Source organism: Mastigoproctus giganteus, chromosome 2, assembly GCF_048544385.1.
Source record: "Mastigoproctus giganteus isolate SK-2022 chromosome 2, ASM4854438v1, whole genome shotgun sequence".
Lineage (NCBI taxonomy): Eukaryota > Metazoa > Arthropoda > Arachnida > Uropygi > Thelyphonidae > Mastigoproctus > Mastigoproctus giganteus.
The window spans coordinates 242,174,845-242,246,933 of NC_143576.1; the positions used below are offsets into that span (position 1 = coordinate 242,174,845).

Here is a 72,089-nt window from a genome sequence, read left to right on the forward strand (position 1 = left end):
GGAAGGATTGGGGTTTTCTTTTCAGTTAGTCCCGGTTTTTCAGCCCGTACAATATGCAAATCGCCACGAACGCACACTTGTACAGATACGTGTATAATACACAGCACAAGCACAGCACGCTTTAGATGCTAATGCGCTATGTAAATAATAATAATAACAATAACATCAACACCGCTCAAAGTAACTGTAGAAAATGCACCAATACAAGGAAAACGTAATGCAGTAAATATTTTGTGTCAGAGAAACAGTCAAAGCATTTTTCAACTCAGTACAGGGTCTGACTGATGCAAGGTAAAATGTAGATAACACATATGTCAGCCAATGAAGATAAACAAAATATTAGTTTTTTTTTTCTCCTAAATTTGGTGATTACACAAATGGTGGATTAGCGATTATCTAGTTTAGCAAATTAACTATAATAGTCAGTAACTGTATTTACAAAAAAGTGTGTTATCATACATTTGTTTTCAATTTTTTTTCTTGAAGTTGCTATCCTGGTGATAGAACGAGGATAGAACTGGGCAGCTTATAAAACTGTTTTTTTACGTAACGTTCCCCATCTTCTATAGCAGAACTGAAAATTGCAGAGGACACAAATTCCTGCTGCCTTCTATAAGGAATCTAAAAAAAAAAAGCATGCACAGCATTCCATAGATTCACTGGGACAAAAGGTGGAACTAAAACCTTATTCATTTTGTTTTTTTGACTAAAACCGATGGCATTCCCATACTCCCATACTTTTGTTAGGATAGTATATATTTCTAAAAAGTTTGAGAAAATTTTATCCCATGAGAGCTTCTTTGACCATTAAAAAGGAGACCCCTAATCAGTGGGCTAATGAAAAATATACTTTATTGGAATACTAAACAGTTACATTACAACCTCGCTATCTAGTACATTCCTTATTTCTGTGATTTATTTCAAAAATGTCACAGAATTGACAATTATTCATTTTATGGAATTACGCAATTTAATTATGAAATATTGCTACTCATACAATTGAGCATTGGAATGTACTACAATTACAAATTGCACTGTCTCCTTATAATATTAAAATATATTTTAATTACTATAAGCATAAATTTATTTACATTTGTATATTTATAGTTTTATATTTATGAGCTAATCTTATGTATGTAATAAATTTTTTGACTTCGTACTTGATTATGAAGAATACATTTTTTTTTCATATAGAAACTTACTTTATGTTTTTAGTACTCATCATCGAAGAACACATCATGATTGGTAATGCAATTAGAATTCAAACACAGAGCTCAAAAGAAGAAATCGTACTTAGGAAGAGCCATTCCTATTTTTCTTCAATTTTAGTTAAAATAGAACTACGCGTTAAGGGTACTGCATGTTTACGCGCGTGTATACAACAGATTTATCACGTATAAATAATGCGAAAACTGCTCTTTATTTGTTCCCATTTCTGTTTGTTCCCATGGCAACCATTATCTACATCTTTGCACAGGCTAATCCAGATAGGTATCACCATTTTTATTCAGGAAGTTTAAAATAATAAATTTAGTCTTTCTCGTTAATACGCGAAATTATGGAGGTTTCAGTTTACTGCAGAAAGATTGAATTCGTTCGAAGACCATTTTAAAAATTTGGCTGCAGTAGGGAGACTTATTGTTAGAGATCCATTATACTTGTGGTATAAAAAACAAACATACAAACAAACAAACAAGCAGCCTTGTAAACGAATTATGTGTTTCTCTATTTCCCTCTATTCCTCTAGTCTTTCTTGACAATTAGAATAATAGTTTTACTGTATTATTTTGTAATTGTTATAAATTCGAAATACAAGTATAGAAATTTCCAGTGAACTGTTTTATGCGGGTTATTTCTGAAACACTTATTTCTGTTTCGAGCAAAGTAACTATTTTTATTCTCTTAGAAAAGAATCATATTGTTGATCTGTATTTATTTTCACTAAAAACTCTTTTATGAAAATGTAACAGGAAGAATCAGTTAGGATGTTTATCAATATAGACAGATTGATACACATCCTGAGTTTTATCTTCTATAGCTAATGTTTACCACCTAATAAGATTTACTAAAAATATGGATTAAGATGCCTGGCAAACAGAGTGAGACGAGAGTTGTCAGAAAACTGAATAGCTGTAACAAGTCCAGCAGTCTTGACTTCTCAACCGCTTATTGTATCTTGCTATATTAAAATGCTAATTAAGGCACCTTTCTTCGCAATGATTGCAGCAACCAAAATTAGGTGTAGGTTTAAAGTAATTACGTTTTTTTCTTTTACTTGGATGAGAAAGGTCCATGGAGAATCTGTAACAAATTTACTAACTACTACTCCATAGATTTATCTAGGTATGGCTATCATGGCTATTAGGCTCCGCTATTCTTTACTAATGCCGATGAATTTACTTTCACATAGTGTACTATATATTAATCGTAACTTAATCTCTCAACTTCCAGGTTGAGAAGGCAGTTTTGCTGACTGAAAAATACGAGCATAGCTTTATTCTCTATCTGGTGAGATTATCAAAAATCAAAAATTGCTGTTTTCCTTTTTTTTTTTTTTTTATTCATGTACGCAGGAGTTTTTCAAAAAATGGCAGACATTTGCCTTAGCGCACCCAGTTGATAGTGTATATCACTAATTGCATTTTCTAGTAACGAAAGAAATTTCTGTGGTGATATTATTATTAAATTATCATTAAACAGTATAAACATTTCGTATATTAAAATGTCTTTTAATCTATTAAAATAGTCTGATTGGTGATAGACAGAAGTAACTTCTGCTCTCCCCGATATAAAAGGGCTTTTCAACAATTTCAACTTCATTTGTGAGTAACCGGTGTGGCGGAGTACATATAGAATCAAAGTGTCTGTTACTTGAATTTCAGGTTCCATGACGATGGCCTCGTTGTTTACAATATGAAATTTGTTAAACTGATATTACTGGAGATATTGCAAATCTCTTTACTTCTGCTGAGTAAATTGATATGATTTTAATTTATGGCAAGATTCATAAAAATTCAGTAACTGCTTTTCTCAGATGCATTGAAAAATTTCGGCGACGAATACCAAATCGTAAAACATTGTTCCTCGGGAGATCGATTTAAATAAGTAGGTACGCTGAAACCATTACTGGTGAACGCTGGTAGAGGAATATTTCGACGAGATGCAAGTTTGGAAAGTCAAATATACTATGAAGCACTATGAAAACACCCTATGAAGCACTATGGAGGTGATGAGATTGTCGAAGGACAGTCCGTGTCCATAGCTTGTAGCAAAGCGTGGAGACTAATTTCACCCGAAGAGATATTTTGAAACTTGCATCTCTGGCAGCGTTGTGTAGATCGTTCTTGTGCTTTTGTGGAAAAATAATATACGACTATGTGTGAATCGCCATTTCTTTTCTGTTTCACGTAACATATTTTAAAATAAATTTAAATTTAAAAATAATATTATTATGGAAGCTTAAGAATTTAATTAGTGTTTTTTTTTCCCCTGAACGGATTCCAAATAGACCATCCGAGTTGTCTGGCAGGGACTCTATATAAAATCTACTTAAACATTATTTGCTTAAAATATAATTAGAAAAAAAATTGGCACTTCGTTTATCAGATCGTATATCATCAGGATAATTTCAATGTGTGGTTTAGGAAATTGATTAATATTGATTTGTGCAATTAAATTATTTATTTATCAGTTTTTGAAATTTCATTGAAACGTACTCTGGAAAAACCAAGTAATAGAAACCTATATTTTTTATTTAATTTGACCATTCGCTATCATATTCGCATCTCTTTCCTTATGCCGTTGTTATATGTGCATCTTGTTCATAATTCATGCAGGTATCATATGCGTATTCCTTTCCTTGAATTCAGATGTGTAATTATTACAGAACAGATTAAAATTACCTTTTTAATGTTTCATTTATTGTTGCCACATGTTCAGATTGATTTCAGGAATGTCGGTGCAGTTGTAAGATGGATTGCTGTTGATAAAAATAAAAATATGGTTAGAGAAATTTCTTTCACAGATTATCATGATTTGTCTTACTATCACTATTGAATACCCCGAGATGGAACAGTTAGAAAAAAAAATCTGTGTTAATGCAAAACTTCGATTTTCCTATACAATTAAAGCCTGTATAATTTTGGATAACCTTGGATACATTTCTGGATACATTATTGTTATGTGGGAAATCCATAGCTTAACTAAAAACGGACAACGTCTTGAAAACGAGCCTTTTGCTATGCTAAAATAAATTATTTGAAACAATAATTACACTTAGACAAAATGATTTGTTCACCTGATGCTGATTGCTATGATGAATAACGATGCGCTGAAACTTAATTTATTTTAATTTAACACTTACACGCGCAGAACCTGTATAATATTTACATATATAGATGTTTTTCAAACGAAATATGAAAAATGTATATTTATATTGAGTGACTGTATAAAATTATTGTAACTGTTTCGATACTTGCTCTTGTTGGTAACACAGTTGGTAGGATTGCTGTTCTCCCCACACCGGGTGGAAAAGACCTAAGTTATAATTCTGTCGATGACGTGAGGAATTTTTAATGGCCCTTTTCGCAACGTGGCAAAGTTAGTCGGTCTCAGGCGAGGGTAGCATGGATTTTTCGCCCGGAAACTCGGGTTTTTCGTCCAGCAAAACAGAAAATCGACCCCAGAACACACACACAATTTACAGACAGTATACACGGAGCAATATGACCTTAGTCTCTGATGTTCCTAAGACCCTATTACAACAACAATATTACAACAGTTTCGATACTTACTCCAATGGTGTATAAGAAATTCTAAGCATCTAACGTAGGATGCACTTGAAAGCCTAAGATACCAAAATATTTGAAAAGGGATTTTACGAGTTTAATTGGACAAAAAAAAAGAAAACAAGCATGAGACAGTTAGACTATCGCATAATTCGTTTTTTTAACGTTATAAGAGAATATGTAACCAAGGCACTGATGGGATAAGACGGGCGAAGCCAGTTTATGAAAACGGTATAGAAAATACAGCTAAGAAAGGGGATACGAAGTTCTCGTACGTGCGCCAAAAAGAGAAGAGGATAAATCATATAGGTCCCTTAGTGGCAGTAGAAAGTCCGTATGAAACCCAGTAGAAAAAATAACAAATGAGTTGAAGAGTATTTCTCAACAACATTTATAGTCGAAAGCAAGCTGGAATCTCTGGGGCATGGGCATGCCAAGGAGGAAAATTTCCACAAAAGCGATGATCTTAGAGAGGTCTTAGTGGGAAAGCTACTGAGGTTAAAGGAGGGGAAATCTCCGCTGGAGGAGCTTTGTCCTTTAACTTCAGCAGCTTTTTGGTATATATTCAGTTATAATTAAAAGGACTGCTGGTAAGTGTATCAAACCGTTGGAAAAGTCAATATGAGCATTATTAGACTCCAGGAAGATCCCTTGGTAACTATAGGCTAATGACTTCTGTGGAAAGGCAGATCATGACGTCTGTAGTTAAGCATGCGATTCAAGACCATCTCGACAAGAATGATGTCTTAAGCAGATCCCAGCATGGGTTCATTGGGGGGGGGGGGGGAGGTTTGCCCGACTAGTCTGGTATTTTACTATGGTTTAGTCATTAAAGAAATGTATACAAATAGCAATTTTGACTTTACATACCTATTCTGGAACATTTCTGGAGTCATAATGCTTTTTTTCTTTTCTTTTTTTTTGTGTGTTTATTATGTTGTATAATTTCATTTATGTAAACCCCTGGCTTGTAGCCGTGAAGGGAGTTGTATATAACAATATGCCTTCTGTATATAATAAAGAGTTCTTCTATTCTTCAGTAAAGCTTTAGATGCCGTCCCTCATGGAAGGCCGCTAAACTATAAAAACAAATTGCTTATATGATGCTACTCCAGATAGAAACAAAAATAAAAAAAGTCTCAGAAATATTAGGACAACAGAAATCCACTGAAATGATTGGGACATGCATGTGTTCCTCGAGTATGAACGCCAGGGTTATCTCTTTCCCCTCCGATCATGTTCCTGTAAACCCACTCACCTATGCGCACATCGCTAAGCTACCTAAAAAGCATAACACTTTTTATGGTAGAAAAACCCGCCCATCCCAAAATTTCATTTCTGCTCTCGCCGAGGATGGCCGAGGATATAATCCAGTTCATAGGGAATGTATTAACATGTCTTCCTGTAACACACCCGAAACAAACAAACGATTTTCTGAAATATACAACATTACTTCTGTTGCGACCAGAGAGCAAATTTTTGTATCAAGGCTGGAGCCCACAACACAGCCCAGAAACATTAAAGCCATGTGTGAGGGCGAACATGGGATAACTGTGGAAGTAAAGCAAGTGAAAACACGACACCCAGCTTACTCTTCCTTTATAATCTCTTGTCTGCCAGATAAAGTAACTCGCGTACAAGACGTAAGCGCCTGGCCAGTAGGTACCTTAGTCAAGCCCTACAGAGACAGATTGGCCAGATCACTGGTTAAAAATGATGCAAGGAATCGGGCTCAATAGCAATAAAAAAACTAACCCCAGCTAGGGATGCAGAACATCACATCCACTTGTTTGCACAAAACAGGAGGAACATCTCAAACAAGCCCCACACCTTACAAACGATGATGATGCACGAGGACCTGGATTTCATTTGCTTAATCGAAACCTGGTTGGGAAATGGAAAACGATTAGATCGGATAACTGCGGCAGCAAACTACAAATGCGTGGAAACCGGAAGAACAGATAGACGAGGAGGGGGAAGTATAATTTTCTGTCAAAATAAATACCAGCCTATAAGGGAACGAACAAATTCAAATAATTTTGAAGGGATTTGCGTTACCTTTTTAAAAGAGTACGTGAAAATACAGTTATGCATCATATACCTCCCACTTGAGCACACAAAGGAGACAAGAAATGAACTTTATGCGTGGCTTGCTGCAAATCTAAATCCATCAGTGGATACAACAATAGCGGGGGATTTTAATATGCCTTTTCCAAAACACAGGGAGGCCAAGAAAGAGCTGGATGCTGGATTAGGCGCATTGCACTTAACGCAGCTTCCGACACCAAGGGGAATGCAGCAACTTTACCTGTTTTACCATAGTTCCTTAGACATAAGGCTAACGCAAAACTTCATAAAATTTAAGTCGGACCACAATCCCATTGTAGTAGAAGTAGCATTGAAGATACATAAATACATGCAGGGTAAGCACACGAACTGGCCAAAGCAAAGTATCTTTTCTCCGTGAAGTATATTAATGCAAAAGTAATCTTCAATCATCTAACTAATTACAACTGGAATGACCTGCAAGAAAATCCAGTAGACGAAGCTTTAGAAATGATCACTAAAAAGCTATACCAAACACCATAGGAAGGAGCAGCAAAAGAAAAAATATCTGAGAGAACAAAAGAATGGTTCAACTCACAACTGAAAGCAAGTTTCTTCAGGAAGCAAAAACTGTATAGAAAATGGCAAAGAACGGGTCATCCCACCGATCACATTCGTTATAAGAAGGAGAGAGCCCATTTCATCAAATCAAAAAGACAGGCACACTGCAATGTTGTTCATAACAAATTAAAACAAGCAAAAAGAATTACTAACAATAGAAATAGCACAGATAATATGACCGAATGCATTTTCAAGGAATGGGCTAATAACACTTTTGCTAACCTTCCTGGACTGAATAAAATTGACACTACTGATAATAGGAACAAAATTTTGGACCTCCTGAAAGATTTAAACAAGCGAAACTATTCGACACGAGAGGAACCAACAAGACTTCCCTTGAGTGAAATACAAATCACGAAAGAGAGCGTAATGAAAGCAATCAACGATCTGCCAAGGCCACAGTTGGACCAGATAAATTTCCAATGTCCATCCAAAATTCGACCAGATAAATTTCCAAATAAATAGCCCATTTATAATAGATCTATTATTACACGTCTATCAGGAAATCATCAAATCAGGAGCGTTCCCGCAACCTTGGAAAATTACATTGTAACTCCAATACCACAGATTAAACACCCAAAATTGGCTAAGGATTACAGACCAATTTCTATTAGTTCCACCATACAGAAGGTATTTGAAAAAGCACTACCTCCTACCATCAACCAATACTACTTCAGACATAGACCACCACATTTGCACTCAGTCATTTCAGGGAGATCGACAATAACAAACTTACTGGAAACCCTTTTTCGCGTGCAGAAAGCAATAAATGAGAAAAAACAAATTGATATTATTTTTTGGATATCTCTGCAGCCTACAACAACATCTGAATTCCAGCCCTCATTTGGGATTTTAAGGAATTATTTTAATATAAGAGGAAATCTGTTAACTATAATAAGCAGCCTGCTAGAACAAAAGGCGCCTCCGTAGCCAAGTGGGCAGGAGCAGCAGTGCGTAGCACACGCTTCTTGATTAGACCGGAGTTCGAGCCAGTGACCACCAAATACGGAGGATGCGGAAAAGTCAGGGAATGACCACCGCATATCCTCGGAGCAATATGGCCTTAGTTGCTAATGCTCCTAAAAACCAAATAGCAACAACAACTAGAACAAAGAAAACTTACTGTTAAGCACCAAAAGCTACAATCTTGCTTTACCCTCTCGCGAGGAGTGCCACAGCGGGGAATTCTTTCGGCTAGGGGGGGAGTTCTTTGCGGCCGCCTTGAAGCCGTTTCTTGCACGGGTACTGCAATTCTATAACATATGGTGACGATGTAAAATTCTTCATCACTTCCAAAGACCACGAATCAGCAGAAGGTATTTGCCAGATTGCGAATAGCACAATCCGAGAATTTGAGAGCTATCTGGATTGCATCTGGCTCGGTATTAATGCACAGAATAGCCATAACTCATTCTGTGACCGTAACCCAAATGACCATAACTCACAAACAGAATAAAAATGACATCTCGATCTCTGTGAACGGGTCTAGTGTGAAAAACGTGCACGCTCACCTGGACCTGGTGGTTAAGTGGGATGACCGACTCAACTTTGCTGAACACTTCGCCCATATGAAGACAAAAATATTCGCTGCTTTATGGGCTACTAAACAAGAACTGGTAGGAATTAGGGATCCTCAGCTGGCGACCAAGTACATTTTAATGTGTGTCTTGCCAATTGCAATGTACGCCTCTCAAATGTGATCCTTAGCTCCCGACTCACATTATAAGTCCGTCCTTGGGATCGAGTACTGGTTCTTGCGATGGGTTAACAGAGTTGCTGGCCACCCTTCTACTATCTCAAGGGCCATTCTCTACTCAGACCTTAACATCACACCCTGGATGCAGCGGACAATTAACAGGAACATACACACTCTCGCACAAATGGTCACAGGCAGAGTGGATGCTCCAGTCCCGGATAATATTCTAGTCAAACCACGTGCCACTGCTAGATGTTGCGGAGGAGTAAATAATCCACTGCGTCCAGTCCTGAACAATCTTAGTAGCCTGCAAAGATTCTTCCCATCAAATTCAGCAAAAATATTTAACTCTCTGCACATAGATGCTGAAAAACTCTGAGGATGCAACATACCGGAAAGAGATCTTCCAGAATTCTTACAGACTTACCGAAATATGAATCGGCTGCAAAGTGACAACATTCCAAAGAATTGTGAGTAAAAGTGAAACTTTCTACTTTAAGAATAATAATACTTTGTTAAGCTATTGACTGGCAAAACATACCTTCCCTAACAGTTGTGCAAATATATATGAATTACTGAATTGTAAATATATGATGGAAAATACCTGAATTCGAATTCCGTCAATGATGCGACGAATTTTGTGGGCCTTTTTCACAATGTGTCTGAGTTAATTGATCTCAGGCGAGGGTAGCGTAGCATGGTTTTCCTCCCGGAAACTCGGATATTTTTATCCGTTAAACAGCAAATTTATCACAGATCACACGCAATTTACAGACGTTATATAAGGCGCAATATGACCTAAGTTGTTGATGCGCCTAAAAATTCTTCTACAACAAAGTATAGATTGAGATGTATAAAGCGCTGTGTGTGGGGGAATTTCGTAAAGTGAATGAGGACGGTCTCTTCTCACTTGTGGGATGAGACAAGAATAAAGTAGCATAAATATAAAATTTCAGTGTATAATGGATAAAAGATTGGATCTCATGAGTTCACCTATGGGCAGTGGATTGTCCAACGCTGGAATAAGTTTCCTTCCTGCGTGGTAGGGGCAGTGACTCTCACGAAATTCAAAGCAGAATTGCATGGACCTTGTGGAAATTGATGCTATGTTCAACGTCTAGATCTCCATTCATAATCGCCTCGCAGGTTATGTCCCCCCCCCAAAAAAAAAACTTTCTTCAATTCTTCTGTTGAAAATACGTTTGGTGCCACTTCAGTGTTATCCACTTCAGAAACAGTATGAATATTCCGATTTTTTATTATTATTATTCTTTTGGTTGATGCAGAGCACGTTCCCTTCCTTGCATTATTTGTTCCTACTAATGCTAAAACTGCTTCATTATTACTGCATTCATCTTATCGTCTGTGTTAAAACGCTTACTTTTCAGAGTTTTTTTTCCAAAAGACGAAAGATGTGAGAACCATACTGAGAATGATCGCCGATGTACAAAGGATGCTTGAATACATCTACACAAAATCTGTGCAGTGTACTCATCGTAATACTTGCAATGTTCCTTTTTTTAGAAAATGGGAGTAGAATACGATAAAAATATACTCGTCGACATCGAACAAACCGAAAATGTAGCAGAAAAAGTTTTTAAAATATTAAAATAAAGTCCTCCCTTATAGAAAAACAATAAGAAAAACAAAAATATCTTACCTTTCGCCAACTGGCTCTAATGCATATTTTTGCAACTTCTGAACACCAGTTACCTTGCATATTATACTGGACAGAGTGACATTTCTGATTTCTGCTAGCTGAGCTAAAAAGAAAGTTCAATTATATGTTAGTATATCACAATTAGCATCTTGTACGCGGTGTGATAAACTAAAAGAGTGTAAGATTAATAATATATTTAATACCACTCTTATACCACGTGAAATTAATATTATAGTTTATTAAGTTAATTGCCTAACCATTATAAATTAAGGTGACGTTTCAGACATCTTGCCGATATCCATCATCAGACCATGCTGTTGGGGTTGTTGTTGTTGTTGGAGGTTTTACGGTGCAACGGCAGCTAAAGGCCATTATACGCCAATGCTGTTGGTGAACAGAACAATAGAAAGGATTACAGATTTGACAATATTACAATAACAATTACAAAAATTACAAAATTATTAATTAATCGTGGTTAAATTATTAATTAATCGTGGTTAAATTATTAATTAATAGCGATTAAATTATTAATTCATTAATTGTGAACTAATTCACAATTAATTAATACTTTTTGTAATTGATTAATTTTGCAATTGTAATTTTGTAATTGTTATTGTAATATTGTAATATAGTCAAATTTGTAATTCATCCTATTGTTCTGTCCACCAACAGCATGGTCTGATGATGGGAATCGGCAAGATGCCTGAAGCGTCACCTTAATGTATGGTGATTTAGGACCTTTTAGGCGATTAACTCAATAAACTGTATTATTAATTTCACGTGATATAAGAATGGTATTAAATATAGTATGGATCTTAATGGAAAACAACCACGTAACATCCTTCCCTAAATATTTAAAAGAGTAAGGTTTTTTAAAAAAATATTTCTTTAAAAATGTAAAAAGAATCAATTTTAGCAGGTAATCGTGAGTCCCATTATTTCCCTAATATATACAGGGAGCAACTGATTGATATTTCGCGATGAATTATCAATCAATTGCTTCGATTTTTTTGTTCCCAATTTCTTGTTCTCTCCGGTTCTTAGCATTAGGCTAAAATAACGTATTTCCTAAATACCAAATACCAAACAAATTTTACAGCTTTCACACTGGATAACGGTATTTGTAAAGAACATCAGTGCAGGAACTTTCATTCACTTGAACTCAGTTGGGACGATCTGTTTTTTTCTTTTCACGTGTTTTGGCCGCCAGCAGGATTTAAACAGCCTGGCTAGACCAATGATCTTATAATAAACGGCAGAATAAACTTTGCCTTCGCAAAAGAGTTGTTGTCATATTGCACTATTTTAAAACAAAAGATATCGTCAAAGTTCTAATGAAGGACCAAATAATTTTTGGTCCTTCATTAGAATCCGCAATGTCTCGCCTTTTAAAACTTTGGCAGATTATCCTTTTGGCCATGCCTTTTGTTCAAAATTAGTTCGGTGTCAGGGAAACAAGTGAAGGCAAAATTTTGTTTGCTCGGATAACGTCATTAAGTATTACACGAGGGAAAAACAAAACAATAGCTGGTTCAAGGCAATTCACTATGCCTATCCACTCCATACTCATTGTGGAGTAAGTTAAAAGAACTGACCAATCCGACACCACTCTTATTAGCAGCATGAGAATCCTCCGTAAGTTTTTGCCTGGCTGTAAAAGGTAATCATATCCTCTATTAAAATGTAAATTTTCCCCTGTTGGATACTCAGTTAGGTGTGAACTAGTTTGCATTCGGTGGTTATAATCACATCCTTCTCACCATTCTCTAGGTGGTAAAGGCTTGACTTCAAGTCGCATGAGGGACGCTGAGAATTTTTATGAACTTTTCACAGCGTGGCTAAGTTTATCGGTCTTAAGTGAGAGTTGCATGGTTTTATCTCGGAAGCTCGAGTTTTTTTCCCAGTAAACCAACCGATGAAATGCACGCAATTACAGACACACAATATACTGACAACTCATAACCTTAGTTGTTTTTATCACACACACACATACATACACACGATGCAAATTCACAAATGATACTGTTACTTTTTGTTCTCTCTATCCACGCACCTTAATCCTATTGAATACTTCTGGAATGTATAAAAGCGCTGGGCGGGGAATATTAGTCACTTATGCACTCGGTCCTTGAGGTTGTCACAACATTCTCTCAGATATGCTGTACAAGCTGTACTTGCTACCTGGGAGTCTAAAACGCTGATATTCGGGTGACATTCAAGTCAAGTGGACCCAATTTAGGCGAAGTCCGGACGGTCTGTGACAGCAACATCCTCTGCTGGCACCTTCATGATGGTGAGACTGTTGGTAATCCTGGGTATAACCTCCATGCACAAGCACTGTGGGTGACCACACAGGTATAAACCAGCGTAAGCAGGAGTCAAGGTGTGGTGCCCGCACCACATGGAGGAATGCCGCCCCTTTGTGTTACCAGGCAATACTAGGTGGTAGATGACTCTCATCCACTGATGCAATACCACCACTTTGCTTATTGGAGGCTTGAAGTGGTGGAACCCATGTTTAGGCTCCAGAGCTAAGTTCCGGTCAACCCTTCCCCATCTCTTCCATCATGCAGTATGACTGATGATTTTGAGGTTATGATGAACGTCGTGGCAAGATCCAATATTCCTTACATTTTGAGGGTACAGATATAAAACGGTGTTCGTATGCCGGCCGCTAGATAATACACCGGACTGAACCTATTGGTAACTCTTTAGCAGGCTTCCGGATCAGCTAGTGTATAATCTTGCTACCTCTACTCTGCCAGATAGTCACTGGAGGGAGTCCGAGTAGTGTATATGTGAGGGGCATTGTCAAAGCCACGTTATGTCAAGGATCTGGGTATATTCTTACCACGTGTACGCCATATCTAAAAATTTCATTACTTCATACAGCATGTCCCCCCACTTTTTCTTACTATTCAATACACCATGAATTGTCAAACTAATAAAGTAAGCTTATCTGCGAAAAGACCTAAACCTCCCAAACAATTCCTAGTTCATTTCACAAATATACGTGGTCTCAATTCTAATCTCAACGATGTCCATATCCACTTGCAGTCTGCCAAACCCCATGTACTTTTTCTGACAGAATCTCAGTTATCGGTTGATTCAACTACTGCTCATCTCAGATGCCCAAATTATTCGCTGTATGATTCCTTTGTCCTCAAAAGTGGTACTTGTGCATATGTCCGTTCCGATATTCCCTGTCAGAGATTTGGTAATTTGGAATCTCCTCTTTTCGATCTTCTCTGGCTTAAAATCTCTCTACCTCATTGTGTCAAATTCATCTGTTGTCTCTACCGTTCTCCCAACTCTACTAATCATTTGGAGCTTTTTTACTTCCTCTCTTTGCAACTTGACTTTCTCCAGTCCAACTTTCCTAACAATGAGGTAATTTTTCTTGGTGATTTTAATGTTCACAACTCCAGCTGGCTTCCGTTTTCTAGTCACACTGACCCAGCTGGTCAAGATGCTGAGGCTTTTTCAATTAGTAATGACCTTGCACAGATCGTTCATTTACCTACGAGAATACCGGACAATCCTAACCATACAGCCAACACGCTTGATCTTTTTCTCTCAAACAACCCTTCTAAGTAAACGGACGAAGTGAGTGGTCCTTTAGGCACCTCAGAACACAACTTAGTGATTGTCTCTTCTCCAATGGGGCCTTTATCTCATGTTGGTAGTTTATCTAAAACCTCGTGTTGTTTGGCATTACAAAAATGCAAAATGGGATGAACTGAGAGATTTCTTTTCTTCTTTTGCTTGGTCTGATTACTGTTTCGAAATTTCAGATGTTAACGTTTGCTCAGATCGTGTCAGTGAAATTATTTTTGCAGGAATGGAATCCTTTATTCCACACCCCACTTTAAAATCTCGTCGTTTATCTAAACCTTGGTTTTCAAACAAATATGCTAAGGCTGTTCAAGAGAAGAACGTTGCATATCGTAATTGGCTAGTTTCCAATTCTTCAGTTTCTTTTTCTGTCTACACCAAAGTTCGCACAATTGTAAAGCAGTTATTAATCAGTCCAAAATAGATGTTGAACAGGCTAATAGTAGAAAACTTGCTTTTGCCGTAATGGTAGCCGAGCTTTCTGGTCTCTTGCCAAAGCTATTGGCCGCAACTTTTGCCCAACTTTCCTCCCACCTCTGTAAAAACCATATGGTTCTGTTGTCACTTCAGCTAAGTATAAGGTTGACTTGTTAGCATCCCATTTTTATTCCAACTCATGTACTAATGATCTTGGTAAAACAATTCCCACCATTCCCAACTCACTCCATTCAATGCCTCCTGTGGTCTTCCGTCAAAAGGATGTCAGAAAGATTTTGACGAATCTTGACGCTAAGAAAGCTCCAGGTCCTGATGGTATTTCTCCACTTGTTCTCAAAACCTGTGCTCCTGAACTTACTCCTCTTCTTTGCCGCCCTTTTTCACTTTCTTATTCCAAAGGTGTTTTTCCTTCTGCTTGGAAATTTGCTCATATCCAGGCAGTTCCTAAAAAGGGTGACAAATCCCTCCCATCCAATTATCGTCCCAGTTCAATTACTTCTACTCTTTCTAAAGTAATAGAGAAATCAATTAACCACCAACTCTTAAACTACCTAGAAACCTTCTGTCTGATCAACGATCGCCAGTATGGATTCCGTCAGTGTGTCGATCCACTGGTGATATTCTGGCTTATGTTACCCATTTATGGACAAATTCAATGGAAAGGTTCGGTGAAACAGAAGTAGTTGCTCTTGACATGTCAGAGGCTTTCAATCGTGTTTGGCATAAAGGTCTTCTAAACAAGCTTCCATCTTATGGTTTTCCAACTGATTTTTATAATTGGTTATCCAGTTTTCTCTCTGATCGCTCACTGAGGGTAATGGTAGATGGCTCTTTGTCTTCTGACATCTCCACTAATGCTGGTGTCCCCCAAGGTTCAGTCCTGCCCCCACTCTTTTCGTCTTGTATATTAATGACCTTCTTCCATTGACTGTAAATCCTATCCATATGGAAAGTGGAATGGAATGTAGCACATTCCATTCCACTTTCCATTTTGAGAAACCTTGTCCTGCTCCATCAGCTTCAGCTTCTCGAATATCTGCTTCCATTCTTTAAATGCCGATCTCCAGGTAATTCTCCAACGGGGCAAAGATAACTTAGTAAATACTTCTAAAACTCAGTCTTCTCTTATATCTCGCGAAAAGGATTCTTCTGCTCCTTTGTTTACCTTTGATGACACTGCGATTTCTAGGCAAGTTGATATATCTCTTTTGGGGATTACCCTGACTTCTAATCTCTCTTGGCATAAGCACATTACAATTATTGCTTCCTCTGCATCTAAAAAACGTGGTTCTCTCTTTAGCTCTCAGCGTTACTTTTCTTCCAAACAGCTGTCACTCTGTACAAATCGCTAATCCGCCCTACCATGGAATATTGTTCCCACATCTGGGGCTGTGACCCCAAAACCTCTCTCAGGCTTCTAGATTCCATTCAGAAGAGGGCAGTTAGGTTAAATAATGACTCCTCTCTAAGAGTCTCTCCACTCGCTATCTCATAGACGTACTGTTTCTTCTGCATGCCTTTTATACAGATACTTCCATGGGCACTGTTCTTCTGAATTGGCTTGTATTATTCCCGCTCCCCCTTTCAAAACAGTCCGAACACGTGCCACCATCAGCCAACATCCATTTACTGTCCAACTTCAAGCTCACAGAACCAACTTTACATCTTCCTCGTTTATTCATTCAACTGCTGTTTTCTGGAACAACCTTCCTTAGTACGTATTTCCTGAAAATTATAATCTACAGAAGTTCAAGTCCAATGTCAAGAAATATCTTCTTTCGTCTTCTCAACCTCCAACCCAAGCACGGAAGCAAGTACTATAGGTTCTAATATTTCTCGTGTTTGGGGGTTTTCATCAAAAAAAAAAAAAAAAAAAACTTCGAATTGCAACGTTATTGTCTGATGTTTTGTTTTTATATAAAAGCAACCAGGACTGTGAGGCCTTGGTGTGTTGTGTCAGTGTGTATGTAAAATAGAGATTCAAGGGAGGAAACCAGCAATTCTCGGACGCGACCAACTGATTCTGCCAGGGCGTTAAAAAATGACATAACGTCTTCCCATCCTTATGGAATTCGAACTCAATCCTTTTTAGGCGGCGAAGGACAACATTTTAATCGCTGTGAATCGTGAAAGTATTGAAGAATGGAACCCGAGACCTAATGGAAGAATCTTTTAACAACAGCACTCAGAGCTCGAGTTGAGATTCTTTAACTTTTCTTCATTTTCTTACTTTTTTAGGCAATTTGTGGACTATAAGCAGCGGTGATGAGGGCATGGCGAGGACCTGCCTACCACTTATTCTTTTAATTTGTCAAGATAATACAGGAGTAATAACCATACAGCCTAATCCAGTCTTTTCTTATTCAAAATTCGTTGCGATGAAATATGGAATATCATTTATAATGTACTAAAAATGAAATATCAAATTACCATTAGTAAATGATCCTGCTTGACCACCATGCTCAAAGTAGAAACGATCTCCAAATTTTAATTTCTCAAATTGTTGGCCCATGATACACAAGACTGTAGGACCAACCAGCGCTTCTGGCTTAGGCTTTTCGAAAATACATCCGGTGAACAAATCTATGTCCCTTACATACCTGAAAGACATGATCAAATTTGATCGTGGTGAATTAGTAACTTTTAAACTAAATAATAAACCTTTAAAAAGGAGTGACCTGTAAAAAATTATTGCAATATATACAGGGTGATTCACTACCAGTGCGACAAACTTGCAGGAGGTGTGGGGGGGCACAAGGACGAATCGTTATCACATAGCATTGCAGGGTCCGAAATGCCTTCGTCATGCGGGAGGTCGCGTGAACAAAGAAGCAAAGGAAAAGAACAGAAACATCAACTCTTTAGTGTAACAGAAATCATTCTAATGACAAGTTTTACATTGGCAAAAAGCCATGCTACAGAAGGTGTTCGAAAGTTCTACCAGAAGCAGTCACACAGGCTTCACAGTGCCGCCGAATGGAATCCCTAACGTTCTGAAAGATTCCTGGAGTGTCTCGAATCTCCCCGGCATCTACAGAGATGCGAGCGACGAGGTCTTCAACTGAATCAATGGGGGTGTCGTACACCAATATCTTCATTTGACCCCAGCAGAAGAAGTCCAGGCATGATAGGTCCAGCGATCTAGCAGGCCAGTGAACCGGACCACCACGACCTATCCAGTGCTGTCCAAATGTAACGTTTAGGTGTTGGCGGACGTCATTGGTGTAATGTGGGGGGAAGCTCCATCATGCTGGAACCACATTGAGCGGCGCAACGACTGAGGAACATGTGCTTCTTCAATAACTTCGGGCAGGACTTGCTGTAGAAAGATCAAGTATGCCCTACCGTCCAGACGATGGGGCAGAAGGTACAGTCCAATGAGGTGGTCTCCAACAATCAACAATGCCGGCCCAAACATTGACAGAGAAACGGCGTTGAGTTGCACGTGTTCGCGTACCATGGGGGTTCTCCAAAGCCCACAGATGGGCGTTATGTTGATTGAAGGTTCCCTCTCTTGTGAAACTTGCCTCATCCGTGAACAATACGGACGCAGCAAATGCGCTGTCCGCCGCACTCTGTTGAAGAAACCAAGTAGCAAAAGTCCTCCGGAGTGGATTTATTTATTTATTTCGTATGATGTGATCAATACACGAAGGAACCAGTTTTTTCGTACTTCCTTCGTGTATCGTTTCCGGGATATCCAACCAATCCGGTTGGTTCGGCACCATCGTGATATCCAGCCCGAGGCGGGAATCGAATCCGCGACCTTTAGGTTGCCAGGCAGGCACTTTACCTACCCGGCTAGCCCGGTCGGCTCCGGAGTGGATAATCCGCAGGCTCCAATGATTGGACGCGTTGCAGATGGTATGAACTCATTTGGTTCGTTGACAGTATCCTCCATACAGTGGATTGGGAAATACCCAATCGTTGGCCTATCGCTCGAGTACTCGTACTTGGATTGCCTTCTGCAAGACGTAGGACATTCTCCTCATTGTCTGGCGTCCTCGTCGTTCGCTGTCGATTCATGGTACCTCTCGTGAAACAACCAGTCTCACGTAACCTTCTGTGCACACTTGAGAAAATCGTATGATGAGGAGCACGCGTGTGCGGAAAACGTTCCTGGTACAAGCGCAGAGCGGCGCGCCCGTTACAGTCCGCAGCTCCATACGCGAGGTGCGTGTCGGCCAGTTCAACGTTTGAATACTCGTCCATCCTACTGCCTCGGGAATCGGTTCGCAAATGCTGACTTCCAGCGGGATCGGTGTTCACGCGACCTCCCGTTCAACGTCCTCTACCGCATGACGAAGGCATTTCGGACCCTGCAATGCTATGTGATTCCGATTCGTCTTTGTGCCCCCTACGCCTCCTGCAAGTTTGTCGCACTGGTAGTGAATCACCCTATATACAGGGTGTTTCAGTTAAACGTTTCAGAACTTCTAAGAGGGGTAGGGTACATCCTGACAACTCGAAATCATATAGCAATGTGAGGTCGGAAATGCTTTCCTGAAGCGGTATTGTACACAGAAGTCGTCGTGCGACGTCGTGCAGCACAGATTCGATTTTCGGTCAATGAATGGGCCGGTATTATGGGAGATCACCTCATCGGACCTTACCTGTTACCGTGTCGTCTAACCGGACCTATCTACTTGATCTTTCTGCAGCAAGTATTGCCACAACTTTTGAGAGATGAACAGATTTCTGCATCGACGCAACAGACAATGTGGTTCCAACACGATGGAGCCCCTGCCCATTATAGCGAAGATGTTCGTAACTACCTGGATGTCACATTTGGTCAACAGTGGATCGGACGTGGTGGTCCCGTGCGTTGGCCTGCTCGGTCATCCGACCTATCATGTCTTGATTTTTATTTCTGGGGTCATATGAAATCGCTAGTTTATGACACCCCTGTTGACAATGCTGAGGAGCTGGTTGCAAGAATCGCAGTAGCTGCCGAAGAAATTCGAAATTCGCCTGGAGTATTCCAGAATGTTCGGATGTCCATGCGTCGGAGATGTGAGGCGTGCATTGTAGCCCGTGGAAGAAACTTCGAACACTTACTTTAATCCATGTACCTTTTGCTTCTTTTCATGTATTATTAAAACGATTTCTCACTTACGGTCTCTTTTCTTTATGGTGCTTCTGTGTACAACACCGCTTCAGGAAAGCATTTCCGACCCCACATTGCTATATGATTTCGAGTTGTCAGGATGTACCCTACCCCTCTTAGAAGTTCTGAAACGTTTAACTGAAACACCCTGTATATATATATATATATATATATATATATATATATATATATATATATATATAACATATACATGTATAAATAACACACACACGTACACATATATATATATATATATGTGTGTGTATGTTATTTATGAGATTTTTCTATATAAATAGTTTTTTTTTTGTGATTGGGAATATCTACTGGCCTATCTTGCGACTTGCTGCAAAGAGAGAACTTGGCAGTACTTTTGTGTACATGTTGTGTGTTGTGATCACAGGCAATGATATGGCAGTTTAGCTAACAGTAGGCGAGATTAGGTAAGGATTTAGGATAGAAATAGATACTGCTACCCTAGTGTAACTAATAGCCCAACGTGTGGTAAAAATAGTTTGAAGAAAGTAAACAATGAATACACCACTTTTTCTACGTGTTGTGTTAATTTTGTCCAGCAGTATATTAAAAAGAGCATCATCAAACAGCACTGCTCCAAGCTGAGTAAAAATATATATTGGGACTTTTATTACCAAATGTTATTTAGTAAGGAGAAAGTACTATACATTCCATTTTTTACTTGTTCTACTTTTACTTGGTTCGTTTATTAACTTTTCTTTAATATTCCCGTTTTAGATCCATTTAAAAAATGGATCCATAATGCTCATGAGTGGAACAGCAGTATGGTAAGAAATTAATACATCACATATGGATAGAACTTGGAAACGCTATGGCATGATTGCACTCATTACCCTGGACTGGAAAAGCCAGCAAGTGATATACAAAAAAGGATATTGGAGATTGCAAAAAGAGTCTTGCTTGAATAGTTGAGGAGGCTGATGTGGTCAATCTCCCTGAATTATATGGTGAAGATTTGACTGCCGAAGAACTGCTTGAACTTGGAGACCAAAGAATGCGCGATAAGAGTGAAAAAATGGATACCCTGGAGCCAGTGGCGGATTCAGGGTAGGGGCACCGGGGTACGTTTCTTCCCTGTCGTTTTTCTGAGAATATACACCAATCGTTTAAATTCCCTTTAGCTATATTTTTTTTTTTCATTGTTAATATAGGATTTTATCTATTTTTGCATTGTGGCTCAGCTATTTTCAACTGATTACAGTTGGCAACAGTGATGCTGATGTGATCACCATTCTAGTTCGAGGCGTCACGCAGTTTGATCGTGCGTAATGTTCACTTCAAAGTAATTCAGACTTTAGCTGTGTGCCCGTGTCCGCCAGTCACATTGTTTGAGTGTCATGTTTGTTTTGTTCTGTGCATTATTTTGTGCCTTGTTTGTGAACAAACAAGGCGCAAAATAGTGCCCCCTGTCACAAATGGTGCCCATCCTGTCATTTATAAACTCCAGTGGTCACCTTTTAAGGCAAAAAAAGTAACTTTGTTTTACAATTTTCCTTTCTTCCATGGTGATAGGACTAATAGGGATGATTCCGCATTAAATAAACCAACGACGCTGTTATTTAGTTAGTCAGATGTTATTACAACATTTCTGCAAAATAGGCAACTTCGCTTCTTTCTTTCACTATTACTGTATGCGCTCTAACAACCATTTTTACGCTGATATTATATTTAAAGTTTACTACTTGATTTTTTTTATGTCATTTTAACATGAGAGATATAGGACTTTGCCATATACTTAAGACGATATTTCTTTTAACGACTCGTTTTCGAGGAACCTAATCCTGTTGTTAAGCGAGATATGCCTATATAAGAAAGAATTTTAGGATGCGAAAATATTGAAAATGGAGAAAATATCCGAATATTACGTATGCCTGGAAAATGGTAGTATAAAATACATTGCTAATATTTTTGTAACACCATTACAGAAATATTAGCAATGTTAAAGTAAAATTACACAATCATATTGCGTGAAGATTAGTAATGTGGGCATATTATAATTGTGGATGGCAATGGCCCTTTATTATTCCTCTTAAACAACAGATAAAGTTGTGAGAAGAATTTTAAGAAACCAATTTTTCAAAAGGCTCTATATTCAATAATCGTAAAATAAGCTCCTGTACATGAGCGTACGTTTGGGGTTTATGAAAGAAATCGGCGATGAAGAAACAAAAATTCTAAAGAATTATCTTACCTGTATACATTCTCCAGTTGCTGGACACTCTTTTCAGTCATCAGTCCGTAATTAGAGAGGTCGCTAAACTTCTTTATGACCAGATCGCTGCACTTTCGAACATAGTCGACATACGGACCCAATCCATGATCTCTCCCTCTCTGAATATTAATTGCACAAAGGTCAAGTCCAGGGCCATTTTTAGTTGCAAACAAATAATTGGTAATATCTTCAGCGAAATAATTGTCAAACGTTTGGGAAGGCTCATATAACATTCCTTCAACACAATTGTCTAGTGATCCATTATAGAGGGAAAATGGATCCAAGAACATGTCTTTCAAACGAACTCCGGTTTTATCCTGGAAGGGATGAATAAGAGATATATTATTATTGACAAAGGAATGGTGTCTAAAGGCAGCAGATGAGAATTCTGTTAACAGTGTCGGCTCATTGCTAAGATTGTACGCACTGTAACCAGACGATAAAACACCCAAATCAAAATGCGAAATTTCTTTCTTTCCGAGAGTTAGAGGAAGGTATTCATTGTAGACCACCATCTGCATGCTTGCAATAGCGATGCTCCTGTAGTAGGAAAAGCAGAAAACAAAAACATCAGATAATTGTATGTAAGGAAGTTGTCTTTATCATATAAATATAGAAACATGGAAATACTAAAGGAATATTATTTAGCAGGTTGTTCGTCTCTATGCGGTATGGATACGGCACAGAATGAGTTAATTAGGATCTGGAATCGTTTAGCAAAAAGTTTGCGCCATTTATCCTCAAGAAAATCAGATCCAGGTTTAAGGAGGTTTGTTTCAACTTCAATGAAATTGGTCTGAGAGGTAGTAGTCTTAAGACACCAGTTGCTTGTAGAGAAGTGAGGGCTAAGGATTGAAATTTCTAAATGTGGAGAGATCAAAGCACTGCGTGAGCATAATTGACCATTAGGCTATTCCATTTTCTGGTTGTCCAAGCAACAAAATTAACGTTGTAATTTTGTCGCTAATAGTTGGGGGTGTGCTCTGCCGAGAAAAACAGCCTTTTTATTCAAAATTTTCATCCATCCAAAACTGCAGAAAAAAAAAGTTCAGATCCAGACTCAGAATTTTGCCTGATGGCAAAATTCTGAGTCTGGATCTGAAATGTCGCCATTTAATTTGGATATCGTTTAATTTGATTGTGATTGAATACTGACTGAGGTCAAAAATTTGCAAAATGTTATCCTGACTTACCAATAAATCTAACTTAATAATTTTGTTTGTATTTTTATAGTGAATAAATGTAAATGAATGTTTTTGTGTTATATTATATAAAACTATTAATGTTCGTCCTTAAAAACAAAGACGCCGAGCTTTTGAAAGAGTCCAAAGACCGAAAACCCCGAAGAGATCTTTAAAAGGTTATCTGGCTTCATTTATACTGTTTATAAGTGATATATAAAAGGAAACAGTTTCCCTTTACACATCTGATTTTTTGTGTATATTGTATTCTACCTGAACTACTAAAAAAAATACAGCAATAGTAAATATTAAAGGCTCACCTATACTAATCAATCTACATCCAAACTAGTCAATACATGTTGAAAAAATTCTCCAACATAAGAACCAAAAATGAACTAAGGCTGAATTGTTATGACCATGCAGTCACTGAGAAATAGGAAAAAGCGAAAATCCCCTTGTTTAGGATACAAAAAAAAACATACCTTGCTTCTTGAAAAACTGTCTCGTTGTCCCAGGATGGGTTAATATTTGCGAGTTTTCTGCAAACCTTGTTGTGATATCGATGCCATAGAGTCTGCATGCTGGTGAGCATTAGATGTTGGTTTACTCTCACGTCACCTGCCCACGAAATAAAAAAAAGTTTTATTTGTGAACGCAGCTACACAACAGTTACATAAGATTACATTTTTACGATAAATTCTTTGTGCATATTGTAGTAGAATAACTTTCATCTTAGGCCTGGCGATAGGGCACTTAAGGAATATAGTAAATAATGGTATGATCAGGTGCAGAAGTAGGTTAAAATTAAAAGTTCAGGAATAAAGATAAGCTGTTTTAGTTGTGTGTGTGTGTGTGTGGGGTGGGAGGAGAGAAGTCTCAGTGTTAGGAGAGAATGTATCGAAAAGAGTAAAATAAAATGGTACCTGTCTTGTCCAGTTACTCCTTAAGCAATAACATTATTAGGGAACGTTTAGCTTATCTGTCGTCGAGCATGTTCCTATGCTAGAAGTTAACCCGGAAGCTGAGTAACAGGCCAGTAAGATAGTGCTCTTGGCTTTTACTGCTGCTGCTGTGGTAATTTCCTTCGGTATTAGCAGAGAACTTTCCCCAAAATAAGACAATACTGGAAGAGCTATATGGCAGATTTCAACGAAGAAGAGACACATCTCCGCACTCGCGGAAGGAATCCGCACAAAGAAACCCCACCGTGAAAGAGATGGAGCGTAATTCCTCTGAATTGTGTTGTTTTGGAAAGAGTGCTTAGATAAAATTATAGATTATTTTAGAGGAAGGTTGAAGTTGAAGAAATTTCGAGAAATATAAGGAAATGTTTTACGATAAATTCTTTGTGGATATTGCAGTACAATTATTTTCATCTTAATGCTCTGTACCACAGCATCTTCGTATTGAGTTCGTTTATTGGTTGAATTTTAAAGAGAATTGATATTGCTAAATTAAGAGAGATATACGGATTTGTTATTATTAAGTTAGCATATGGATTGCTGTTGTGAAGAGAATTATTATTGCTGATTAAGAGAATATGAGGAAATGATTAGAATTTAATTAGTTTAGTGATTGCAGTTGTAGAGAGAATTGATATTGTTAATTTGAGAAAAAAATTATGGAAATGAGCGCATGTATTATGTATTAAATGAGGAAAATGAATAGATTAAATATAAATGAATAGATTAAATATAAATGAATACATTCTTGTAAGTAGTTTTGTATAAGTAAAAAGAAAGAAAAACCACACTCCCACAAATATTTAGCATATTATATTCATGGAAACCTTTGCTATTATTTTTTAATAAAAGCTTTCTAAATAACTGCATCCCTATGTTTTATTTACTTATTGGAAAACTCAGGCGGTTCTGACGAGTAACTGCTAGTTAAAGAGTCATTAGCAATTATGATTTTACTATTTTTCAGTCTTTGCTGTGTCGAGGGCTGCAGTTTTTAAAGTTAAATTTTTAATTTTGAAATAAAATAAATAAATAAATATCTTACTGTAATAAATATTTTGCTAACCAAGGGTAGATAATCATATTAGTCATTTAATTAGTATTTATCATGCTGCTTTTGTATGCATCTGTATATTTTATATTTAAACTTAGACATTCCAAATTCCAGTTTTAAAAGCAAAGCAGTTCAATATTTATTGAACTGCTTTGCTTTTAAACGCCGTATATTGAACACCGTAACCCGACTTTTTGGTTCATCCCTCAGCGCCTGTTCTGCTTATTAAAAGTGGCCCACTGGACACTCACATCCTTTCGTCGGGGCTGTACGATTAACACGATTAACCTTAGTAAAATACTTATTAAAGTAATATACGGATTTATTTATTAACATAACAAAAACTTTACTATTTTTCCCCCCATACGAATTTCTGGTTGCCCTTCTGAGAACGTGCAGTCTAAGATTTCAATTTTCGCTGTCCTATGTTGCCCGTACCACTTACAGTACGCAATACATTTTTCTTTGCCTGGTTCTTTAAGTTTGGAATGAACGCGAACCCTGTTCCCCAGTACGGATGAAACTTTAACTCCAGACATATTAAATAATATGTCTGGAAGCTTTACGAACTGTTACCAAAAATGTGTACAAGTTTTGCACATTGATCATTCAGGATAATTGCAGATTTATTATTAGCTGGTTTTAGTACATAAAACATACCTGCTCTGAAACATATTTCATTCGTTTTTGGACGACTGCATTCATCATTAGCAATGTCGTTGCTGGGAGGCAAGAGTTCTCCAAATTCGCTGTCTGTTACCTGCAATAAATATCCTTTGGAAAACAAAAAATCAACTATTAATTTCAAGGACAGCAAAATCTTATTTATTTATTTTTGTTTCATTTCAACAGGGCTACGGAATATATTCTGTAGCTCAAGTATGTTTGTATAACATATATATTTTCCTACAAGAAACTATATATAAACAATTCAGCAATGTACACAGGCTGCCAGGACAGCTTATGAAGTTTTGTCAATGATATACTGTACCTGAATTTTGCTAGCAGGGATAAGGAGGCGATTATCCCCTTGTATAAGGCAATGGTCAGGTCACATGTCTAGAGGCCTCATTTTAGGAAGGATGTATACATGCATACATGTCTAGAGGCCTCACACTGCATACATGTCTAGAGGCCTCACACTGCATACATGTCTAGAGGCCTCACACTGCATACATGTCTAGAGGCCTCACACTGCATACATGTCTAGAGTCCTCATTTTAGGAAGGATGTAGAGCTGCTGGAACGAGTACAGAGAAGGGCAACGAGATTGTTGAGGGGAACAAAGGGGTGTTCTTGCTAAGAAAAGTTCTGCAAATTGCAGTCTGGATATTAGGCACCTGCGAGGTGATCTGATTGAGGTGTATAAGACCTTGAATGCATTGAGCAAGCTCAATGCCTCTACTAATGCTAATGCTAATTATGTGACTTGATGTTATTTTTAATTTCGAAGTGCATCGTGGATAATCGCCATCTTCACTGGCTTATACACAATTTATGTAAAAATATTGTCCTTGAAAAAAAAAAGTCAATATTTTTCTCAAAAATATTGACTTGAATTTTGATCAAAATTATATGGGGCCTGGCATTGTTTTGATGGAGAAACCACTTCACACACCGGAAAGTTCGGTTAAACCGGAATATGGTCGTCCTGCCAAGACACTCATTACCATATGCTTCATTCATCTTTTTAACTGTTTCCCAGCATTTAAGCCCCTTCTGACACAATAACGAATCGCACATCGTTGTTCAATCTGTATGTCCCACATGGTACTTGTTTCAAAACGATCGTCAGTGACTCGCGGCTAATAAAAACTCTTCACGTAACACTAGCTCGACAAGTACTGGCATGCGCAGACAGAGTCTGCTCAATAGCAATCAGAAGACACGGGCGGTAAACATAAAATCTTGTACCAGTCTTCTAATTAAATGATCACCCCTCGTATTCATAGCGCTTTTCTGTCATATTACACACAATGTGACCAGTTGTATTTTTGCATAAGGGTGCTGCACATGCCCTGCGGTCCTAATAAAATGGCCAAGTACGCAGTGTATTATTGAGATGGATTTTCATTTTTTAAAATTGTCATTCTGAATAATACATTATAGTACCTAGTCACTTTCTTAGTACTTGGGCTGTGTACAAAAGTCATATTTGTCTATTTTATCACTTGGATTTTTATTGCATAAAAAGTTATTCTGAATGTAACAAAGTGCAAATTCTGTCATAATAATTGCATACCTGTTCCATTTTCCTGACGAAGTTCTTTTGTTTCCTCTTCTGTATTTCCATACACTAATGAGAGATCGATGAACATAGTTACTTGATCAAGATGATTTCTCGGACCTGCAGCAAACAAAGAGTGACTGTAAATTTCTTAAATAAAAAAGAAAGATATAATCTTTTATCAATATTTTGAGCGCCTGGAAGGATAAATTGCTAAATAAATTATATTCTTTCTCTGCAATGATTTTTATATGATGGCACCAAACATGAACCTATAGTAAAACTCAAAATGTGTTGAGAGTTGGGACATTAGGAGATAATCTTTGAGAACATTGCTTGCTTATCTCCAAACCAAAAACTTTTTGCACGTCAATTAACTTTCAATTTCTCCATTTGAACTGACCTGAACTTCTATGCTTTGTGGACACAAATACACTGTTTTTTTGGATACAGAGGAAGCGATACCCTCCTCTGCATTCAGAAAACTAGATTGTTCTCTCTCTCTTTCTTTGTCGTTCACGTTTAACTATACAGCGATAATCTTTTATCAATATTTTGCTAAATTTTTCTAAATATTTTGAAGAGGCCTCTAAGAATTCTTCCTGTCTTCTAGGGCCCTTGCATTATAGTTTTTTAAACACATGATTAGGGGATTTCCTCCCTGCCCGGTTTCTTTGCCAACTCCTAGCTCCCCAAAACAGTCAGTGTGATGAATATATTTTGAATCGTGATTGATTTACATCAAATTTTGTGTTCGTTATGGGTCAGTCGAATAATGATTAGTTGAATTGAAAAAGTAAAGATGTACATTAACCTGTTTCTCGCACCGTGGATATATTGCCGAAAAATTCTTTGTTTACATTATTGCTAATCGCATCGGCCTCCGCGAAATGTTTGTCACCAATAATTTGAATATCAGTACTGGCCGTAGCTCTACAGCATCTCAGGGATCAAATTATTTTGATCTGTGAAGTCCAATGCGATTAAATCTGTTCCGTTTATTTTTGTTGATTGACTTAGTTGACCAAAGCCCATCGTGTGGGAATTTTTTTTCTATTGAGAACAAAACGTAAATCGTGGGCATCCCTCGTGTTCAGTATTATACGTAGAGTAGCGTCGATGTACTCCGTTTCTTGTTGGTTAAAATCGAACAGTAAACGATCGATTTGTTGAATTTCCGAACAATAAGTCCCGTTTCTATATTTTCTTCCGATATCTCTTCTATCGTTCATGATTATCTTATTTTTTTTTTTTTTTTGTTCGTTGTACATTTTTCTGAGTAAAAATGATAGTCTGGAAACCACAAACACCAGAAAAAGAAAGAGAAAAAAAAGGAGATAAACACCTCCAAATTCCACTAGCAATCGATTCTTCCTTACCTCCTTTCATTTGCAGACACAAAACGTTAATTGATAAACTGCTTTTGCATCTGTACCGGCCAAAATAAATAAATCTTTATTGAATATACTGTAGCCAATAAAGTAAAAGGTACATTATTGCCATAAAGGCAGGAAGAAGGCAATCGTGGGTAGCACAGCTGATATAATCACTGTCCTTTCCACATTGGATAGCAAAGTCATGGGTTCGAATCCCGTCAATGACGCGAGGAATTTTTATGGTTTTTCAGATTGGGGCTGAGTTAGTCGATCTCAGGCGAGGGTAGAGTGGTTTTTCGGCCAACCAGCAAATCGACCACCGACTACACTCAATTTGCAGACATATGATATACGGCTCAACATGGCCTACATTGCAGATGCGCCTAAACTAGTATGCTTCCTGAGCTATTGTTACCTCGGGTCGTTGAAAGTACGTACCTATTGCTGAGACAGAACTCAGGCCATGCCTCAACATTAGTTAGTTACTAACACTAAGAAAATTATAAAAGTTTCAATATTGAAGAGATATAACTTACCGATTTCACAATATGGGCAGCCTACAGAACGTACAAAATCAATACATGTGATGCCAAATTGAGAGTAAAATGTGTCATTTGCATAGACTTCAATTGGAGCACATTGTTCTTGTTGATCAGGTCGTTGTGGACAGCACTGGATGACTTCGTTATTAGCTGTAAAAAATAATAAATAAATAAATAATAAATGGCAAGAAATTTACTTATTTGATCGTTGTTATCCATATACTACGGAACAGCCATGATTGGTGGAATGGTATAGAGACGGTATCACATAATATTCAAATAGGTACACAAGGAAAAGGTGAAGCATTGTTAAATGAATATATCAAGAATACATAAAAAATATATATAAGTAATAAATATGCGATAAAATAAATAAATAAAGACCTTAATTAAAATATTATTATTTCAGTAATACTCGATGATCATTTTAAATGAGACCTCGTGAAAATGCAAATAGGCACAGAAGGCAAATTAGGCAAAGAAGAAGACCTATGCTGCTTTCTGGGCTATCCGCCAGGAGCTCGCAGGCTGTCACAACACCAGACTGATTGGACAATACATTAATAGATATCTCACGCCCATACCACTATATGCCTCAGAAATCTGGTCCTCTGCATCTACCTCTCGATGTAATAAATTTCTATCAATGGACTATTGGATTCTGCGGTGGCTGAACCGTCTGGGAGGGAACCCCTTCATCATCTCGAAATCCATTCTCCTAGTCAACCTAGGCATGACCTCCTGGAAGCTTATTGTCCTCAAAAAAAATCTGTCAACGCTTACCAAGCTGCTAACTCGCCATATTGATACCCCATAAATAGAAGATATCATCGCACTAACAAGAGGAAGAAATAGAAGCCATCACCCACTTAGGATGAAGCTATCAAACTTGGGCTCCCTAAAAGGAATGTTCCCATGTAGCACCATTGAACACTTCAACACCTTCTCCATTGATCCGGTAAAGTTGAAGTCAATAAAACCTACAGAAGCCAAATTATAGACCAAATCTGGACTAAATCACCAGGATTGCTGTGAAAATTGAGCAGTTTTTATTAGAAATTCGATGATATGAACAATTAAATGCAATAATATAATGAATATAAATAAATCTGTTATGTTAGTTGCTGATAAAGAAGTCAACCTATGTATTTAACTCTTCAATTATCAAGATTTATGTTATTTCAAAGTGAATACAATTAAGCAAATATATATATCTATTTAATAGTTATTATTATATAATAATTATATTGTAAAGATCTGAAAATTTGTACAAAAGTGTATAATGTATATTTTAAAATTTCCGTACACCTTCCTAGCCCACTTGCTGTACAGGGGGTGAACCTTGTGTTAGTAAACTGATAGTAAGTAAGTAAGTAAATAACTTCTAATTATAGAGTGCTAACGACATAAAATTTATAAATATCATTCCTTATTACCTGGCATTGCTTAATTTGTCACAAAAATGTTTAAAATAATTACCGTCATGATCACAACATAAACAACATGACGAAACATGTTCAAAAACGCTCCCTGCAGCGTTGGCTGGTTGGCTGTTGTAGAGTTTTAGGCGCATCAGCAACTTAAGTCATATGGCACCGAATATAATATGTCTGTAAATTGAATGTGTTTGGTGATCTGTCTGCTATTTGATGGAAGAAAAACCAAGTTTCCGGGAGAAAAAGCTGTGCTCCTCTCATCTGGAGATCAGGCGAGAAAAAGATCCATAAAAAATAATTATCCATTTGTGAAAAAGCCATAAAAATTCCTCAAGTCATCGACGGGATTCTAACTCACGTTTTTTTCCACCTGGTGTGGGGAGGACGGTGATTATACCAACAGTGCTACACACAATGACTGTCCTGCAGCGTGTTGGATATGTTGGTCTGTAGTACTTTTACTGTCTTTGACATAGTCCCACAAAAACGTTTAGTGATCACAAATATAGCGAACGTAGTGACCATGTTATTTTTGAAATGATGCGATCTCTGAACAAGAAAGATGATTCGGCCATGGACGTACCTAAAGTGTGGCTTGTTGCGCTACTTTGCTGATACTACTCTTCAGCAATTTCTTCTGACTCAGTGAGGTGTCTTAGTAATCCATGGACTATGTCAATGTACCGTCGATCGGTTATGATTTCTGAAAAGATGAGTTCTACAATCCTGCAACGAGTCATTGCTTACTACACTTCAATCTTCACAGGGTGTAGGGTAGTTTCATGCACTGCATTGGGATTTTCGAACACCTTAGACTAGTATTCTGAAAAGTTACATACCAAGTCAGGTGACACCAGCCTCATCAATTAGAAGAAGGTCCAATTGTTGTTGTTGTTATTTGGTTTTTAGGAGCATTAGCAACTAAGGCCATATTGCTCCGAAGGTCCAATCTGATGGATCGTGCGCCTTCACTTTGTAACGGAAACAATTTTAATTTCTTCATCGCTGCATCTCAACTGCCGCATGACATTCCCTTTTGTTGTAGAAGCCTGTCGCGAGTTACGTAGACTTGCTGCGAACCATACGAAGAACTATAACCATAAAATGAATCATAAAATTGCATCAATAATGGCACAATTTTATGGTTCATTTTTATGGTTAATTTCGAGTAAAACTAAATTATTCGCATTTTCAAGAGTTCTCATTTAAAATGATCACTCTGTTTAATAAACAACGTTATCGCATGCAAATAACATAATGTTATTTTTCTAACAATAATGCTATTTCTATTAGAATGATTTTAATATTTTCTTGAAATCTCATTTAGCAAACTAATTAGGGAATAATTAGCCTCGTTCTGTACGTAGCGTTGAGAAAATTTATATGCTCAATGTCATGTACAGAACAAGGCTATGCCCTTCATGTACAGTGTTACGTAGTTATAATTATCGTTCTCTTTACACCGGGTGTAAAAGACCCGAGTTCGAATCCAGTCAAAGACTCGAGAAACTTTTATGGGCCTTTTTCACAAGGTGTCCGAGTTAGTCAGTCGTAGGTAGCATGGTTTTCCCGGAATTTGTTTTTTTTTTTTTTTTCAGAAAACAGCAAATTTATCAAGAAACACGCGCAATTTTCAGACATATGCAATATGCAGCGGAATATGGTCCAAGTTGCTGATGCGCCTAAATCCTAAAACAACCAACGTTATAGAGATATCGTGGCATAAAGGTTTAGCCAATAAAGCCATTTGAATTCATTTTATTTAATGCACTTTCTTTCATCTCACATATTGTGGATATTTCCTCTTACTCGGTTGTTCAGGTCTTTACTGTGCCTACCTGCTCATCGATAAGATTCCGGAAAGGCTCGAAACCTGGATCTGGGCCTGGGTGGACCATTCAATCCTGAGATAAGTTGAGGTTGGAAGTTGGATGGCTTGCAGTGGCCTCTGCTCTTTCGCCCAGATGTTTCACGCCTCACGTGCGCCTCTGTTTCCTTCCCACCAACTTTTTTTTTTCTTTCGAATATTGTCTATATAGGCTTGCTTTTTTTTTTTTTTTTTTGAGATTTGGAGTTACTTTTTGTTCCAAAATTAAAACCTAGGTCTGAGTAGATTTGTGAATTCTTGAGCTCAGTTGAGGTTGACAGTTTGTTCTGTGGTCTCTTTGGTTTCGACGTAGTGTTTGATGCCTTATACTGTATTTTCCTTTCAATTGGCAATGTCCTCTTCTGTTTCAACGGAGTGTTTGACATCCTATGTTCGGCTCTTATGACAACTTTTTTTTTTGGTTTCGTCTACTGTCTATCAGAAGCTTGTGTTTTCTTTTTAGATTCTGAATTTTTTTATCCAAAAATTAAAACCTGATTCTAGGCAGTGGCCACTCTTTAAGTAAAATATCAATGCAATTCTCCACTGGAGCACTGGAGCAGTGCGTTTTATTAAGAGTATTGCAATCCCTAGACAATTCATGGTAGAGTACCTCCACAATATGAGATCGATGCACTAAGTAGCAAACATACTTCGCTGTACGTTACGTACAGAATGAGGCAACATTATACAGTTTTTGTAATATGGCTTTTACCCCAAACCCGTTTGAAATAATTATTTTATAATTATCTCATTTTATTATTATTGACAGAAATTCGAGGAAAACAGAAAGCACCTTTGAACAGAGATAACTGCTTAAGAGTCACTTAAACAGTTACTTTGAACAGAGATAGATTAATGGTCACTTAAACAGTTACTTTGAACAGAGATAGATTAAGAGTCACTTAATATCTCTTAATATAGTTAAGTTAATGTTGTTAATTCTCTTCACTGCGAACACAGATTTTTTTTAACTGTTGGTAGGTTAATAGAAACTAAAGTGTACCTCAACTTACCTGGTGTGGTCACAGGTGTAAAGTTGATGTCATGGCTTAGGAACTGTCCGAATTGCATATACATGTGGGTAGTACTGGTTGGCTGATTCACATCCGGACAGATTGTATGACAAATATAACGTGGATTTGGAAGTTCCTCATTATTGACTACCGATCTTCGAAAGGTAGAAATCCCTGAAAATTATAGTTGAAGATGTTATTACTAAACTCTTCTTTAAGCATGAAATAAAGATCAATTATATATCGTTATGTCATCGACATGAAAGACTGAGAGCATCGTTAAAATAAATAAAAAAAGTGACATTTAAGACATATTCAAAAAAACAAAAATTGACCTTTTATGTTTTTTTTTGCAACTTGGCTGAGTTAGTAGTTCTCATCCAGGGCTGCAGAATTTTTTCCTGTGGAAAATCCAGTTTTGCCTCCAGAAAACCCACCGAAGGATACCCAGATTTACAGATACCCACATGTACGCTAAATTATATCATTAGGCGCTTTATCGTGTAATATGTACCACCCCTCGATTGCGTTTACCATTGCGTTTACCATTGTTAGCCTGAATTTTACCATCAATATTAGTAACGTCAGTCTGTGTCACAAAGAAATGAGCTTCATTCTGCACATAGAATGTACCACCCCTACCACCATCGTCACGGACTCACTTATACATAATTTTTATATTTTAAGTAATAAAGATTTCTGCATTATATTTCGACTCAAATATTCAAATAATTGGAAAACTGGAAATCTAGAAAAGTTAGGCAGATGGGCTGAGTAATTACAATTGAAGTTTAACATTGACAAATGCAAATTACTGCCTATGAGTACCAGTAACCACAAAGTAACGTACTAACTGTGTGGTACTACACTGTGTGGTGTCAAATAAAACGTAGTTACCACACTGTTACTGCTATGACCACAGCAATCGATAAAATATTTCGGTAGATAATTAAAAGGAAACTCACGGACACCTTTTTCGATGACCCTGTATTATGTATGTAATGCCTGCATTCTTTAGTCGATTTGTCTGTTTTTCTGGACGGAAAACACAAATTTTCCCGGAGCTAAAACCGAAAACACCTCCCGACACTGACTAATGTATTCACTATGCGAAAAAGCGCAAAAAATATCCCTCGTCTCGACGGCGTTGAATCCCAAGCCTTTTCCACGCTATGCAGAAAACGGCGGTTGGAACAACTTTGCTAGCTGGGAAGACGAATACTTAAGGAAAGTGTCACCCTAGGGGTCACCCGGAAAATCGTTTAGGCTGCCCAAATGCATGTTGTGTCTGTAAATTGCTTGTGTTCTCCTCCTTCCAAGTTGCCTGCTTTGCTGGACGAGAAATCCTAGTTTCCAGGGTGGAAAACCTTGCTGTCTACGCCTTAGACTGACTAATCAGCAAGGGAGTGAAAAAAAACACATAAAAGTTCCTCGCGTCGTTGACGGATTCGAACCCAAGCCTTTTCCACATGGTGTGGGGAAGACAGTGGCGATACCATTGTGCTATCGGCGCAGATAAGGCGAGTAATTAGGTAAATTACCATCAGTGTATGCCTTCCTGGTAAAATTCTTGTCCTGAGTTCTACAGCGACTACCTCACACCCTCAAGAAACATCGCTGTGCGAAAATTTTCCGAACTTCTTTAGCCTTGGAGAATGTGCATTATGTCACTTCCTTGGACTGCCTTTATGTCTCTGGTTTGAAGTAGATTAACCAGGTTTCGTCCTTCATCACGATGTGTACCTTAAATTATTAACATTTTCAAACCGTTCAAGCAGTTCGAGCAGTTCAGTTCTCAAGGTACTCGCCTCGTGCAGATATGCGCTTAGGTCAACTGTTTTACCTTCATCTGAAATGCTCAGAGGGGAAGAGAATGTTTTCAGCCAACGTAGTTGATCTTTTTAACAAGTTGCACATAAAACAAGTAGTTTTGTGCGGGCAAGACATATAGAACCACATTCTTCAGAAGACCACCAGTCTTTTGAAGGGCGCCTACTAATTACGCACCTGTTATCCCATCTCAACTATTAAAATTTGACTTTAAAATTTTCGTTGAAGGCGACTTTTATTACTTTTTATTTAATTTATACGTGATATCTTACAAATAGTATAAACTGGCCTCTCCTGTAATTTTTGATTATGTCAAATTAAAGAAAGTCAGCTTCCACTTGCTGCGCTGCTGACTGTTGATCACTGATAGAAAGTTATTAGTGAGGTGGACCTCTGTTATGAACAGTCAGAAAGTGACATGCCAAAAGAAGAACACTCCTTAGGGAACTGTCTTGAATTATCCACTTACAGCTTTCCCACATGTTTGGTTCAGAAATGACAAGTCTCAGAAAATGACTTCTTAGAGAATCTTGGTTATGGCTGTAATTTTGTTGGTTTTCTACCGTGATGCTCATTAATATTGTCGGAAGATCACTTATATTGCATTGGTAAAGTGACTAGGACAGAGAAGGGTAATTTGTGCTCGTATGCTGAACAGAAGTCGAGTTCTGTTATTCAATTTCCAATATTTGTGACAGTGGTTAGATTCGGAAAATAATCGTTAGAGTTTTTCTATGGATTGTTTGAATGATTGAAAAACTTTTTTTTTAATAGTAGAATGCAACACGGAATTTACCAGAACAAGAACAGCCGAGACGATTTCAACTAAATATGTTATTTTACGATTTGAGTTTATTTTATTTTATTTATTTATTATTATATATTTTTATTAAAAAGTAATAGGATCCCCATCAGGCTACAAAGTGACCACAAGATAAGTTAATATGACCTAAAACTCATTCAGCTTCTAGTCAGCGTTATATCGATCCTTATAAACTGACATAATATGCCGTATGTGTTAAATGGAAAAACACTGAATAAATATGTCACTTAATGCATATTCAATCTTACCATCGGCATAGCTTGCTGGGAGAAAACGACGGTAACACGTATTCGATTGTCCCCATGAGGGCTTCTGCAAGTTGTTACAACTTCCATTTGCTGTTCTGTACTTGCTAGCCGCATTGCAAGTGTAATTAAATTTATTGACGCACTTCTGGTAAATCTCATTCGCGGAGGATCCATTTTCAAAGGTTGCGTTCGACAGTGACAGTATTTCGTCCGAGGACAGATTAAACCTGAGAAAAACATCAAAGAAATTTAGAGATATTCATGATTATGAAAATGCCGAATTATGAAATCTTCAAATATACTGAGAAAAAAAACGACCTCTATTTATTTCTTGGATCGATCTTGCTATTTGAAATTATGAGTTTGCTGCTTTTTTTTAAGTTGTAATGAAAAAAAAATGTAGTTAAAAGCAATCATAGGAATTCCACCTTAGGTGACCACATGGAAGAATTTTCTTAGTACCGGTACTTTTTCTCTTAATCACTGCTAAAAATTCAATATGATTTCCTTTAAAGAAAACGTGTACTTACTTTTGTTGTAAATCTTCAGTTGCGATTTCAAATACCTTTCCATAATCTTCTTGGTCTTTGGATATGGAAGTTTGTTTTACCATAAGCTGGTGTTTACAGTTCAATGAATTGTTGCATTGTACTGTGGGATCTGGAAAAGACTTCCCGCATTAGGAAAAATAAGGTATTTTTTATTGAATTTTCTTAAAGAAATTATTCTAGAGTTTACTAGAATAAATTATTGATTTTTCTTCTAGAAAACTTGAAAATATAAAATGCTAGAAGTGAGAATTAAGATTCTATGTAAATTTATATGAAATTAAAATGTTACATTATACTAAAAATGTGTAAAATCCATGAACTGAAAGAAGGAATGACCTTTGGGTGTTGATATTTAATAAGAATGACTTCCAAAACTTTGAAGTCATGCTTATTATAAGCTAAAGAACACGTGCATTAATGTTAAATAATTATTTCCTTACCCTTCGTTTTCTTCTGATCGTCAAGTTTCTCTACAGCCTCATTAACTGCGTTGTTGATATCACTTGCAATTTGGGTGGCCAATTCCGCAGCACGTTTCTTTCTTTCTAGAAAATGGTCGGCCATTAGGTGTTCCCTAATTACGGACACAATTATCAGAAGAAGGAACATGCTAAAAAACAAACAAACAAGTTTGGTTAGTTAAGAGTTTTCCTTGACAACCCTTAGATTTTGTTGAAAGCTGTCCGATAATCGGGTGTATCATCCAGTTTTTTGATGTTTTTAGTTTTCTACTGATTTTTAGTCAAGCTTGTTATTTTCAAAATACGCAGGCATGTTTTTTATTTTATTTAACTTTTAAATTACTGATCTATTGATATGTGTTTAAAATCCTTTCTTAAGTGGCTCTGGTCATGTTTAGCTTAACTATAGCGTCAACGTGCTGGTATATGTTTGGAATATATACCAAATATACACCGAATACCCTCCAAACAAAGTATTCGGATACCCCTTTTTTCATAGTCCATCGGAACTCCCTGATAAACAAGATACTCATACCGACTCAATCGACTGGCTTGTCGATCAAATACCCCAGCTGATGTTATGAAATGGAAATGTGACGGTACCAGCACGTCCAGCAACTCAGAGGAAGACCACAAAACTCACATCATATGACCAGAAGGAACTCGGAAGGATAGTGGGACAATCTCATCAGACATCCCTGAAAAATACCAGGAGTTTAAGGCGTCAACTGGAGTTGAGATCTGTACGAACACATTTCTCCCATGTACAACAGTATCAAAAGCCTTTCTAAGATCCAACTATATGATATCAAAGTTATTCCCTGCATCCAGTTGCTTTGTGACCACAAATTTCGTTCACCTGTTCTGATCACATAGGCGGGTTTGGGAATGTCTACTGCTGGAGTGCATTGTGCCAACAGTGACGTTCAGAGGAGGTGGGATTATGGCGTTTGGCTGTTTCTCATGGTATGGTCTAGGAACTTTCCATTTTCCCAGAATGTGGGAAAGTGGAAAGTTCCTAGACCATATTCCACTTTCTCAGAATGTGGCATTTCTTTGGTACATACCCCAAATTTGTTTCAACAGGATAATGTCCTATGCAATACTGCCGATGCTGTTTGAGAATGGTTTATGGATATGGAAGTAAAAAAGTTGAAATGGTCCGCACAGAATTCCATTTGAACTATTTGGAACACCAATGGAATGAACTGTAATGTCGGGTGAGGGCCAAAAAATCTCACACGTTGCACATCAATGGCTCAACTGGTAGCTGTTCTGCAAGAAGAAGGGAGGATTATACTCACCCTACTCAGGAAGATGTAGTGTATCCTAAGGGTCAAAGGTGGATCGACACGCTGTTGAAGTGAGTGGCAGTGCCGTCAGTTTGACACCGACGTGTGTTCAGGTTAGGTAAGAGAGTAGTTTTAATTAAAAAAATTCCTACTTCTTATATCATGTGTGCTGTTTAAGTGTGGTGTGTCACAGTCAGCTTCAACCAGGTTGTGGTACATAACGATTTTTCTTTAGCCAATATTATGTAATTGAACAGAATGAAAAATATATATATATATAATAAAATAAAGGAGAAAATAACTGTAAAATACAATTTTTCTTTCTATGGTTACTGTTGAATATTAATCACAGTAGCATTCTTATCTCTTTGTAAACATTAAAATAACGCGGAAGACATTTAGGTGTGGAGATGTTTACACAAGAATTATACAGAGATAATATTAAAAATCTTTCTACCCGATGTGACATGCAAATCCCGTTATAAAAGATGAATATGAGTTATTACTTTCAAAAATGTTACTTAATCTCTGAAGAAAGAGGAAGAGACATATATATTCTTCCTTTTAGAATTTTATTTTATCGTACATTAAGAATAAGGGCGTTGACTTTGATGAGATCTGGTGCAATAATTTCTCTCTCTCTTTTTCTCTTCCTGTTTCAATCTGGATGACAACGTTAGGGGTACTTAGAGTATATTTTTTTTATAAATATAGAGGATGTAAATCTTAACCAAAATTGCACCAAGCCATCAAGCCAAACCATTCTATCATATTTTTAGCATATGTATAAGTTCGGAACATAAAGTACTGATACATGTACAAAGTTTTTGAAGAGCTGCAGATTTCCAATTTACTCATATATTTCGATAAAATCGGATTGATTTAAAAAATTGCAAATTCCATATTGTAAAATATTTTCAACGTGTTCCATACCAAAAAAATTATTGTGCCCCATTTTTAGCATTTAGTACATCTTATCCATCTTCAACTTTCCATCTAGGTACTATGATTGCATATAAAGAGTCACATTTCTCCCTTTGTCACAATCACTGTTACCACTTTGGTTATTTTCTTTTTGTGTGGTCCATTCGTGATCTTTTATCCCAGCGAATGTATAGGGATAGGCGTCCATTTTTTTCGTAACTAAGGGATATATCCCGTTTGCCCGAAGCTTCGATGCCGTTGAGGTTGAATCCATCACAACTACTTAAGATTATTTAAGTATAAGTATATTAGTATAAGTGAATCGGGTTTCAATTAAACACCTTTCCCAAATGCATTAAATTTCATTTTAGTGAGATTAAGCGTGTTTGAAAGACAATAATACTCGCAATTTTTCTTTTAAATTACTACTAACTTTGAAGAATTCGCTCTGAAGCAATTAAGACTGAGTTCTGAAGTGGCATGTTTGTATATTTAGATAGTTTGGCTGAAGTAGTATGAAAATTTACTATACTACTGAAATTTACTATATTACTAAAATTGAAATTAAAATAGGGGTGAAAGTTATAACTTCTCTTTTATTGAGAAAACGGGGTGTCTTGTTTTATTGCATTTTACTTACAGTTCTCCCTATATACTCTATGAGAATTCTTTGTATTCTAGGATGGTTTGTATGTATAGGGAAAAGGAAATTAAATCGCAAGATTCCAGATAAAACACCCATCGTCTGAGACTGGTTCACTACTACCCCAAATAAAAAAACAAACAAACTATAGAATACTGTTATAGCAAAAAATAATAAAAGTAAAATTGTCAAATTAGAGTTATCCAAGAACAACCTCATCCGCCCAGGTATATTATATACATAAATATTACGTGTGTAATCTGGACGGTTTGTCTGTTTTGCTGGACTAAAAACCCGAGTTTCTTGGAGGGAAAACCTTGGCATAGTCTGAGTTGCCACAATTAAACTCAATAAATTTTTTTTCCAGATTTTAGCAAAAAGTTGATTTGGGTTATTTGGTCATTTGAGTTTTCGCTGAAGCAATTAAGCCATGCTGTATAGCTGCATGCTGTCTGTAAACTGCACATATTCTATAGCATGCTTATCTTTTGTCGGATGAAAAACTTGAGTTTCTAGCAGGACACTTGTCTAGTTCCTTTCTTCTCTACGGGAAGTATCCCTCGCCTTCTGCCATCGACGGGAATGGAATCCAGGCCACAGTTAAAGAGTAACTACTCTGCTCACTGCGTTATAGCAAAGGCTCAAATTCTTCAACTATCCTCGAAGTTTTCGCATTGACATGAAAATTAATTCTTCTAAATCAAAGCCCTTCGGAATTCTGGAAACCTCTATCTCATTGGCTTGGTACTCGTTGTGGACATGCTGTCATTCTATTATTCCGCTCATAAAGATTTACGACTCTGTGACTTTAAACTTCTCTTTCAACTTCGCTTTAGCACAGCAGTTACGATTGCTACCCTTCCACAAAGAATGGGGATGGACGACTTCGGACCGATGGTGATTCGGATTTAATTTATGTGACCTCTAGAGCAATATCAATACCAATACATAATATTCTGACATATATATATATAATCTTCTATGTAAGATCTCAAGCTTTACTTAGGGTCTTATAAAAATTCGTATAAAATCTTCTGAATCATCTTTGATTATAATTCCAATTTTGCTTCGTTCTGATTTAATCCAATTTCAGAAGAAGAAATCTTTATTGTGCAGTAAAGATACAATAATGTGCCCGCCACAACCAGGAGGCCAGGGACTTGACAAGGTTATGGGGTAATATAAAAACATGTACAGTGTTACAAATAGATAACATGACATGAAATTAAATTAAAAACGTGGCATTAAACCATGCTATAAATATATCCAGTATACTTAACCTAACCTAATATAACTTAACGTTTTAATTTGACTCATCATAAGTTTTTAATTCCCAACTGCGGTTATTGTACACACACTGGCCAAAAAAAAACTAACTTTTATTCAGTATCAAATCGGACCGCCTTAGAATAACAGCAAGTGTGCGGCGTGTCATGGATTCTATAAGGCAGAGGTTCTCAAACTGTGCGTCGCGACTCCCTGGGGAGACGCCATAGTTTACCAGGGGTGTCGCGAACGATGTAATAGTTTATGTAAGATTTCCATGGCAAATATTAAAAATACTGTATATTAAGAATGATTTTTTTTTACTATTAGATTTCTGCTGCTATTTGATCTGTGTTATTAATGAAAATAATTAAAGAAAATATTTGGGGTATTTTTGACGAAGAGAACGCATCAACACGTATTAATAATTATTGTATTAACATATTAAAAATAAGAAATTGCACAATTATCGATGTTTTACTTCAAGGGAGGCGCCGGAAAAATTTTACGGGTCAAAGGTGGCGTGGGCTTAGAAAGTTTGAGAACCGCTACTATAAGGTGTTTTAGTGCGTTTTGGTCTAATTGTAACCATCCTTCCAGAAAAATATCGCGCAGTGAAAGGGAAAGGACTTCGTTACCAATTAGCTCTCACCAGCATATATCCCACACATTTTCAATAGGATTGAGATAAGGTGAATGTGGGTGCCAGGTTAGATGGTGGATCCGTATCACGTTCTCCTAACCATGCTTGCACGATTCTGGCACGATGCTTTGTTGTATTGTCATCTATAACGTGGCCATCATCTTCGGGATAAAAGTGTAACGTTGCGGGGTGCAGTAGATCTGATACAAAATTCAGGTACTCCATGGATGATATTCGGCTTTCCGCCGGTATCAACGGACCCAGTTCTTGCCAACAAAACATTTCCCATACCATGTTACCACCTCCAGATGCTTGGGTTGTCTTAACAAAGCAAGCAAAGTCCATCGCTTCGTGAGGTTCTCGTCACACTCTCTGCCTACCATCAGTGCAAAACAAACTGTATCGTGATTCGTCTGACCATGACTTTCTTCATTGTTTCCACTCTCCGATCACGACGTTCTCGGCACCATTGCAAGCAGATTTTTCTGTTTTTCTCTGGAAGAAGTGGCTTCCGACAAGCACGCGACTGGTAATATCCAATTTCTTCAATCCCCTGCTGATCGTACGGGTCGAAATAGGGCTTGGTTGAATTCACTTGTTTCAGATGCAAATAACATCTGAATTTAGGTTGAATTAAGGTGTTATTTACTCACATTAGAGGTCCTATTTTTCTGCTTCGCTCTTGAAGTATTGTTTTTCTGCTACATTTACGCCTTTCAGATGTCGAAGAATCACTTCTACCTTGCTTTCCAGTTATTAAAATTGTCTGAGATGGATGCTTTTAAGAAACCAATTATGCCTTTCGTTTCTTGAATCGTGGTTCCTGCTAAACGTGCACCCACAATAAGACCTTTTCAAAGGCTGATAGATCACGCCTTTTCCCCATTCTGGTTTAGTATTGCTGCAGTCGAACAGCTTCAACGAGGCAACACCTCTTAGTTTTCTTTGCATCTACTTGCATTTATTCGCATTTTTCTGTGTGTGATTTATTCGCATTTCTTCTGTCTGTGATTTATTCGCATTTCTTTGTTAATGCAAAGGTTCGTATTTTTTTGCCAGTATGTGGATTTTACTCCTTAATTATTCATTCTGAGCTAGAATGTATTATGCTGAGTTAAACCTCTTGTGATTTTCATTAGTGTACCAAGTGTTTGGTTATACCTGTAGAAAATTGTGCCAAATCAAATTCAAACTCTTCAAGTGAGAGTGGCGTTGGGATCGACTCTTTAGGTGAAGAACAATCGTGAAGTTCGAAGGATAAACATTTTTTTTTATCCTCCAATATTTCATTCTTTTATTCTCTAAATTTTTACGAAAGAAAGAATCTTTCATTCTTTAAATCTAAGAATGCAGTACAAGATTATCTGAACATGTATGGAATTATATAAGAATCACAGCATAACTTTGGTAAGTGCAGATCATGATTAATCTAATTAAATCCTAGAAAGAGCACCATCAAGAAGCGAAACCTGCGCACTTCGGCACATCTTATCACTAGACGAATGGACTTACCTGACATCAGGGAACTTATCGTTAAACACCTGCCATTGAACGAACGCAGTGTGGAGCAACATCTAATTTCAGATCAGTATTACAAAACCCGTAGTACTTTCGAGCAATATTTTCTAACACCTTTGGATCTTACAACATTAGAATTGACACAACAGATTTCGGGCAGGAACCAGATTATGAGAGAAGCATATAAACACGAACAATAATGATGAGAGGGCCCTCACTCACGTCTCCAAAACCAATTTGAGAAATAACCAATAGTCACTACACCAAGGACAGTTCAGTGGCATCGGATGTTTCTCAGAGTGTGTTATTCAGCTCACTATATTCCTTGACTCATTTAGATTGTATTACAGTTAATATAAATCTATGCTATTAAGTCAAAGTGTAAATACATTTATTGTAACATGTTTAATTATTTACAGTCCAAAAGTAGTTGTAGGTAATACATTAATTTACCCACTTCCGGTTTGCATTCTATTGAGGTTTGTGTGCACCTCTTTTCATCTCTTATATTGAGGTTAATGTGATGTTACACGAGCTCAGCCTTAATTTGCAGTAAAAATAAGCCCATTTTGTTTTTTTGACCTTACTAAATTTTAAATCGATGTACCTGTCAGGATAAAAAATCACTGAAAATGTTTTGTATTTACAAGTAGAACAGAATTTTTTTCCGATACTAACTACAGAAACAAATGATAAAAGTATTTCACCAATATTTTCAACAAATCTTTCTCATATGTCAGAGGGAGTGTTTTGCAGCTACGTCTCTACCTATAAGCCTGTTCGCTCCATAGATATATGCAACCAAAAGTTTTTTTAGTGCTTCCAAAACTGTGATAAAAATTTTTTTTTTTTGTCATGCTAATATCATATTGTCAGTTAGGTGATAGGATTTTAATGCAAATCCTTCCAATTAAAATTTCAGATTAAAACCGAGACAAATTTTATCTAACTATACAAAAAATCATACCGAAATAATTTAAACACTCTAGTAGCTTGAAGTTTAAGCTTTTGTGTAACTTTTCATCGTTGACTAGTGACACGATGATTACTCAAGTGAGATAATGGAAAGTGCCTACTTTTCACAGTGCCCTTGGATTACGTATAATGTTTCAGAGAATATTTTAAGTTTTTTTTTAATTCGATATCGAAGCAAGTTTCGTTGGTATATTGGTATTGCATTAATTGACATTCTACCCAATACACTACAAACTTTTTTGAAGCTCTTGTACTCAAAAACTCAAACTCAAATTCAGTTACAAGTTTTTTGCATTTGAAATTATTGCAATAAAATGGTCTCAACAGAAAATATGAGATTTAATTAAAGCACTGACACCAATGGAAGTTTCTTCCTATTATCTCACCTGCATGATCATTAGTGTTACTGGTTGATGATGCTGTCATTGGGTTTTAGAACCATCGGCGACTAAGCCATATTGCTCCGTGTATATTGTCTGTAAATTGCATGTGTTCTGAGGTCGATTTGCTGGATGAAAAACCAGAGTTTCTGGGAGAAAACACAATGTTGCCCTCTCTTGAGACCGACTCAGCCACGTTGTGAAAAAGACCCATAAAAAATTCTTCCGTCATCGACGGGATTTGAACTCGTTTTTTCTACCCTGTGTGGGGAGGACGGCGATACTACCAACTGGGCTACCCACGAGAGCCTAATTGACGATGAGAAGTTTCTCTGAAGCTTTACATTCACGCTATCATTATATTTAAATTATTCCGCTATACAAAAAGGGTCTTCGCGGGAAGCGCAGTGGTTATAATCACCGTCTTACTTCCAGGGGTTGAAAAGGCCCGAATTTGGATCCATTAATGACGCGAGGAACTTTTACGGGATTTTTTTCGCTACAACTACAGGCTCGAATACCGTTAGTGACGCCAGGAACCTTTACGGGTTTCTTTTTCATTACAACTATAACGTTAACTACTACGCCGATTGAAGAAATCGAAAAATTTCTACGTTTTCCGACTTGAGCACATACCCTCCAAATGAGTGACAGGTTGACTATATATGTATTGAATGAACCACCAGGGTCAATAGTATGCCTAAATATTAAATACAAAGATTTAGGCGTACTATTTTCCTACATAAGTTAGTTGGTGTCAGGCGAGGATAACAGGATGTTTTTTTTTCCCGGAAACTCGGATTTTTCGTCCAACAAATAATTCAAGATTTGAGTTCACGATACTTTCGGGATCAGTATGATAGCTGGTAAATTAAAATGATCCACAAAACAAAAAAATAAATAAATAAAAAATAAATAAATTAATTAAAAAATATAATAAATAAACCGAAAAGCTAAAACATAATTACAGTTGAGAAAGGAAAGAAATCTAATCACATTTTGTGACATCGAAAGATTAGCGTTGTCCAAAGTACCACCAGCTATGTGGAAGTCTGGCTAAGGCAGCTTATGAGAAATTGCTAGCTAAGAGAGCAAACTCGATGGTATAACTCGGTGATATTTCCCCTACTTATATGAAATTATTATAATTCTATAATTTTAGAAGATACGTATGCTATTACAATTATATTCTTACATGTATTACAATTTCATTATTATCACTCTAGAATATGTGTAATTCTGGAGATTCGGATTTATCACTAGAATTATACATTATAATACGCAAGAAAATAATGAGGTGACACGAGAGAAAACGTAATAAATGAGTTCATGTTATAAAGATAATGGTTCGCTTAAAAATTCTATGTAATTTAGGATTTGTGTGTAATTGGCCTGCAATTAGGTATCGATACATATTCTGTATGTAAAAGTTAGGGGCAAATGCAGTATCCAAAAACAGCTCAACATATATTTTCAAACTTCAGTTTTTTTTCGAGGAAGATACTAAGTAAATCACAGAAATTGAGAGAAAGAGGGTGGTTGGTCGTTTTCAGTTTGCGTCGAGGCAACGAGTCAGTATATATTTGCTGTAAACTACATATGCTCTATGGTTGGTTTGCCTATTTTACGTGACACAAAACCCGAGTTTCCAGGAGGAGGGGTGCCTTTCAACGCATTCCTGAAATTGATTTTTTGGCCATGGAGTGAAAAATGCCAAAAAAGCCAAGCCAGCAACGGGAATCAAACCTAGATCTTTTCCACAGTGTGAGAGAGCAAGGATGCTACCCACTGCCCTATCCGAAGGAATAAAAGAGAGAGAGAGAGAGAGAGAGAGAGAGAGAGAGAGAGAGAGAGAGAGAGATTAAAATATGTCCAGTGAGAAGGGAACTTACTTTCTCCGATAGACTTTTTTTCTCTGCAAGACTCTTTTGGAAATATCAGGTTCTCAGAATATATAATAAACAGCTGTGTAGGAACGTTAAAGATGTTTCTTCTGTCAGATGCAGTTTCTGAAGAGTAGAGCGAGAATATGACAACATCATCTGCAAGACTACAGCTACTGTGGCCTAGCAACTGAATAACAGATGGTCACCACTTAGAAGTAGGAACTGACTTGTTTTTGCAGTTTATTTTTAAAACGATTCAGGCACTATTTAGTAGATTGTGTAAAGCAAAAATTAAGAACAAGATTTTTGGATAATAGTTCTCTGCTAGAACCAGATTATAATTTAATTATAATTCGCTCTCCACATTCCCAAGTCTTGTATAAAGTGTCCATCAGAATTTTTCTCATATTGTTGAAATGTATGCAGTCATTGGATATTAAAAATTTCTTTTTTATAACCAGAATGGTTTTTTTTTTCATTTAGTGTACGAATACATGTTGGAGAAATGGTGTATTTCCTACTACTTTTTAATAGAGGTTATTACTATGCACAGAGTGGAAAGTCATGTGGACGTAAAAACCAGAAATGACCTTATAGCTTACGGTAAGAAGAAAAATGCGAGGCAGCTCGAGGTTATTCATTTGTCCTACCTACTCTACGTTCACACTATGAAGTGAGCGAGGATAAGAAGTCTAGTCAGTGACCTGGAACCGCCAGTTGTTTTTCTCTTACTATAGCTCTGATGACGGAATGGTCATCAGAAATTGGAGTTCGTAGTACATAATTATTTTAATTTAACTTATTTTGGAGCTTTTATAACACATTGATATATTTATTTAAAACATTACTGTACATGTCGGGAATAGCTCCTTTCTGTACATTGCTTAGAGCAAACTGGTTTTTTGTCGATCTCGTACTGTGGAGGCACTCGCCTTGAGTTGCATTAGTATTGCATCGCTCTAAATAAAAAGCACTTCTCCAATGGAGAGTATACTGCTATTTATTTAAAGTGGTTTAGGTAGTAGCATACACCTTAAAAGCAGTTTACTTCTCCTCCTCTGGAGAAGTACTTCTTATTTAAAGTCGTGGAATACGAAGGTACGAGTAACTCGTGGCGAAGTGGCTCCACAATACGAGATCGATGCACTAAGTACCAAATGCAGTTCAATCAAAGCTATTTACATAAAGAGGCTGCCCGACGTGTACATCTATTTTTTTATAGCTTTCACAGTTTGAAGCTTTTACACTAGACTTAATCGTGTATAATTTTACATAAATTCGTCGATGTGTTATAAAAGATCTCATTTTTCATGTTACTTATGTTAATCTAACTTAAACAATAAGTTAGATTAACATAAATTAATGCTTGTGAGCGCGCGTCTACCCACTCACCCTTTCAGACACCCACATGTACAATCAAAAACACACACGCGTACAATCCAATCACACACACATACAATCAAAAATTCAATGATAACACCATGACTTTATCAAAAATCTATTTGTAATATAAACAAACTTCGTAATTGTGTAATTGCAGAAACAACTTTATAAGTATAAATATATCTAGTGCTTTACTATCGAAACTAGCACAACGTTTCTATTCTTTTGGACTAACTTAGATGACAACACCTGTGACAACTGGTCAGCTTCCTTCCTTTTTGATTTTTTTTTTATCATGATGTAAATGTCACCTCAAGGACATCGTCACAGTACACGTTGATGATTACTATGTGTATACGGGGGGAGAGAGAGAGAGAATAGTAATAAAGATTCCACAATTCTAATTACACCGAGCGACTAAGTTTAGAGAACGGCAAAACTACAGAGTTTTAAATCTTTTTTTATAAAATTACAATCTTACTAATTAATTGATATGGATATATTTACTTTTTAATTCTATTATTACAGAAAAAGAAAAAAAATTCAATTAACTTACGAAAAAAATCGAACGAGCTTGAAATATAACGCACTGCATACATTAAATAACTTGTTTTTACTAAATATTCCTTCATTTTTGTGACAGAGATATTAAACGAAGTGACATAAATGAGAGACATAAATATAAAAGTATATCACCAGAAAGGGAATTTACTCATTAAATGAAATAACCATTGAACATTAAACTGAAATATTATTTTTGACATTTAATCCTTGGATCGCAAATATCACAAATAAGTCGATAAGTTTGGGTTAAGTAAAATAACTACTTTACTTATGTGTTGTAGAAGTATGCTAAATGGAGACTACAGAATTTCTCTGCTGCTGACGGGGTTATCCATTGAGTAAATGACCAGTCTCAAATTAAATCAGCTCCTGGATTGTCGCATGTTTTCGTTACGCGGATCAAACCAAATATACCCACTGCCGAAATTCGATATCTCATTTTCCCTGGTACTGGTGTCGAAGTCAAATTGCGCAGGATACGTGCCAAACGTCCTTCAAATCATTCTTTCGACGTCGCCTGCAGACCTGCTAACCTTGATGTGATTTTTGATCCACGTCTTTAGCCACTGGGGTCCGTCGTCCGCGAATTTAGAGAAAACCTAGGAGTATATCCTAAAATGGCGAGCAGATAAATAAGACCTTGAGATCGAGCAAGTGGATTTGCAACCACTCCTGCTATTTTCACCCAGGACGTCAGAGGCAATGAACTTCATTCTGTTCATCAGTAACTTTTATTTCTTGAAGAATATGACATTATCTGCCTTGCCGAAACATGTTTGACTTCAAATAAGCAGCTTGATACCCGTGTTTCCAACTCCTCATATCTTGCAATTAGCAATGGTCGTGCTGACAAGTGTTGGTGGTGGTGATGTCATAATTCTCCAACGTAAGAGGTATCACTCGGAGCACGTGAGGAAAAGCTGCTCTGATCATTTGGAGGGTCTGTGCACAAATTTTGGATATTGCAATCATCGAATCCAAATCTGCACAGTTTACCTACTACCCAGCCATACGCAGAAGTCTAGAAATTAATTTGAAATTTGGCTTTCATGTCATATCTCCTCTAATATTCTTATCTTTCTCACAGGCGATTTCAATATGACTGCCGCTATATAGGCGGATGCCGGGAGCAATCTCATTCTTTCCCTTCAGAATTTGCAGTTAGAGTGTCTTGAGACACAGCCCACGAGAGGAAATCAAACACTTGATCTAGTACTTGGGCCGTCCCCCCTGCCTGTAGTCTTGGCTACCTCAGGGTTCGCCCCGCCAGAGCTTATTCTTCCTCCTGCCCCACTCGCCTCCTCGTGACACTGGACAGTAAACTAGAGTATTTTGTGTCACAACACAGGCCCCAAGGCTAAGAGGCCGGATGAACAACACGAACAACATAACCCTCACTAACTCTACACGAACACGCTAACCTACAGAAATGTTGCCTTACAGAGATGTATTCATCACAGAGTTAAACGGTTGAGGGAACTCGGGGAGCCGCATTACAAATGACACTATACACTTTATTTAGTATTCCATAACATTCCTGGCCTTACTCCTATTGCATCCAACTTCCAAATTGCATCAGATCACAGGCCATTGGCGTTTGAAATTTTGGTCAGTCCCATTAAAAATGAATATAAGGAAACTTTAACAAAATTTGTGTTTTCTGTTAAATTCCTAAAGCAATATAAGTCATAAATTCTCTCACTTAAAGAAACTGGGAACACTTTTCATCCACCCTGATTGATGATGCTATCAACGGCCTCGCTTTGCATCTCAAGGCTGTAGCACTTGAAGAAACTTACAAAACGATCCTAATCAACGAATGGATGAAATCATTGTTTTCAGCCGACCCGAAGACAGCCATCATCAGTAAGCAACAAGCAAATAGGAATTAAAAAAATAAAAAAAACAGCAGCCCCTCAGGAATTCATTCTTTAAAAAAAAAAAAAAAAGAACAAACTCTCTTCTCAAACTCAAGACACAAGCGCACTATCGTCTTTTAACAAATAAACTTAAGTTATTCAAGCTTTCATTTGCAAAGCACGGCAAAAGATATGAGCTGGATAACGAGTTGTTTGTTCATGGGCTGAAGCTACTTTTGCGGACTTCACGACGGATAATGATAGCTCATATATCATCCCTTCCATACCTTTTCGAAACGTTGCTCCTCCATCCTCCATAGTACTTACTAAAGAGAACCTCATTAAAGTTATTAATAGACTGCAAAATAAATCCACTGACAGGTCGGACGGATTCTGGCTTGATAAAAATCAGCAGTGTTTTCTTAGTCTTGCTCGGAATCTTTAACGAAATGTTAAGAACGGCCTCTATATTAGTATTAGTATTTAGTATTGACCACATGGTGTACGGAAGCCTATGGCTTTTGCTGCACCAGCCAAAAAATAATAATAAATAATAAAAATAAATAAATAAATAAATAATAATAACAATACAATACAATTTATTTTTATCAAGAGAATTTGTTTACAATAAATGAACTTGTTAAGAAAAGTAAATTTCTTGATAACAAGTTGTAATTCTTCATTTACAACAGTTTTTGCATACAAATTTGTTATCTAACAGAAAAGATAATGAAATCACAACACATAGTACATTCCGCACTGCAAACTGAGATGGCAATTTATCTGCATAGCAATTCTAATCTATTGTATCATTGAGTATCAAAATTTTTCTTATTAAGAATTTTAATTTGGAGCTAGAAAAACTTCTCCTGAGCCTTAAATCTACACTAGCCAACAAGTTGTTTATTATATTCATTGTATGCCTATCTCCAAATCTATTTAGTACCCTAGGGTGAGGCAGGACAATTGCTTTTGGGTTCATTAAATTATGTGAGACATTTCTTTGCAGATTCGACTCTTCAAAAATAGTGTTACGATTTTTCAAGATTAAATTTAACTTCAGTTTTTGAACTGGATAAAGTATTTTATATTTCAACAAAAATTGTCTTCTCCTATTCAGGTCACTCCAAAAGTTTGTCCCCATTAAAAGTCTCAAAATCCTGTTAATTAAGTTGTTTATTACCCTTATTTCAGTTATATTTGCTCGTGCCCATACATTTACTAAATAATTGAGTTGGGAGTCCACTAATGCACAATGTAAGGTAATTTTTGTTCTACAATTTAACTTATTCTTAATGTAGTAAAACACGTACACATAAAATCTCATTATTTTGTACAAATTTGTTATATGCATTGCCCAACTTAGACTGTAGTCAATCCATAACCCAAGGTAACAACGATTTGAAGCTTCTTCCACAGTTAGACATTTGCAATTCTGGAAATTCTGATCGTGTAGGCATTCATGTTTATGTAATTTAATAGAGGGATGAATGTCCAAGGTTTTATGAGGAGGTCTAATTACCAAAAATTTTGTTTTTTCAAAGCTGAGTACTAATTTATTATCATGCAACCAAGTTTGTAAATGTATTACATCCTGCTGTAAATCTTTAGCCATTTTTGTCAGGTTCGTTCCAATTGTATATAGGATTATATCATCTGCATAAATTTTTATAAAGGAGTTCTTTATTACTTCGAATATGTCATTTATATAGATGTTGAACATTATTGGCCCTGCATGAGTGCCCTGTGGTACTCCTCTCTTTACACTATATGATTTTCCCTTTGTATTTTCTACTTCAACTGTTATTTTTCTTTTGGTTAAATAACATGCTCTGAGTTGATTGATTCTTCCCCTTATACCATATTTCAGTAATTTTTGTTGCAATATTGGGATATTTACTTCCTTTCTGGCAATACACCTCTGAAGCTCTTGATAACCACCTACAAGTTGATGCAGTCTACACAGACATATCTAAGGCATTTGATAAAGTCCCGCATGAACAACTTCTGGAAAAACTTAAGCTGTATGGCATCCGTGACCCTTTGCTCTCATGGCTACGCAGCTATATTACGCATCGTTCCTTGAGCGTTATCATCGATCAAGTGAACTCAGACTGTTTTATACCACTAAGCGGAGTACCACAAGGCTCTCCCTTAGGTCCTCTTCTCTTCATTGTTTTCGTAAATGATCTTCCTTCTTTCATCTACACCTCCAATGTTCAAGTTGCTCTCTATGCAGATGATCTTAAGATCTACTCAGCAGTGAAGGAGACTACCGATTCTCAACAACTTCAATGTGCTCTCAATAAATTCTCTTTGTGGCTATCTCTGAATGGCTTGTCTGCTAACCCCTCGAAGTGCAAAGTTATCTCTTTCTCATCTTGCAGATCTCCACAACTAATGAATACGGAGTATAGTATTAACTCTGTGATCATCGAAAGGTGTGACCAAGTTAACGACTTAGGGATTCTCTTTTCCAGCAGTGCTAAATTCGATGCCCATGTCCTTAAAATCACCAGCAAAGCATTCAAAACACTGGGATTCATCAAACGGAACACATACAAATTCAAAAACTACAGATATGCGGTTATCCTTTATAAAACTATTGTACTGCCAATCCTTGAATTCAGTTCACCCATCTGGAATCCTCACATAAAGACTTTAACTAACAAAATTGAAGCAGTCCAAAAAAACTTTATCCGTTACCTTACGTACCGCAATCCTCTATTCTATCACTCAGTGTATTATGAATCGCTGTGTGATTACTTTCATCTGAGGCCTCTGTGCACTAGAAGAGTTACTGCTGACATCGCCCTCCTAGCCAAAGTAATCACTGGAATTTATGAAGCATCTGATATCCTGAGTAAAATAAACTTCAATGCTCCCTGTAGACAAGTCAGGAACCTTACACCGTTTCGCCTTGACTCTGCCAACACGGACTTAATGAAGTTCAGTCCACTGAACAGAATCAGCAAATCAGCAAATGACTCTCGCATTGACTTCTTTGACAACTCCCAATCACTGATGTACTCCATCCACAAGTTTGCCTCTTCACTTAAACTGCAAAGTGACTAGCTCACATCTAATTATTGTAGCTTATTATTTGTTATATTATTTTTCTATTCTCTAACGGATTAATTATTACTTGTTTTACCGGTAACTTAACTTAATACAATCCTCTTTTGTACATATGCTTTATTGTTTGAATTTGTATCAATGTTTATCGTCCTGTAGGATTTCACATTATTGTTATTATGTTTATTGATCTGATCTCAGATACACTGTTAATGGTTACCTGTTGTGTATCTTTTTCTTAATAAAATAAAAAAAAATAAAAAATAAAATATCAATTAAATTATATGCTTTGGTCAAATCTATAAATAAAATCAATACGAAGTTATTGTTGTTTAAATGTAAGTTAAAAGAGTCTACTAAATTCTCTAATAATGTCTGTGTGCTCTTGCCCTTCTGAGATGAGAATAGAGAGTTGTTTAACAGTCCATAAATATTTGCTTATATGGGAAAAAATAGAATTTTCTTTTATCTTATTTATAACTGACTGTATTGTTATTGGTCTATAATTGCAAAAGTCATCTGGTGATCCCTTTTTTTGGAATTACCTTAAATGAAAGTAAATTTGTAGGATAGCTTCCCGACTCTAACATCCGTGCTATAAGTTCCACCAAGAGAACAGAAAACTGTTCTTTATTTCTCTTTACTTCGGTTACTGTAATGCAGTCCAGTCCGTAAGATTTCTTGTTCTTTAACTGTTCTATAATCTTAAGAATATCAGTATATTGTGGAGTTAAAGCTACACGAGAGTTCACTATCTGAGGAAGGCTATCTTGTTGATTAAAGGAATTTTGATAATGAATATAATATCTGTTGAGATCTAATACAGCTTTGGCGAACCTATTTTCAGCCTCATATTGTTTGTTTGTACCAAAAATCTGTTCTAATAGTGTTTTAATTTGATTTCCCCTTGATAATTTCTTCCTTGTACTTAACATGTTATTTATAATGCTCCATTTATCCTTTTGAGTTATCTGATTATCCATAAAAAGTTGATTGTAATAAGGTTTTTTTTTGCTTTCTAATCATACCTGTCAATTTATTTCTGAGTGTTTTATAATTTTGATAATGTTCTATCTTTGATGGACAATCTCTATACTGCCTGAAGTATTTATCTCCTTTGTACCATTAATTCTTCTATTTCGTTAGTCATCCAAGGTTTCTTAAACTTAATCCTGCTACTCCTAGAATTTATGTTGCAAGCTGAGTGATTTACTTTTCTCTCTGTATTAAACCTCGAATTGTTTATCATTTGTATTATCTTATTTGAAAAGACATTTACATTTGTTGTGTAAGATACTTGCGCTTGTATTTGTTAATTTTATATCTTCACATGGATGTGGTTTTGAGTACATATCCACTATTAGTATACATGTTCTGTGATCTGAAAATTAATTTAATAGTATGTAAGAATTAGCATACTTCAACTTTATATTTGTTATAAGGTAATCTAAACATGAGCTTACTGTTCTATCACCCTCCATCCTTTGTTGCCTAGTTATTCCAAATAAAAGTATGTTCAAATCCATAATTGTTTAAGATTGCAAAGTATCTGAGTAACACATTATCAGTTTCATCGGTTAGTAAATTAATATTAAAATCTCCTACTAGTATGGTCTTATCGGCCTGTATGTCATACCATAGCAGAATTGTGTTTTCTAATTCAATTAGGAAACTGTTTATAGAATCTGATGGTGGCCTACAAAAAGCACAAAGCATGAATGTGTTTTCTGGATCTTCTCCTAATAATTTGACAGAGCAGTTTTCACGAGACTGAGTTAAGTGGTAAACCTGCTTATGTCACAACAAACTGATTCAACAGTGCACTGTTCATCTATATCAACTGGATACACTTTTGATTTTATGTTTTTCTTAATTAACAGCATGACACCTCCTCCCTTCCTATCCTGTCTATCCTTTCTGTACACATTGTACTTCCCAAATTCCAATTCTGCATTCCTAATATCAGTGTGATACCACGTCTCTGATATCCCAACAATATCTGCCTTTGATGTAGAAATCTTTATTGCAATAATAATAATAATAATAATAATAATAATAATAATAATATGTCTTGACCAACAGTTCAAATTCATCAAATTTATTTACTATACTTCTAGCATTAGCATACCTTCAAGCATACCTATTCCTATTCTTAGTTACCCTGACACATCCCATATACCCCCCTGTTTCATGATGACTGCCATTTGTTCCAGAAACCCCCAGCAGCCCTCGCTCCAGGTCGCTACTTATTCTAATAGAAGTTGTGCAAGAATCACCTTCACCTCTGCCTGCGGCTACTTTTAACCTTTTTGTCTGTGAATCTTCCCAAGCTAGCAGTTTTCTGATCCACTTAACACTGCCTCGATAGCATCAGAAAATATTCTTGCACCCTTTCCATTTAAGTGTATCCCATCCCTGTAGAAGCAGTCTCTCCTATTAACAAGCACAGACCACACTGAAAAAAATTCTACACCTTAAGCCTTGCACATTCCCTCCAGGGCCGAATTGATTGACAAGGCTCTCATCATGTGTTCCCTCCTATCGTGTCTGGGAAAAATTGCAGACACTTTCAAATTCAACCCTAACTCACGACTTTTTTGCAACATTGACCTGTACTTGTTAAGTAAATCTGCAGATCTCCTACTGTTAATGTCATTGGTGCCAACGTGTACAACAATATCACCTTTTGTGCCCTTAAAAGATGATATATGCTTTACAACGTCATCAACTTTTGTCCCTGGCAGACATACCCTGGTCCTGTTCTATCTATCCTTTTTACACAATATATTTCCCGACTCCTTGACAATAGAGTCACCAACAATAACTAGTTCCTTTGGGACCAGGGCATTCTGCCTTGGAGATTGCCGCTCTGTTGCCTGATTCCCAGGAGTGAGCTCTGGCGTTGAGTTGGGCAGCTGAGAGCTTGACGGGCCCTTCATATTAATTTCTTCGAGGGCATCTACCCTACACCTCAAGCTCTCATAGACGCCCAGTAGAACGCTGAGTTGATGCCTAATTTCTAGACACTCTCTGCACCTGGCACACACAAAGACATCCTCCTTGGCTAGATCATGTTCTGTCATAGAGAGTTCGGCAAGCATTTCACAAGTTTCACATTTTTTTAGGCTGTGATGCGTTGGAGAATCGCTCCCCTCAGTTCTACCCCGAGTCACATCACTCCTGCCACTTTGTGCCCGTTGCTCTGCTGCTCTAGTCTGGGGCATGATATTTTAAATTAATAAGATCAATACATTTAATTAATTAATTGTCAATACTACGTTATATAGTAGAATCCTAAATGCAGTGATGCGTATTACGCTATATAATTATAGGTTAGAGCTACCTAGTTACCACAATTAAAAATTTGAATTCTTTACTACTCTATACAAAAACAATGGCTGCAAGATTCGAATGAAATAACGGTTTAACGTATATTAAGTAGTAATCTTTCTTGGCACAAGCACATTACAAATATTGCTTCCTCTGTATCTAAAAAACTTGGTTTTCTCTTTCGCTCTCGGCGTTACTTTTCTTCCAAACAGCTGCTCACTCTGTATAAATCGCAAATCCGTCCTGCCATGGAATATTGTTCCCACATCTGGGGTGGTGCCCCCAAAACCTCTCTCAGGCTTCTTGATTCCATTCAGAAGAGGGCAGTTAGGTTAATTAATGATTCATCTCTAACAGAGTCTCTCCACTCGCTTTCACATAGACGTAGTGTTTCTGCTGCATGCCTCTTCTACAGATACTTCCATGGGCACTGTTCTTCTGAATTGGCTTCTATAATTCCCGCTCTCTCTTTCAAAACAGTCCGAACACGTGCCGCCACCAGCCAACATCCATCTACTGTCCAACTTCAAACCCACAGAACCAACTTTTCATCTTCCTCATTTATTCATTCAACTGCCGTTTTCTGGAACAACCTTCCTTTATACGTATTTCCTGAAAATTACAATCTACAGAAGTTCAAGTCCAATGTCAACAAATATCTTCTTTCGTCTTCTCAACCTCCAACCCAAGCACGGTACTAAGTACTATAGGTTCTAATACCTCTCGTGTTTGGGGTTCTCATAAAAAAAAAAAAAAAAAAAAAAAAAAATCTACAAAAACTCTTTATCTAAATTAAAAATAAAAATAACCAGCGTAACTATAACTATAGGACTGCTTATAAAGTACAATATAAAATAACAATTAGGTAAATAAAAAGGAAAATAGTTATCGCTTTTTCGGAGCCTAGTAAGCTCACTTGCACACACAAGCACCTGGCAGAGCAGTTCACCCAAATGATAAGGCACCTAGAGACAATCCCGAAGTTTCTCACTCAAGGAATCACATATCTAAAGCCTAAATACGAAGATACAAGAAACCCGGCGAAATATAGGCCATTCACCTGCCTCCCAACAATGTATAAGATCCTGACCAGCTGCATAACCAGGAAGATATCAGACCACTTGGAGAGCCAGAACATAATGGACAAACAGCAGAAAGGATGCAAGCGGCTTAGCACAGGATGCAAGGAGCAATTAACCATAGATGTCGCGGTTATGGAGAAGCCTACATCGATTACCGCAAGGCCTTCGACTCTGTGCCTCATTGTTGGCTAATAGAGGCGCTGAACATCTACAAAGTCAACCCGATAGTGACAAACTTAATAGAAGAAACGATGGCGAAATGGAGTACCACCATTAAGGTCGAAAACATCACAACCAGGCCAATTCCCATTAGGAGAGGAATCTTTCAGGGAGATGCCCTGAGCCCATTATGGTTCTGTCTAGCACTTAACCCGCTATCCACCATGCTCAATAGTAGCAAGTACGGATATAACCTCTTAACCTCAAAGAAGGAAGAATGAACCTGTACATCCTCACCCACCTGATGTACATGGATGACATCAAGCTCTAAGCGGGAACCGAGAAGCACCTCCAGCAACTACTCCAGATCACCGAAGAATTCAGCAATGATATTAGGATGGAATTTGGTCAAGACAACTGCAAGACACACGGATTACACCAGGGAAAATTAGTCAACCGAAACTATCAGCTGCAGAGTGGTAAAAGATCGAAGCCATGGGAGAAGGAGAGGCCTACAAATACTTGGGGATGACGCAGGCTCAGCAGTTACAGCACGAGGAAATTAAGGCCTGCCTGACCGAAAAATACCATCAGACTCAGAAGCCTGCTGAAAGCAAAGCTGAACGGAGGGAACACCTATGCAGTCTCAACATACTCCTTCGGGATCATAGATTGGACTAACACCGAGCTGGAGGATATCATGAGAAAGACAAGGAGAATGATGCCCAAGAGCCGCCAACACCACCCGAAATCTGCCGTAGAGAGACTGATAATTTCCCGAAAAGAAGGAGGAAGAGACCTGATAGACCTCATTGAGCTACAGAACACAGCGATAGTTAACCTGAAGGATTACTTCCAGAAACAACCAGCAGCACTCCAGCAGGCCATAAGGAAGCTAGACAAGCGGTATACTCCACACAACTTAAGCGAGGAGTCCCCCGCAACCAGGAGGCATAAACGAAGTTAGAAAGATGGGCAGAGAAGACACTTTATGGAAGACACTGCAATGATATAAGATTGCTTCCAATGCATTGCTCACGAAAGGGACGCTCTTCCCCGGGACTGAAGGATTCATGCTCGCCATCCGAGACCAGGTAATCAACATCAGGATCTAGAGCAAATACATCGCAAAGGAGCCCGGAGTGTTCAATGACACATCCATTCATACCTTTAAATTGATACACGAAACTAATTTCATCAAATTAATTCTTTATTATTTTATTATATTTTTATTCTCATTAAATTATTACTTTATGGTGTACATAATTACTTTTTATGGTATTCTCGCACTTTTCGTTTTTTAGTTCTATATTTATTAATGTTTGATATTGATATTTATATTAATATCAAATATTAATAAATATTGATATGGTATAAAGTTAATATAATAAAGACGTAGTTTAAATTTCTACCATTAAAATTTTAATATTGCACGCCTGTGTAGCAATTGAATAAATCCAAATATGAATGTGTAGTGAATTTGCCATTATTTTAAATTAGATGACGTTTGGTTGCTGTTAGCCATTTTCAACGTTTATAAACTGCTGTATGGGTTGGTATTACGTATAAACAGTTCTCAGGACATCTGTGCAGCTTATGTCAAATTTATTACGACACGCTGACGTCGGACAACTGCAGACAGCTAAAACATATTTGCATTTCCCATCAAATTTCCTGTTCTAAAGAATCGAGAATAATTTATTCCAGATTAGTGATATATACGGCAAGTTTAATTTCTTTGAAACAGATGTACTGGTAAGTCATGAGAAGAATTAATAACAAACTTCCCTTATATAGAACACGTTTTTCTCCTTTTTTATCTCTTTTATGAAATCCCTTTAGCACTCTGAACGGATTAAGGATAAAATCCAGAAGAAACTTATTTACATGGGATTTGAATTTCTGTAGATTGTAACTGTAAAGAAATACACTGAAGTGTTATAAAAATTACTCCACTCTAAAAATGCAGATTGATTTCTCTAAACTTTAGTATGCAATTAAGTAAGGCTAAAGGTGATACTAAATCTTCCCCCTTCTCATTCTGACATGGGTCAGGAGATCGGATATAAAATCCCCCCCCCCGTGACGACAATGCAAGCTATTTTGCATCTAGTTGTAAATGCAACTCGATGCAACTTTGTTTGCATTTGCAAACAAAAATCACTTTTGTTTGTACTGGTTGAAGCATGCCTCTAAGTAAGTACCTCCCTCAGGGCGTAGCCACACATGGATCTTTCTGTAATCATTCCCCAAACAGAACATTGACTCATCATTAAAAACAATCTGTCGCCATGCTTTGGGATATGATGGGGTGTGGGGATATTACGATGCAATTTACACCTTGAATGTATTTCTGCCTCACCTACTGATTGTGTTTGGTGATTATCAATGTTACAAAGACGAATTAACATCGCCTTGAATTCTTCCCAGAGAGACAGATCTGCCGGCGAATTATTAGGTCTTTATGTTCTAATGTTTGTATGGATGCTCCAGAATCTGGACGATGGCTGTGCTGTGCAGTCCACTAGTTTTTTTTTTTTTTTTTTTTTTGGTAGTTGTTGGCGCAGCGGCTTCTGTGTCCATAATGCACCTCCCAAGGTTTTTGCAGTACTTTGATCCAAGCCCGAGGCGGGATTCGAACCCGCGACCTTTGGGTTGCCAGGCAGGCACTTTACCCACCTGGCTAGCCCGGTCGGCCAGTCCACTTATGATAGCATCGACCGCCTACGCCGATGATTTGGTTCTTCTAATTCCAGGTCGATCACGTCTGCAACTAGAACAATCAGCCAATATAACTCTTTCTCAGCTAATCAAGTGGTCAAGTATACATAAACTGCGAATATCTGCCACAAAAACAAAACTGATGATTTTTAAAGGCAAGTTAGATTATAGAAGACCTCCAAATGTAAAGATAGACGGAAAGCAAATCCCTTTTGTTCCTGAATTAAAACATCTTGGCGTAATTTTAGACGACAGGTTAACCTTCTCCTCTCATATTAATCACCTCGCCTCGAAGATTAAGAAGTTCACTGCAGCAGTTATCCGAATTTCCAAATCGGACTGGGGACTAAACAGGAAGACTCTCTTACTATATTATACAGCAGTATTCGTACCAATAACAACATATGCTTCGGGAGTCTGGTTCCATAGAGCCGTTAATGTTAAACTCCGTTCCAAGCTCATCTCCATTCAACGGATTATGCTGCTTGCCATGCTCCGGGCCTGCAGGACAGTGTCCTCTGCTGCTCTGCAGGTCCTTGCTGGAGTCTTACCACTAGACCTGCATGTAATTTTCAAAGGACTATGCTATCGTCTAAAGCACGGAGTTCCCGGTGAGATTCTCGGCATCTCATGCAACTTAACTGCTAACATCAAAGACGAGAAACGGAGAATCTGGAATGAACTTATCAGTGTGTGGCAATCACGATGGGATTCCAGTACTACTGGTCAAGTCACCCACTCTTTTGTTCCTGCAGTTACCTTCCCTCTCAACAAGAGCGTCCGCCAATGGTTTTCTCCTAGCCTAACAACATCGTATATACTTACTGGGCACGGCTCCATCAACTCCAAACTATTTAAATTTGCCTTGTCTGACACCAATCTCTGCTTGTGTGGTGCTGAGGAAACCTGGACGCACATTCTGTATCGCTGCAACCTGTACCACGATGACAGAAATACATTACAAGCTGCTGTCAGCAACTTCTCTGAAGGAAATGAAGTGGCGCTGACTGAAAATTCTCAATCGTTCTCAGCTCTACAACAGTTCTGCTCTGCTGTTTTCACTAAAAGAAAGCAACTCTTCTCAAGTTTATCAACATATCAACAACAAGGAACCAACCCAACACCTGCAATGTCTATAGCCTCTTGAAACTGATATCGCCTGCCATCTATTCTCTTTTTTTTTTTTTTTTTTTTTTTTTTTTTATTAGCTGGTACCCCAGTTTGGGCAGCTGTGGATACAGGATTAGCTAACACCCATTGGTATATAGCACTACCTTCAGTGGGTGCGGTTTTCGTTCTTCCTAGGATAGGAAAAGACTGCTGTCTAGTGGTTCCTGGGACACAAGTAATACTTCTGATTAATTACGTGATGCGATTTGCTCTGTGAACATGATACATGTTTATCACACCTATAACATTGTAGTTAACACGATTATATGTATATATATATATATGGGCGCCTCCGTAGCCAGGTGGGAAGGAGCAGCAGTGCGTAGCACATGCTTCTTGATTAGACCGGGGTTCGAGCCCGTCACCACCAAATACGGAGTATGCGGAAAGGTCAAGGAATGACCACCGCATATCCCGGAGCAATATGGCCTTAGTTGCTAGTGCTCCTAAAAACCAAATAACAAACAACAACAAACAACAACATATGTATATATCATTGTATGTATCATTATATATTGTATCATATATATATCATTGTATATATATCTATGCATGTACATAGCGGATTTGCCAGTTTCTGGCTAGGGGCCGCTTGCTGTTCTTTGTTAATAAAGAAGAAGATCCGTCACACAGTATGATAGAAAATTATCGAAATCGACCTGCTATCCCAGGATTTCCTCCAATATAAACAAACAGCAATTTGCCATTTGTGTAGATCATTCAGCCTCACGGAAATCAGCTATGTCACACCGTTCTTCTTAAAATAAAATAAATATGAAGTAGTCATTAGAGGCAGTAAAATACAAATCCTCCACATAATAGTCAATATATTAATGAAATTACGTATTAAATAATTAATACAAAGGCCAGCAGTATGGCAAAACTGTAGAACGAAAATTTAATATAAACCTAACAATTAATCGTAATAGGGAGGGAAATGACTACTTCATATTTATTTTATTTTATTTTCTTATTTATCTTATATTAAGTGTTTATGTGACTGTAAGTCACATAAACACTTAAAAAAGATGTTCTCGTTCCTACATATCTTTCCATCTAACTGAATCATTCTAGCACAACAGCTAATTTATCTTATTTTGCTGTGTCTTTTTAAGTTGTTCAGTCCTATTTTAGGGTTGCATTATATTAATTTAAATATAATAGACTAATTATTTAAGCTACTCTAAACTAACTCTTGACTTCTCTCCCAGAGAAAGGTGCGCAGAATAAGGAGTGTTATTCTTGTTTGTTTATCTGATTATCGCCATAGGTAAAGAATTAGGTATGCTTTTATAAGCTGTACGATGTTTAGATCGAAATAAACTATTAAACTTAACAGAGAGAGAGAGAGAGAGAGAGAGAGAGAGAGAGAGAGAGAGAGAGAGATTGTTTATTCTTAGAATAAACAAATCAGTTTGCAGAAATTCACATTTATAACACTGTTAGTGATAGCGTATTTTTAACACGTCTGTGACTATCTGAAGACAGAATTTGTCTACAGTGCAAGTTATTTCAAAGAAAAGATTATGGTCACCTGCAGGGGGATTACAGAAGTAGAGTAGGATTTCAAAGGTTATTTAGTATATTGTAAAGTTTCATTTAATAAGTTCTTTTTTCTTTTCCTGCAATAGTTTGATTTTTTAGTATTATAAATATAAGTATTTGAAAGTTTCTTTTATTAATAATTAGTAAATTTTATAATGGTTATTATAAGATCCTCCTTGAACACTTCGTCAGAGGGTACCATGACTCATACGAAAATAGCCGATGGCGATTCCCGGGTGAGTCATGATTTTATCCCTTGCAGAATCTGAGGCATGTATTCCTAGGTCGACCTAGTAGATAATCTTAGCTCACTTGGAGATACTTTTCTTTATCACCGTTGCTAGAACAATTTGAGTCACTGAAAAAACGGGTGCTTGCCCTCGAGTATAATGTACTCAAGACTCTCGACAGTAATGGACTCAAGACTCTAGCAACATAACAAGTGATGCCCTCCTCCCGATTCGGACCTAAGAACAGAATAACCAGGTGCAAACTATTCTGATTCGAAAGGACTTAATTTTATTAGGGGACTCCATTGATATATTGGAAATATTTTTTGTAATAAGAATAGGTGGACTAGAACCAGGGTATGTCTGCCAGGAGCAATTATTAATGGTGTCACCAACAGATTGTCAGATTTTAAGAGGATTAAAGAAAATGTTATTATTCATGTGGGGACTAATGACATTAAGCATACATGATCTGACGATTTGTTAGAAAAATATAGGACCATCCCGAAGAAATGCCGCGAGTGTCTATGTTTACACACAATGTCTATGTGTCTGCAATTCTGCCCAGGCGTGATAGGAGGGATTATATGGATTAAACTCAAGACTTGAAGGACTCTGCAAGGCTTTTTGGAAAAAAAATTCTATCAGCTTGGCCGCACTTGTAGGTAGAAGGAATCTGTTTTGTAGAGACTGGATACATTTAAACAAAGGTGATGCAAGAGTTTTTGCCAGTATTATTGAGGATACATTATTAAAGGTTCAGGGAAGCTGCTAGTTTGGGAGGACAAAGGTTAATACAGATACGCCTTTATCTGATAATATTGGTCAAAGTAACTCTTGCACATACCTCAAGAGTTCTTATCTGTTACCCCAACTGGACATATTATCTAGATGTTCTGGGGGCAGAAACGTTTCAAATGAGCGGGCAGCTAATAAGGGAAGCGAGCTTAAATAACTTTAAGGGGTGTGTCAGGGTAGTTAACTATACAAGAACACTAAGTCTTAATTGTTTGTACAATAATGTCAGAAGTGTTGTCAATAGAATGAGTGAATTCGAACTGTTGGTTAGGACAAGTAACGCTGTCATAATAGGGATTACAGAAACGTGGTGCCACCTGGAGATAGGGGATGACGAGTTTCAGTACAGCATGTGTAATGTATTTAGGAAGGATAGGGAAAATAGAAGGGATGGTGGGGGTCATGCTTCTTATCAAAAGCAGCCTGAGCGCGACGAAAGCCTTCCCGAATTCAGACGTTTCGCATGCTAATATAGAATCTGTATGGTGTGAGATAGTTGGAAGCAAAGGTATAATGAGAGTGGGAGTAATCTGCAGGCCATGTGACTGTGAAGATTATGATGAGAGCCTCTACATGCAAATGAAATGGGAAAGTAAGCTTGAATGTCTTATTATGGGTGATTTCAATTTACCTCTAATTGATTGGAGCAAATGGCAGGGAAACTCCACATGGGGAACAAAATTTTTAAATCAGCTAGATGATTGCTATTTGTATCATGTCAGGGAAAGTACTAGGGAAAAGAATACTCTAGACCTAATCATCACCCATGAAACAGATTACATACTAGGGCTGACAGTACAGTGTAAGAATATTGAAAATCTTACAAAAATTCAGATTTTTTTATTTGGAAAATTAGTCTTTTTGTTTAGATTCTTGCCATTAATGAGAAATAGGAATAAAATCTGCAGTTTTGAAATCAAATTTATTCTGGTAGGGGCTGAAAATATTAAAAAATTTCCCATTTGTAAAATTTCCTACATAACACTGGCAGAACCAAATTAGTTGTCCTGGGAATGATAGCGAAACGAAAACAGAACAATTTGCCTTACTTTCGCTAAAACAAGGAACACTGCGGAAGGCACAGCGGGTGGCTTACTACGACAAACTAGTGAAGGTTATTCCGTGACACTTTAGTACAGCCAAATTACCGCAGACAGGAAATCGGTTCGTAAACACACGCACAAGTTCCCAAAAACAGATGCTATAGTCACGGATGTCGTTTCCTTGTGGTTTTAAATTGCCTTAGAGACGAAGTGTTATATGTGTAGGGTAATGTGTTGTTTTGGAAGTATCCGGCTACTTCAAAGGAACACACCGGATGGCCACAGATCCAACAGGTGGAGAATAGAGAGTATTGTTCACGTGCTACGGGGCAGGCTGACCGAAGCTTTTCAACGAATTAAAGGAAAAATAATAAATAAAGAAAGAGGTGATTGGAAGAAACCCACTGTGGGGAGGCGTGGAAAATTCAGGAGTAAGAGATTGGTTTTGGTCGGGAGAGTTGTAGAAGAAGTGCGGAGGAGTTGAATAGTGAGAGCGGGTGAGTGTCAGTAAGTTGGGCAGTTAGATGAGCGTTGGGAAGAAGAGAGGGGGAGCGAGTTAAGAGGTAGCAGTTAGTCAATCCGTCAGCCAGTTTGTTTCTGTAAGGAGTGTTCAGAGTTTTTTCGAGTTCACTAAAGCACCGTAGGCAACCGTAATAATGGAGAAAGCTAAACGCCACTAAGTTAGCTTATTGTAGGATAAACAAAATGCCTGATGTCCGGAGTTAATGGAGCTGAAGCAGATGGAATCCGGAGCCGATCAGAAAGGAGAACAAACGTGCTGATCAGATGAGTGAATCATTCTTTAGGAGCAAGGGCACTCGAAACCCAAGTAGCAAACCCGGAAACCCCAGCCGAACTCTCCAAAGATTGAAAGATGAGTTCTAGATGAAGATGATCTGATGGTCACTGCGAGAAGGACAAAGGACATGCCGCAAAACCCATAGATAACAAAGTAAGTGGTTAGTCACATAATTGTTCTCATACACACTACGAACTGTAGGGACCCCGAAATTAAATAGTAGGACTTTAGAAAGATACTGTACATGAGAATTACTCAGTAGCAAGGATAAGTTAAAAATAGGAAACGTGCTGAAGGAACATTAGCCAGGACAAGCTAATAGTTAATATTTAGAAATTTTGGATGGGAAATAGAAGACAGTGATACCGTTTAATAATCTTTATGATAGATAAATTGAATGTAGTATTGACTTATGTAAGAGTTAATAGAAAGAGGATTGTTATTTTGTTAATTAACGGTTTTAATGGATGCATGATCAATACCTGAAGCGAATTATAGAAAGGGATCGATTTTGTTATTGATGTTTTAAAGGATGTAGGATTGAATGTATACAGGAGGGAATGAAACTTGGTATTGTAATTGATGGTTTCAACCAATGCTAGATTAAAATAGATGTGTATAATAAGATGAGACCAAATCAGGATGGTCTTAGGTTTATATTCAATTGTTAAATTTTTTTAATTATGATCATGTAATTATACCTAATAAACTTGTTTTTTTGTATAACATTTGTGTGTGTGTAATTGTTGTACTGGACACAAGCCTAACCAATGGGAATCAAACATATAAGAGTTTCTCCCCTATGAACTTAGAATTTTCTGAGAAGTAAAGTCAGATGCGCAAGTGGGGAGATATTATAAAAGGGAATTATTTAAAAGGGGAAATAATAAATATAACCAAAATATATAAAATATCATTGTCATAAATTCCACCCCCCACAATTGGCGAAATGCCAGCCAGGAATAATTCCTAATCGTAAGGCTGTGTTCAGGATGACAAAGCAATTTTAGAACAGTTTCTGAAACTGACAAAAATTCAGCTGGCGAGCCAGAACAAAAGTAATTGATCAACTGGAGATTGATAAAGATAGATGTGGATTATTCAAATGTGGATTTGAATACACATATAGATGTGGATTATTCAAAAGTGATTGTGAATTAATTGTATGGGAAATTGAATATTGATAGCATATTATTGTTAATTGAAAGTCAGTTAATAAGTTAGATTGATTAAAGGAGGTTGATTAATATTGAAAGTTTAAGTGAAGTGAATTATTATTAATTGATTAATGATAGTTGATTATTATTGATTAAGTGATAAATTGTAATTGATTATTGACGATTACTTTATGATGGTTGATTACTGTTGATTGACAAATTGGGATTGAATTATCAATGATCATTTAGTGAAGCTGATGAGTATTGATTGTTTAATTGGTTAGTCATAGTAGATTATTGTTTAATTGGAATAATCGATAAGATTATAATTTTTTGGAGGGTATATATTGTAACAATGCTATTAAGATCTCAGATGGCTACTAGTGAGAAGAGAAACGAAAGGGAGGAATCCCTAGGGGCAAACTCCAGCATAGGAAATAGTTTAAACGGGTCCATAAAGCTAAGTAAGTATTTAAAAAACTTTAAAGGGGAACCATCGGAAAAGGTAGAAAAGTTCTTAAAAAAATTACAAATAATCAAGGAAAACGAGGGACTGTCGGACTTAGAGATAATTACAATAGCTGAATACAAACTAGATGGCGTAGCACAAAATAAATTTCAGGAAGCCACACAGATGTTAGAAATAGAAACCCTAGATCAGTTCATCGAGGTGATGAGGAAACTATTCTCAACTAGAAATACCTTTTTGGAAGGGATTAAGCTATTAAACAATTGCGTACAGACAAGTCGCGAAAGCGTAGATGACTACCATAAAAGGTTTATGGAGGTAAAAATGTCCACCGAAATTTCTGAAGGCGAACGGGATGCATTCGACAAAATCCTAATGGGACAGTTTTTGGAAGGTATTACAAATAAGTACCGTAAAGAAATATTACGCAAGAATCCAAAATCCTTAACACAAGCATTAGAACTTGCGAAAATAGAAGAAAAATTAGACGACCTTTACCGCGGGGGCACTAGAAGAGATATGAATACATTAATAATAGAAAGGGACACTGAGGAAGGTAAGGGGAAGGCTACAAAGGGGGATAAGAAATTAGACTATTTAGAAAAACAAATAGCAGGGATAGAAGTCAAATTAGAAAAACTATTAGGAGAATTTAAGAGCAAGAAAGACTCAACTAACGATAGCGAAGGTTATGCCAATTGTCCGCAACAAAGGGAAACGGTAAATATGGGTATGTGGAAGGACCATAATAAGATAGAAATACAAGAATGGAAGGGAACCAAGTGCTACATATGCGGGCGAAGCAATCACTGGGCGAGGGAGTGCTGGTACAGAGATAGGCATCACGAGAGCAGAAAGGAATACTGTCACAACAGGGGCACAAATCAAGGGCAGTATATAAGCTTGAATGCTCTGAATCTTAGACGCTGGAAGAATAATTCATGTGAAAAAAGGAGCAATAAATCAGGCATCACAAGGAGGAAGCCACACACACATAGAAGTGAGTTTATGATTAGAGAACCAATAGTTGTGGCCACCCTAGGACATAAATGGAATCATCCAAGTCAAGTCAAGTGTTATAGGTGTAGCAGATATGGGCATATAGCCAGATTCTGCCGGACTCAGATGGTGGATCAGGGAGTCAAGTATGGGAACTCTGACCCCAGAAAATTGTGGAAGATCAAGAGAGGTCGATTTTATCCGTGGCGCTCAGCGAATCTTAAACTCGGTCCAATAGAGAGTAAGGATAGGCCAAACATGAAAGGGATTAATTTAGAAAGGCCAGTGTGTGAGAGAAATGATAAGAGATCAAGCTCGGTAATGGAAAGGAAAGAAAAGAAGTGGAAGGAGACTGAAGAAATTGATGTGAGAGGGCGAAAGAAGGGACCCAGACGGCGGATTAGGACAAAAACACTACTAGTGGGAACATTAGAAGTAAAGGGGCAAAACAAGGAGAATTCCGGGCAGAAAACGCATAAAGTGGAAGAAAGTGGCAGTGATGAGAATAACAACTTATCGAATGAATCAACAGAGCTGAAAGGAATCGAAGGGCCATGGAAACACAGAACTGAAACTTCCAATGGGGAAAGGGCCCTCAAATTGAAAGAGACAAACAGACTCCAGCAATTATATTTAGTGGGAGGATTAATTGATGAGTACATGGGATGGGAATAGTTTTAGAGAAGCCCAAAAATATACATTTAATTAATGTACATGTATATAATTGTAAATAATTGTGCATTCCAAAGGGAAATCGGAATGAGTATAAATCCTTTTGGTGTTAGAAGTTGATGGAGAATTAATGTACATTAAAGAGATCTATACATAGATGTATAGTGGTTAAATCCCAGGGAAAGTGTTGGAAAAAGAAAAAAAAAAAAAATTAAAAAAAAAAAAATTTTACACAGGTATGAAATTTTTTTGGGAAAAGTGGCGGCAATTGTAAGAATATTGAAAATCTTACAAAAATTCAGATTTTTTTATTTGGAAAATTAGTCTTTTTGTTTAGATTCTTGCCATTAATGAGAAATAGGAATAAAATCTGCAGTTTTGAAATCAAATTTATTCTGGTAGGGGCTGAAAATATTAAAAAATTTCCCATTTGTAAAATTTCCTACATAACACTGGCAGAACCAAATTAGTTGTCCTGGGAATGATAGCGAAACGAAAACAGAACAATTTGCCTTACTTTCGCTAAAACAAGGAACACTGCGGAAGGCACAGCGGGTGGCTTACTACGACAAACTAGTGAAGGTTATTCCGTGACACTTTAGTACAGCCAAATTACCGCAGACAGGAAATCGGTTCGTAAACACACGCACAAGTTCCCAAAAACAGATGCTATAGTCACGGATGTCGTTTCCTTGTGGTTTTAAATTGCCTTAGAGACGAAGTGTTATATGTGTAGGGTAATGTGTTGTTTTGGAAGTATCCGGCTACTTCAAAGGAACACACCGGATGGCCACAGATCCAACAGGTGGAGAATAGAGAGTATTGTTCACGTGCTACGGGGCAGGCTGACCGAAGCTTTTCAACGAATTAAAGGAAAAATAATAAATAAAGAAAGAGGTGATTGGAAGAAACCCACTGTGGGGAGGCGTGGAAAATTCAGGAGTAAGAGATTGGTTTTGGTCGGGAGAGTTGTAGAAGAAGTGCGGAGGAGTTGAATAGTGAGAGCGGGTGAGTGTCAGTAAGTTGGGCAGTTAGATGAGCGTTGGGAAGAAGAGAGGGGGAGCGAGTTAAGAGGTAGCAGTTAGTCAATCCGTCAGCCAGTTTGTTTCTGTAAGGAGTGTTCAGAGTTTTTTCGAGTTCACTAAAGCACCGTAGGCAACCATAATAATGGAGAAAGCTAAACGCCACTAAGTTAGCTTATTGTAGGATAAACAAAATGCCTGATGTCCGGAGTTAATGGAGCTGAAGCAGATGGAATCCGGAGCCGATCAGAAAGGAGAACAAACGTGCTGATCAGATGAGTGAATCATTCTTTAGGAGCAAGGGCACTCGAAACCCAAGTAGCAAACCCGGAAACCCCAGCCGAACTCTCCAAAGATTGAAAGATGAGTTCTAGATGAAGATGATCTGATGGTCACTGCGAGAAGGACAAAGGACATGCCGCAAAACCCATAGATAACAAAGTAAGTGGTTAGTCACATAATTGTTCTCATACACACTACGAACTGTAGGGACCCCGAAATTAAATAGTAGGACTTTAGAAAGATACTGTACATGAGAATTACTCAGTAGCAAGGATAAGTTAAAAATAGGAAACGTGCTGAAGGAACATTAGCCAGGACAAGCTAATAGTTAACATTTAGAAATTATGGATGGGAAATAGAAGACAGTGATACCGTTTAATAATCTTTATGATAGATAAATTGAATGTAGTATTG

The 72,089-nt window shown here is 37.2% G+C and overlaps 1 protein-coding gene across 1 annotated transcript; it reads right to left on the minus strand.

The window, feature by feature from the left end:
• Positions 1–3,869: 3,869 nt before the first annotated feature.
• On the minus strand, positions 3,870–47,373 carry LOC150090313 (immunomodulatory peroxidase-like). Its single transcript, XM_090369075.1, has 13 exons — positions 47,323–47,373; positions 37,769–37,938; positions 37,308–37,437; positions 36,778–37,004; positions 33,877–34,050; positions 29,552–29,707; positions 27,655–27,759; positions 26,073–26,186; positions 23,879–24,014; positions 22,195–22,755; positions 17,294–17,463; positions 10,811–10,913; positions 3,870–3,979 (listed from the first exon to the last, which is right to left on the minus strand). The coding sequence occupies exons 2-13, from the start codon at positions 37,935–37,937 to the stop codon at positions 3,919–3,921; spliced, it is 2,106 nt and encodes a 701-aa protein (XP_090225201.1). The 5' UTR covers position 37,938; positions 47,323–47,373; the 3' UTR covers positions 3,870–3,918.
• Positions 47,374–72,089: the final 24,716 nt, after the last annotated feature.

Excerpts from the sequence above, each read along its gene's own strand:
- LOC150090313 (XM_090369075.1), bottom strand. The coding sequence starts at position 37,937 with ATGTTCCTTCTTCTGATAATTGTGTCCGTAATTAGGGAACACCTAATG. Across the intron at positions 29,708-33,876 it reads TACACCTGTGACCACACCAG|CTAATAACGAAGTCATCCAG; the intron begins GTAAGTTGAGGT and ends TATTTTTTACAG. Across the intron at positions 22,756-23,878 it reads ACAGTTTTTCAAGAAGCAAG|GAGCATCGCTATTGCAAGCA; the intron begins GTATGTTTTTTT and ends TTCCTACTACAG.